Genomic DNA, 72089 nt, shown 5'->3' with positions numbered 1-72089 from the left:
TCTCACTCATTTTAGTGCACCAGTTCTAATTAACTATTCATTACAGCTAAACTCATCATGTGCACCTAGATTGATATTTCAGCTCAATGCTACAGAAGTGGTTTTCTTTTAAAAGCAGTAGGTTTCGTCAAAATCTTGGTAAAAACAAGTCGAACAAAAATGTCATTACATGCCCTTCGTTTCTTTGTTCACTGCTCTCGTAAAAACATGATTTGTTTTTGCCAACGCATACATCCACAAAGAAAAAATTGGCAGTGGCTTAGCGTGGTTAAGCCTGGTAATTGCGAAAGCAATAGCTATGGCCACGCCTAGGTTCAGCTGGTGGTGTAGTTGGCTGTGGTGATGCTTATGGTTATGTAGTGATTCACTCTGGCCACGGCATATGGTTCAACTATTGTTTATTGCAGGGTGCTACCTGGTTATTCTATATATAACTAGTAGCGATGCAAGCAGTGCCGTGGCTGCAACGATATACTTGGTTGTAGGTGAGGTTAAGGCAGAATGTACAACTGCCGCTCCGGCACCGGCTGCAACGGCATTCTTTACGCCAGCAGAAATGAAAACATCCCTGGAGACTGCGTTGGTTCCACCTGCCGCTAGGAGATCTCCCATAGTATCAAATGTTGCACCCCTGGCGGTAACTACGGTAGGAGCGAGGGTTAGGCCGCGGTTGGCAGCTACTGCCTCGCAAGTTGACGGCTCGAGTTAAATTGGTTCACAGGAAGGGAAAGGCGCAGTAACTGTCACACTTGCTCTGTGGACACCCGAACCGCGCCGTAAGGGAAGGGAGGAAGGTGGGAATGAAAGTGGAAAGAGAGAAAGAGGAGCCGTAGTGGAGGGCTACGGAGTAATTTCGACCACCTGGGGATCTTTAACGTGCGCTGACATCGCACAGCACACGACACCTCTTCGTTTCGCCTCCATCGAAACGCAGCCGCCGTGGTCGGGTTCGAACCCGGGAACTCCGGCACAGTAGTCGGGCGTCTTACCACTGCACCACCCCGGCGGGGCGACGGCTCGAGTTGGGGGCCCTGTTTTGCGGCAGATGGGATGACGTCACTCCGGCTGTAGCGCTCCCTCATGGAGGGAGCGAGAGTTAGGCCGCGGTTGATAGCTACCGCCTCGCAAGTCCACGGCGCGAGCATGGGGCTCCTGTTTTTGCGGCAGATGGGATGACGTCACTCCGGCTGTAGCGCTTCCTCATGGAGGGAGCGGGAGTTAGGCTGCGTTTGGTAGCTACCGCCTCGCGAGTTGACGGCGCGAGTAGGGGCCCCTGTTACTGCGCAGCGGCGCTTGACGGCGCGCCAAAGGTCACGCTAAAGGTGAATGGTAGCTACCGGCTCGCTACGCGAAGGGCTGAAAAGTGAAAGTAGTATTGATTTCGCAATAAAATATGTTTACAGTGAAATAATCGTCATTTTTCTAGCTCAAGCAAAAGAGTAACAGCGCTCTCACAAACATACTGAAAAACGCCTGCTACCACTGCTAGGAAGGCGGGATACGAAGCAGCAGCGCCAGGCATTTCTCGTACGCGGCGTTTTCTCAACCCGTCGTGTAGAGTCGCAGCCACATCAGGTTCGGACGAAATAAACAACGCCAGAGCATGCTAGGTAACTGTTCATTACGCAGGCTCAAGGTAAAGCGCACACTGCGGAAGAACGTTCCGTCGATAAATCGGCAGGCTCACCTAGCCGTCGCTGCCCACCGAAGATCCGACACGCAGGCACAACGTTGGGAAGAATGCTTCCAGTCGGGAGTACCTGTATTTCTCATACCGACAAGCAGTCAGCTGCCCACTCTGAGTGGGAAGAGCAGTGAAAGGAAATAGGGAGAAGACGCGCGCGTTCTCAAGCACGTACATGCGTCCTGACGCCAAATTGGGCTCCTTTTAGTCCCGTCTGGGGTGAAAAAAAAAAGCATTTGTGCTCTGCACGGTGTGTTATTGCTTTTTTATTTACTTTCAGCATTGGAAAATAAAATGTTACAGTTGCTGCTGACTGGCCCTCAGTGCAGCTGCGTCACGGCCTTTGCAAAACAACAGTAATGCAGATAAGACAGCCAGGTGCTGATTGTGTTCCACCTCCCGAAGATCTACATTATCGAAAAAGTGTTTCGAAACCTTAGAAGGGTGCACAATTGTCGTGATCTTCGCTATTTCAAGCTACATGCTCTTGACAGCTGAATCGCTTTTGTTCACATATGTGCTAGTTTTATGGAAAAATACTGTAGTAGGTAGAATGCAATGAAAACATTAGGAAGCTCATGAAAGAAATAAAAATGTTTCTCAAGCCTTTGATTTTTACTTTAGTTGTATTACAAAACTCATGTACCAGTTGCATTTTTAGCACTGGTGTATTCCTTCAGCATGCATGAAGGTGTGTGTATTCCTTCAGCATGTATTCCTTCAGCATGCATGCTGAAGGAATAACCTTCTAGGACTGCTGCAGCTGAGGCTCTAATACTTCTGTCACACGGGCAAGTCCCACTACCTCGAACTTCTTTTCCATAAAGGACAACGGAGGGATTTCAGCCCTAAAGGAGTTGTCGCCGTGTCAGACGGCTAAGAACTAGCTTCTCCGAGACGCCGTCGGGGTCCCATTAGGCGCTGTTCGTTTTGTGTATGCATACAAAATAATCAAGGTAAAACCATGTAAAATAATTTTTAACTGCTTTCTTTTCAACAGTTTGAATTGACTTTAAAATATAAATGTATCTTCATTCATGTGAAAGGAATACGCTGTTACTTTTACTGGCATATCGGGTTTGTCTGTTCTGCTGGCCACAGTGTGCTTGCGAAATTCTTGCGTGCATGTAGTGCATGCTTGGATATTTGCACATTTACTTTTTTCCATGCTTTGCGTTGTGCTACAGTATTAAAATTAGCTGTAAACTCAAAATTAGTGCATATGCTTTTTTAACACCTGCACTGAAGCTCACAGGGAACCAGAGAACTCCCTTTACCTGCTCGAGGGAGAAAATCAGAACTCCTTGAACTCCTTACGCTACGAACTTCCTTTCCTAAAGAACTGCCGTGTGACACGCCGCGTATCTCCATTGAGATAAAGACTGCCTTGGGTGAAGGGAGTGAAGGCGGGGGTCCCACTCCGGCAGCGCGAAAGTGCCATTTTAGGCAATGTTTGCGTGAGCATTCTGCGCGTTGTTCTTTTTCGAAAATTACAATGTAGGCATCATTCGAAAGCTTAATATACGCTCTGTCAAATGATGTGCGCTGCTTTAGTGTGCCAACGTTATCAACTGCATGAGAGGTGGTATTGCAGATGACAAATTCGCTAGCGTCGTTGATATACCCTACTTCGGATTAATTTGCTCAACTGCTGCACATAGAACAGTTTCCTTTGGCCTACACAAAGAATGGGTATTTATCTTAGGGAAAATAACGCGTAATTAGTTTTAATTTAATCAGTATTTGATCGGCAGCCTTTTAAACATGGTAAAGTTTGGCTATTTTGGGCACGAATATCTGCGCTTTATCAACGTGCGCAGCAGTAAAATGTTTACCACTTCGGGCGCACATTATAATAGTTGAGTGTACGAAGTTTCATCGAAATTTATTCGCTAGTTCGTTTTTAATTACCTTTCCAATTTGAAGATTTCCATAATACTGCCTCACATCGCATAGCTTGACCAGAAAAACCGCTCATTCTACAGCCTAGGAATCATGCATGGCGAAAATAGAATAGTAGTTATTTGTGAAAATAAGCGCAAATTGCTCTTTATACAATTAACACGAATATACTGAGCCTTCAAATATAATCAATTTTTCCTACACGACATTCAATCGAGAAGGCCGTCATACTCAACAACGTGAACCTTGTTTGAGTTGGCTTTTTTTAATATTGTATTACAGTAAAATAAAGTTAAAATAAGAAGCACAAACCATGGTGATAATTAGTATTTGCACCTGTATTCGGTCATTAAAGGTTTTTTTAGTGCTAGCGCCATCTAGGTAAAAGCAGCAAAAGTGTGAGTTCGTTCAATTGCCAGGAGAAGCGCGCGTGACTACACTCCTTCAAAGTATTGAAGCCAGTCATCTCTCCGCGGTATAACTACTTTTGTGCTGTGAAGCGTTTTGCTTGTTGATATTTGCACTGCTGTTTGTGAGGTGAGTGTTAGTGCGAGGTGCGGTGAGTATCGTCGCCTGGCTTGAATCACTACGACTGCAGTATTATTGCAAAGCCATAGGTTAGAGTCGACTACCGGCTTGCAGAACATCGAGGAAGCAACGGGCGCACCTCAAAACTGTGCGCTTGAGCCGTATGAGTAAGCCTGCTTTTTCATTCTTCGTCCTGTTTTGTAGGGTTGTTATCTTCATGCACGTACCGTAATTACTCGCGTATTTTACTTACTCGCATAATGAACCCACTTTTGTCTTGAGATTTACGCACTAGATTTCATTACCGCAGTTTCGCTCCGTACGCAGCGCAGACCACGGCAGCTCACTGATAACATCACGCTGTATTTGGACGAGAGCGCCTGCGGGTGCGGCGCGCTCGGCGAACTTGGCTGTGCGCCCATGGCAGAAGTGGAGATGGCTTGCTCAGCGCACTGCTGTGCGCCGTCTGTGCCTACAAAGTCGGCGGGCGCTCGGGGTTCGGAGGTGAAATGCCATGGTGGAAGCAGGACCTCGAGCCCCTCAAGCGGTTTTTCGAGCTTGAGATCGAGAGCGTAAATGCCCAACCTCTATCAAACAAACAAACCATATCTAACACATTGTAATCGTCCTGCGCTGTAACCGTCATGTCGCCACGATTGGTTGTCGCCGGCGACCAAATCATCGTAACTCGCCGTGATGCAGCAAACGTCTTAAAAGCGAACGATGCTGAACGGCACGAACGCAGCTGACCGCGCCGTTTGTTGATGTATGGGTGTACGCATGGACGGGTGAGCAGGCGGACGGGCGGACATAACATTTTGACTCGAAGAAATGTTGATTGGAAGTTTTCCCCTCGCATATTGAAGGCCCCTTCAATTTATGTCAAACTTGTTTGTTGCAAAACAGGGTTCATTACGTGAGTAAAATCTCAATTATGGCCAGTTTTGTGCTTCAAAGAAATATACTTTGAGTCATGGACGTCGAGACGAATTTTTTCATATGTATTACATAACTGTTGCAGGAGAAGTGTGCTTGTTCATGCCGAGTTTTTCCTTGCTCAGTGAAAATGATTTTCTCGTCTTTTGCTGGAAGAATGCATTCACATTGCAGATACAAAATCAGATGTTTAAGAAAAGTTGTTATTCACCCCATCGCATTTTGAACTAGCGGTGAAAAAAGCCTCACCTCTGCTGACTTTTTATTGGCTGAAGTGTTGAAAAAGTGCATAGAGAGCAAAACTTGCAATGGAACTGATAGGCACCCTTGTTCCCCAGATGATAACTTTGTGTTCTGTGCACTAGCCATTGCACTTCTTTTGACACAATTAAGAACAAAGCCTTCCTTGAATAAGGCAAACAATTATCAATATGGGTCAGCCCTGATTTTATGTTGTGTGTGGCTGTACCAAGAGGTAGAGAAATTAGGCACCCCAGGACAAAAAAATGAGGCAAACTGCCAAAACAGCACAGTGTCGGCGGGCATGGTATGAGCGATTATAACCAACCTGCACTAATTTAGTTACGGAAAGCATAATTACTTCTGTATGGATAAACACTTGTAGTCGTACATGTCTACCGCACTAGCCTTGCGAACATCAAATCCTTATCACGGCTGCTGTCCATAAATATTAGGCTGACTCGAGAACACTGATAGCCGTCATTTCGATTCCACATTACAGGGTTAGTAGAAAGCAAAAGCCATCAAAAGACAAATTAGATGAAGTGTGAAAATAATTAACCTGCTCTTATCACTTTTATGCCCCTTGTGCCTTTACTATTGCTAAGTATACCAACATATGAGCGCAATGAAAAAATAAACAGAATGTAGAATCTAATGCAAAGCACCTGTCCAATGCTACCAAAATTATAAAAACTTCACAAGGGGAAAGTAGACCATGGCTACTCTGTGAGGGTAGTATTCGCTAGATGTGGAACACAGCAAGGGCTTGTACGAAACAGCTTTACCACATGTCTTCTACGGAATTTGCAATAAATGGACAATCTGTTTATTCTACAGTCAATGAGACTGCACGCTTATGAGCATGGGCAACGATTTATGGTTTCATTACTTCGTGATAACACTGAACGGTTGCCTTTGGCGGCTGCATGTTTCCTAATTCCCTTTCAAGACCACTATCGGCATCATTTGTAAGGTTTATTTCACTGCAGTACACCCATGAGTTTTTAGGAATGCCATCATATGTTTACTACTAAAAGAGTTACCTTTATATTTCAGAGCGAAGCAGGCATGCCAGAAATCAGCACCAGCAGAGATAGCGCAGAAATGGGCACTGCTTCACGTGTGGAACCTAATATGGGCCTCACAGATGCAGAAGGAGTTAACAACGAGCCCTTGCCGAACGTCTCCTTTGAAACACAGGGGAGCGCAGTGGAGACGCCACAGTCTCGGGCCTAGGCGGGATGGAGGGTGGTGTCACTAACACACTTCATCGCTGCCATACGGCACCTTGACACTCATAATTGTCCTCAGTCAAAAGAGGGAGGCTTTGTCTTTCAAAAAGAGCGAAAAGTAGGACTGTGGTCTGAGCCGACCTTTCAGTGCAGTAGCTGTGATGAGGTCAGAAAGGTCACTACAGACCCTGTTGAAGAACCAACGCCCCTTGGAGACAACCTGCAGCTTTGTGTCAATGATGCTGCTGTCTGGGCATTTATGAGCATAGGGTGTGGCCATTCTCACATGGAGGAGGTGATGTCAGTTATAGAAGTCCCAGTCATGAGCAAAGGAGCATTTATGCGCAGGGAGGACTGCACTGGAAAGGTAGGACGATGCATATTCTTATAAAATGCTTTTCTTGTTTTTCAAACTATTGTTTACAAATGTGCTCGGCATGTCTGCATTAATTCTAAGCATTGACGTTTGGGAATAGTTGTTCATACGTCAAATGAACAAGACTTCTTGGATATCTCTGCATTTAGGAAGCATATTTTTGCGTGTTTTACTACCTGCCCATCCATTTTGCTAAAGATATAAATATAGCTTAAAATATTAATATAAAAAATGGTATGTTTCATTACTACTAGTGTCTTTGGAAACAGGCTCGACACCCCAGCCAACCATGCATTTGGGGGAGGAGCGGAAAACGTGCTTCTGGACTTGTCATGCTAGCAATAGGCTGCTCATTTTTCTGCACTGCATTTCTTGTTTTGCCTCATAACTGTAACCACACGTGTCCACAGGTATGACTTACAGCAAGCATGAAATGGAACCTTAGCACATGTTTGCACTGTTAGCATTGCTTTCCTCAGTGTTGTAGCTCGTGATACCATAATGTATAAAAGAGAAAGCGGTGAGGAAAGCATTTATAGGTAGTCAGACATGGGCTCTTACTCATATACAAGCATGCTTGTGTTCCTCTTTGGCAATAGTCTGGTGTTGTAGTCGCAATGTAAAACCTGTGCTGAGGCATGGGAAAGCAGTCGTACGTTGTATACGATGCCACAACCTTTAAAACAGCGGAATCTGTAAAGACACTTCTGCAAAATTTCTTCCTTTTTTTTGCAGAGATAGCTAAACTGCTGTCGAGCCACAAATGATGTATTTGAGAGGCATATTCGTGCATTCAAACGGTAAAATTGACAATGACGAAGTAGTAGAGCAAACATGAGGCACTGACCCTACATAGTGGCATCACAGAAGCAGGCAATAGACATTGGGTAGAGGATTGAAACCAGTTCTCTTTGGGTCATTTGCTACTGCACGCCTAACTTGTAACTGACTTAACTCCTCCCACCAAACAGAAGCCTGAAGCTTAGGTCGTAAACAACGCACAGGGAAGTCCACCACATGCAAGCTGCTGGTGTGGAAGCACAGGGCTTGCATTGGGCATGTCACTTGGAGATATGTACCACATGCTTTCTGTCAAGGCCTGTCTTTTTTTACTTGTCATTTGCACTTCGAAAGCATGAATAACCTATTAACGTGCACTTTACAATGTTTGTGCACTATGCCTTGTGTGTGGTAATTTCTTTCCTCATATGATCCACCTGTTCTGTTTCCAGCAATGGAAGAATGTGCTCATTGATCAGATGCTTAAAGCTGGCCAGGAGGAGCGAATGCTGGCTGCTGAAGCAGGTAAGTTCTGTGAGGATCAGACCACCCCACGCATCACCGTGGTAGTTGATGGCGGCTGGTAACACAGAAGCCATGGCCACAGATATTCAGCAAATTCTGGGGTTGCAGTAGTCATTGGAGAACGCACGCAGAAGCTGCTTTACCTGGCTGTGAGAAACAAACTGTGTAGTACCTGTGAGTACTACACAAGGGAACAGAAGAAGGTCAAAGAGCATGCTTGCTATAAAAATTGGACTGCACGCTCAGGTACTATGGAAGCTGATATCATTGTGGAAGGGTTCAAAATGAGCAGAGAGATGGATGGCCTGGAATACCGTACCTTCATAGGAGATGGTGATTCATCTGTCTACAACCAAATAAGCACCAAGGTAGACTATTGTCGTTTCATAAAGAAGAGTGAGTGTGCCAATCATTCAGTGAAATGTTATACAACTCGGCTGTACGGTGTTGTGGAAGAGCGCAAAGGAAGTGCCAGCATTCTAAGCGGGCCTAGGATAAAGCGCATCAAGAATGGTGTCCGCAAGGCAATCAGCCACTATGCCCGCTCCCTGAGGGAGTTTTAGGGTTCTCAAGAGGACAGGCAAGAGCTGATAGAGCAGAGCACACGAGATCTGAGAGCTCATCGTTTGAATGGGCCAAGTCATGTGTTTGGCTGCCATAACAAATGCAAACGCTTCTTTTGTGATGGAACAAAAGGTGTAAATACCTGGGAGTGTATTCCTCAGATGCTCAAAGTGAAGGTAATGACTGCAGCAAACATGATTGCTGATAAGGCTGCCCCCCTTGTGACAGGGGACACAACTACATGTCTCTTGTTGCCAAGTTTTCAGGGAGCAAACAGATAAACCGCTGCCAGAAGGGTTCTTATGAGCATCGGTGTCAGGGTGCTGGACTGTTTTCAACTCGGGCCTCAGTGGCATGCCATAGCTATTAAGGCTGAAACTAACGAAAGCCCGGTAGCAGTCATGAAAAAGTATGTCGCAAAAAAAGTGTACATACAGTGCAGAAGAAGGTTGCACCGGAAACGGCTTTTTGAGGACTGCAATCATCAAAAGCCTCGACGCAAAGACCCCACACCCTGTGATTCTTTTATTCACTATGGGCCTAACTGTGAGCAGCCAGATATGCTGCCTGAGCAGTTCTCTGAAAAAACTGCAGATCTGCTTCAGAACTTGCAGGTTGATCACAAACAGCGTGAGCAAATAGAAGAGGCAACACGGGGTCAGGCTGACAATCCAGCCTGGCATGCTGAGAGGCAGCATCGCCTTACAGCATCATACTTCCATGCTGTTTGTAAGAGGAAGGACTCTACGCCATGCGATGTACTTGTCAAGGGCCTCGTGCACAGAAAGAGCTTCACAGCTGCAGCTCTGGAGCATGGCAGCGACCATGAGAAAGAAGCATTAAGCTTGTACAAAACAGATGCAAACTGAAGTACAGCCATGTGGTCTTTTCGTAGACCTTGATCATGGTTTTCTGGCTGCTTCACCAGATGGTCTGGTTGGTGATGATGGCATTGTGGAGGTAAAATGTCCGTACACAACAAAAGATCAGGATCCACTTGAAGCTGCTCGAAAGATCTGTGGAAAAGTAGACATCACTACTGCTCCTTGTCTTTCGCAGTCTCACCAATATTTTTATCAAATTCAGGGCCAGCTTCACATTACAAGGCGGCGGTTCTGTGATTTTGTTGTGTACACCACAAGAGGAATCCATGTGCAGCGGTTACTGCGAGATGACGATTTCTGGAGGAATAAAATGGAGCAACTTCTGATTCGATTATACAGAGACTGCATTCTTCCAGAAATCGTTGACCCGCGAGCAACTCGCTCAATGGAAATCCGCCGGCCATTGAACAAACGCAACTCAAAAAGGCCACTTCTAAGAGGAAGAAGGCAATGTCTGCACAGGAGTGAGCCTTGCATATTCGCAACAGGAAAGGTGCCAATGGACGAAACAATCAAGGCACTTTTTGTTTCATAAGAGTTGGTTCAACCAGCCAACTTTGTAACCACTGTGACGGCTGTCATAATGCACCTCTTATCTCATGGTACACACTGCATGGCATTGAGTAGTTGGTTCAGCCAGCAAGAACTGTGTAACCACTACAATGACTGCCGAAATGCTCCTCCTCATGACATGACCTTTGTGACAATGAGTACTTCGTTCAACCAGAGAATACTGTGTAACCACTACAATGACTGTCAAATACTCCTCACGGCATGCCGAGCATGACAATGAGTAGTTGGTTCAACCAGCAAGAACTGTGTAACCACTACAATGACTGAATGACTGTCAAAATGCTCCTCCTTTAGGCGTACCCATGCGTAACATTGAGTAGTTGGTTTAACCGGCGAGAACTGTGTAACCACTACAATGACTGTCAAAATGCTCCTGTAGGCGTACCCATGCGTAACATTGAGTAGTTGGTTCAACCAGCGAGAACTGCGTAACCACTACAATAACTGCCAAAATGCTTCTCCTCATGACGCCCTGCGTGACAATGAGTAGTTGGTTCAACCAGCAAGAACTGTGTAACCACTACAATGACTGTCAAAATGCTCTTGCTCTGGGCATACCCATGCATAAAATTGAGTAGTTGGTTCAACCAGCGAGAATGTGTAACAACTACAAAGACTGTCAAAATGCTTCTCCTCATGACATGCTCTCTGTGAGAATGAGTAGTTGGTTCAACCAGTGAGAAATGTGTAACCGCTGCAATGACTCAAAATGCTCCTCTAGGCGTACCCATGCGTAAAATTGAGTAGATGGTTCAACCAGCGAGAACTGTGTAACCAATACAATAACTGCCAAAATGCTTCTCCTCATGACGCCTTGCGTGACATTGAGTAGTTGGTTCAACCAGAGAGAACTGTGTAACCACTACAATGACCCAAAATGCTCCTCCTGACATGCCGAGTAAGACAATGAGTAGTTGGTTCAACCAGCGAGAACTGTGTAACCACTACAATGACTGTCAAAATGCTCCTGCTCTGGGCATACCTAGGCATAACATTGAGTAGCTGGTTCAACCAACGAGAACTGTGTAACCACTACAATGACTGTCAAAATGCTCCTGCTCTGGGCATACCCATGCATAACATTGAGTAGCTGGTTGAACCAGCGAGAACTGTGTAACCACTACAAAGACTGCCAAAATGCTCCTCGAGGCGTACCCATGCGTGACATTTAGTAGTTGGTTCAACCAGCGAGAACTGTGTAACCACTACAATGACTGTCAAAATGCTCGTGCTCTGGGCATACCCATGCATAACATTGAGTAGCTGGTTGAACCAGCGAGAACTGTGTAACCACTACAAAGACTGCCAAAATGCTTCTCCTCATGACATGCCCTCTGTGACAATGAGTATTTGGTTCAACCAGTGAGAACTGTGGAACCACTACAATGACCTCCATAATGCTCCTCCGAAATGCTCCTCGAGGTGTACCCATGCGTGACATTGAGTAGTTGGTTCAACCAGCGAGAACTGTGTAACCACTACAATGTCACAAGTCTCCTTGTGACAGGCATTACATGGCATTTAGTAGTTGGTTCGACCAGTGAGTACTGTATAACCACTGCAGAGCCTCTCAAAATCCTCCTCCTTCTCGTGGCAGGCCCTACATGACAATGAATAGTTGATTCAACCAATGAGAACTGTGTAATCACTGCAATAGCTCAGAATGGGTTGTCTTGTGTGAGGAGCGCATGATTGAACAATTTTGTATTGGAAGTTATGATCTGTGTTGATATCTCTTTTATTTTCATCAGCCAGGTTCCATCAACTGGAGGACAGTGGGCAATCGTGATCTCAATGCCTGTTGTAGTTTTGCTGCAAGCCTGATCTCTGCAATATTTCTAGTATTTTACTCCACCTCACTGTATGCTGCCTTGGCCCATGCCTGCATTCCCTTGGGATTTATTGTTACCCTTACAAACCATTTGTGTGGCCAGCACTGACCATCGAACTTAGCCTAGTTGTTCTCTTCCTTTCCTGCTAGGGTATATTTATAATTTTTGTTATCTTTCATGTTACAGTCTCATGGGTATGGGCTAGGCACAGCCTTATACAGGATACGCTAAATTTTGCTGTAACATTATTACTTAGTTTTAAAGAAAGCTACAGTACACCACTTATAGGTTGCGTGTTCTTGCTTAGTTGATAAGATGTTGAAGCTTAATTTCTTAATGCACATGCTATAACTAGCTTTCTAGTTAGTCCCAAAACAAAGCACCACATATAAACCTTGCAGGCCCCACTTATATGGGGCAGTAATGTGGTTTCAGTTTTTCGGAGCTTTCTCGTACTGTAAATATTTTGCTTTTATTCTAGATTGCAAGGCAGCATATGTTCAATATCTTATGTTGTGTGTTTTATTCCAAACGTGCTGAATTGTGTTTGACACGAGGTCCTCCTTTTACATGCCCATTATTTTCTTGTTTTCTCTCCCATCCTTTGGGAGTGGCCAGCTTGTTGCATACGCCTTGGAAGTCATCTGATAGCACTATAATTTGCACACCATGCCTTTTTTTTCTAATCGCTGCATATTCATTAGGATTTCACCTGTTTGCAATCAAGTTCTCTCATGGCAAACTGAAGAACCATTGAAACAAGCATTGCATCATTGCCCCCCCCCCCAAATTCCTTTGTTTCTCCATGCATGGTGTGCTTTCTTGTAATGTGGCAGCACAGAATACTAGTCTATCACCTCACCTTTATAGTGGTAGATTGTATTTTTTTCATATGCCAATGGCTCTTGAGTTGTGCATTTTATGCATCTGCAACATTACTGCCCTCGCTCATTTCAGCATCAGACGGAAGCTTTCATGTCTTACTTAGTCTGTTTACGTTATCGGGACACTTCGCCCACAGAATTTAACGTGAATGATTGGGAACTACAAAGAGCAGATAACTGTATTTGTGTGCACTAGTTTTTTTCCACTTTCTAATACAAAAATCCCACATGTGATGTATCTGTGTCCACTTATTTCCTTGCAGGCGACCATCATGCAATGCGCAGTGATGTCTCTTCAAGGTCGTGCTTACGAATTTAGCAGACGTTGCAATAAATGGCTGCCCCAAGTTACGTGCTATGTTTTGCTTATAGAAACAAACATTGCCGGAAGTGAATGCAGCAGTCTGTTGCTGTCTCTACACACAAATTTCATGTGAGGAGCAAGTCGTTTCAGTTATGTTTTAAATACTAAACACGAACCCTGATGTATGCATAGCACAGGAAGAAAACAATGCACAGCTAGGTAGGAAAGGGAAGCATGTCTGCCTTTGTCTCCCTGCTGATGTATGTATTGTTCGCAGAAGGGGTGCAGTGTGATGAAGGGGGGAGCTGAATGAGCTAGTCTGTTCTCCTTCCTGCCTAGCCCTATCATTACAGGCACAATGGAGATATTTAACTTGCCGAATATGTACAAACCTAGATGTGCAGGCAAGGTGGCCGCTATTGTCCCCACCCCTGTCGACGAGCGAGCGCAAGCAGGAGTGGTCCGGAAAACCGGTATAAGTGTACGTTTACACATCTACTGCAAGCTAAATCTCTCTGATGTCCGCGAGTATTGGCGAATCTAGCCCAGCGAAACATACCCATCGGCCTACGTAAACGATTTGTTTTTCATCTGTACTCCTTCTGCGACGTCGTCCTTTTGCAGTCGAGTTTCTTGTAGCGGTTGAGAAGCTATATTGAAAACGGTGCTCTTCGAACAGGTGCACGTGTGCCACTGCAAGCTCTAGGGAACGGAGCACGCACCAACGAAGATGTGAACGAGACAACTGCTGGATACCACCGGCCGAAACCATTTCTTGTGGTCCACTGGCCTATTCCATTTTCGACCAATATTTAAGAGTCGATTGACGCACATAACATCTAAACGATCGATCATATGCGTGGTACGCCAGCTGGTGTATCGTGATGTCACGTGGGAGCCTTTTGCCAGCACACCATGCAGCATAACGTGGCGACATTCGTAGCACTCGCTGTCAAACACATAATCTCTAGATTTTGCGAGACATGCCACTGGCTACCAAGCGCGCACGGCTGAAGAACCTCACTTTATCAGCCAGAATGCAGGGCAGTGTTCTACTGTTTTACTGTACGCACCTGAGTTGAGCTCGCCTGAAATAGGTAGGTGCACTGGGAACATGTCGTCCAAGCAACCTGCAATCTGACAAGGCATGTCTTCAGTTTGATAAATTTGCACCTTTGTCGCCAGCCGAAAAGCACGCCCGAGACATGTAAATTTACCGGAAGATTCTGCGCATTCGGTTCTGTTTTTGCTAGCCTTGTCACTTGCTATCCGAGCCTGAAGCGCCTAATGAAATATGAATGCGTGAGGGAGAAAGTACAGGGCCAGAAGTATATTCAGAAAAGCACAAAACGGTGCGAATCCCCCAGTGATTGCATGTGAAGGTTAGCCGCTTAGCACTGCAGGCGATCGTCCACTGTTAGCACACAATGCAGGGGCGCAAATGGTGATGCGATAACCATGTTCAGGACCTTTGTGTACGTGAATAGCCCCGGCATAAACGACAGTGCACCTGGGCGCAAAACACGTTGTCATGTCTTGTCACCTAAAAAAAAAAACCGCTCAGAGCACTAAACACAGCAACCCTGGATGCCAGGAAGAGGGAGGAGGATGATTGAATACATTCCTTGGTAACGCACGTGGGGCGGCACTACGCGGGACTATCTGGCAAGGAGCAGTCGGGGCATGGAGGTCATCTGCTCGAAATACAATCAAAGGCTCACCATTGTGCGCTCACGGGTGCACGCACTACTCCGTGGCCATAAGAACTTTGTAAGATTTTTCGGGGTTACACCAAGCGCCTTATAGACCACGAGCACTGCACTGCAACAAGACCAACGTGGAACACTGCACATATTGCCACACGATATTCAGAGATTAGCGTAGCCTAAAAGCCGATCACATCCCAACTAAATTTATTCAGGAAAAGAAGGACAGGAATCACGACGTCATGAACTATCACAATACATAGCATCTATTGCTTGATTCGCTATGCACTACGTCGACGCATCGGCCCGTGCCAATCCATGTGTAGCACATCAGTAGTGCAAGAGCAAAATACTGTCGACGAGCCGCATCCCCTCCAGCTGCCGACGACCCCCCCTCCCCTTTCCCCCGCCGACTGTCCTATCGCATATCCCTGTCGCGCTGGGATTGGCGGGAATACCCACTGTGATGTACAGTGTCCACACGCGCTGTGAGAAAGCGCTTGGAAAGAGCCTAGAAAATAGTCGAACGTTCAGTCGCCTTTCAAAGCGCCCTTTCTGTATTGTCCATTCATCGGCTCTCATTGTTCCAAGGTCGCATAAGCCACGCGATATTCTTGGCGCAAGTCAGGTGCATCTGATCGCTGGCCAAAACAGATCCACATTGAAAAACACACACATACCACTTGGTTGGATAAAAATAATTGAAGTGTCCTCATCTCAAGCAAAATTACTTCGCTCTTCTCCACTTTTGTAAAGAAAACAATTCCTGGAAAACATTTCCCGGTTATACACATTACTCTTCCTGGACAGTCCTCACAAGATATTTTCCGAATCAGTTCAACCGCTGCAGTCGGAGAGCACTACGCACGCATGTGAACATAGAACACGAATGTAGCATGTCAAGCGTTGCACGGCAATCACTCCCACAGGATGGCAGCTCTGCTTGCTTAGGGACTACGGCGTGAGACATCACTGCATCAAACAATTTATTTAGTTATTATTGTTCCAAGGACATCAACAACGGCGTCGATCCCTTTCGCGGTCCAATGCACGCCGTCTGTTCGACGGTCTGCGCCGATGCTCCTGGAAAAAAAAAAGGTTATTATAAATCGGAACACTGCAAAAGACATGGACAACAACCTTTCTTTTCGTATTTATCGTTTGGCCGAAGCGGCTTACATCCGTATTGTACGTTTTTTTTTTCGTCAGTTGTTTGAAGAATGTCGAACCAATTACTCGCCCAACAGCACGCTATATAAGCTCTTACATACCTCTCAAAAAAGCAATATTTCACGCGCCGCTTGCCGCGAACAAACAGGTGATGAATTTGCAACGCCAGCACGCTGCCTGCGAAGGAATGAATGCGAATCATTAACATTTGCTGGATTAAACGCTCATGATCTCGAGCTTACCTGTGCTTTGCTCAAGAATCCACTGGTTTACAAAATTCAGAATTCGCCAGTGCATGGCATTGCGGGCTGCGCGGGTGACTGGCGGCAACGTCAACAACACGACGGCCGTACAGCGCCCACACAGCCACTCCACAATATGTGCCAGGGTGGCAACAAGCCTTTCGGCATCACCCATGGTGCGCGCCTGCAAGTAAATAAACACAAATATGAAAACGCATGCACAAATGTTACTCATCCACAAAAGCGTAGCCTGGTAAGGTCGTCAGTCCCGACCAGGACGACGACCATGGGCTTTACTGTGGCCACCCTGCGCAGCCGATTCAATATCTGATCTGCCCTGGCGCCCGGAATAAGAGTAGGGCTTTCTGTGCGGTGAAAATGTTGAAAAGACAATGCAGGTTAGGTACGTATATAATAACCATAATTTCCACTACTGCACATGGAAGAAGTAAACAGAAAGTATTCTTACCGATGTTTCTGCGCCTCAGTCCAGAAACCCGCTCCGCTAAACGCATAAGCATACTATCACCAATTAATTGGTGATGATGTAGCGAAGCGGGATTGTATTGAAACATCTGTATCAGAAAATTAAAGACTGAGAATTTGTAACGTGGTTTCAACAGCAGCGAGCTGACGGATAATGTTGATGAAGATAAGTGTACTTACCGCGGGCGCCATGGTGCAGAGTGAAGTTGCTCTGCCCCTCACTGGTATTTGTACTAGTTTGCCCATTTGAGGAGGAGAGGGGGGGGGGGGGCGTTTGCAGAGGTATTTGGTAGTGCAGGAAAGCACTGAAAACACTTTTCCTTTGTCAAATTCCACCTTTCCAAGACAAGTTGAAACTGCTCTCTTCTAGACATTTTTCCTTCCCAATCAGAAACAACAAAAGGAAGGACGAAAACGCCGAGAAAACTCGCTCTTCCTTTCCAATAAACAACTCGGCATGCAATATGTCAAATTCATGTAACAATGCTGCATTCCGGAGCACCAGAGCTTCCTGGGTCCGGTATATTTGTGCACTTCTCGCTAGCATGGTCAGCACTCGCACTCGCATTATTTGAAGAAGTGAGCAGAGGCAAACTTCCCTTTCTAATACCCCAGTCAAGCGTGCAAGTTAAAGTGCACTTCCGCGGAGTGCACTTCGCAGCTTGAAAGAGACTTTACGCTACGCAGTGCTAAACGGAAAAGCAAAGTGCACTCGCATAAGCACTCGTTGTACGAAACTAGCAACTGAAAAACATGTTTTAAAAAAGAAATTGGAACCTCCAAGCGCGAAGTTCAGGGAACTGCTTTTTAAAGTAGTAACACATTTAAAAAATGCTTAAAATTTGACTCCGGGCCATGATTCATAGACCCCTTATCAACGAGCACCATGAACAATAACAACCACCCCCCAGGGAACTGAAAATGGCGTAGCCGCAGTGGCGCCCCACTCATAATGTGGAAGTTGCGTACGCGGTTACATCACGTTTTTTGTTATTTGATATTTTGCCCGTCGCTATTATAAAACATTTCATCAAATGAAAATATGTACAAAACACGTAAAATCAACTTGTATACATATCTTATTACATACTACATTTGTGACGAAGTAATTTCTGCCGGCGAGGCTACGCGCTCAGCCCTCGAAGTCTGTTTTGCGAACGCACTCCGACCTGAGTGCACACTTTGGCAAGTGCACTTATGTTACGCTGTTTAGCAGCGGTAGAGTGCACTTTTCGTAAGTGACACTTGCCGTAAGTGCACTTTATTTTGCGCGCTTGACAGGGGTATAAGTAAACTCTCGAATGTGAAGTTGACTTCAAGATGTCTCAGGGAGACATGTCACAAAGGTACAATGGTTGAATACCACTCCTTCATATGTAAAAAAGAGGATGAAAGGGGTATAGAATTTCCAGCGCCTTGCTGCTCCAGTGTGACTGGTTTCGGCCCATTCGTCGCGCTCCCTCCCTATCTCACTTTCGCGAATCGCCAGCATGAATGCGCCATTGAAAGGCTTCTGCCCCTTCTCGTTTTAACAAAGACTGCGAGAGTGGCGTCTGGGAACAAGACCTTTTGGTTGGAAAACAAGCCTAGGAAAACAAACTCCCTCCCCCTATGTAAAAGCTACAATTGACATTATTGCAGTAGCGCAGCTGTTTTGCGACCGCCAAGAAGAGTATGTTTGACAGGACGGGTTACGGAGAAAATGTGCACAAATTCGTTTTCCAAGCAGTGGTTGAGTGCAAGGCCTCCAAAAAGTTTGCAGAGGGGGCTCGCGGTGGTGATGAAAACGCTGAACACAATTTCCAAAATTCATTGCCTGTCGAAGCAACTTCTTTCGGCAGCAGATCCGGTTTCAAACACTCCACAGAGGAAGAATTTTGACAACTCTCTCACATAATGCAGAGGCTACAATTCATGATCTCTTAGCAGCATAACAGGGCAAAAACATGTAGATGTTTTCTCAAATTCGAATGTTTCTTGCACAATTAGTTGTGGTTAGCTGCACTCTCTTTGCGTTGTTTGGATTTGAAATCTTGTATCTTCTCCGTTAAAGTCCTCTTCGAGTTCTTCGCAACAGGCCCGACATCCACATCTCTTTGCTGTCCCCAGTAGTCGAGGTTGGCTGTAAAAAAAAAAAGAGTCTGAGAACTGTTTAAATAACACCGCTGAGATATAAGTTTCCACATGAAAGGAAGCAGGGGTGTGACAGGATGAATTGCTTCAGCATCTTAACTTGTAATAGAAGAGACATCTGGGCGAGCTGGTACGGTGACATTTCATTTCATTTCATTTATTAACCTTAAAGGCCCCTTTCGGGGTATTACATAAGGGGTGGGGTAGACAATCATAAAATATTGCACTTTTTTTTTTTTTTTACAGATTTTCACGTGATAAACACATTTCAATGTTGGCACTGAAGGATGATGGACAGGTGATGGTAACGACGGAGTGGGATAGGCCGTTCCAGTCTGACGCGGCTCGTGGAAAGAAGGAAGACGAAAAGGTTACGGTACGGGCGCGTGGACGAGCGACTTGAAGTGAGTGGCCGGTGCGATGGGAAATGCGTGGCGGAGGTGCGCAGATGTATGGTTCTTGGCGGAGTGAGCTGTAGTAGAATTTGTGGAAAAGGGATAGGGTGGCGATGCGGCGACGGAAAGAAAGACTTCGTATGTTAGACTGCGATTTCAAGGATGATACACTGACTTCGTATGAATACTGCGAGTGAATGAAACGAGCTGCGCGATTTTGGATGGCTTCAAGTGCATCGATGAGGTATCCTTGATGGGGGCTCCAAATGGGGGACGCGTATTCAAGTTTAGGTCTTACCAGTGTGTTGTAGGCGAGTAATCTTACATCTGTAGGTGCATGACGTAAATGGCGCTTGAGGAATCCTAAGGTTTTATTCGCATATGATATTATGTTAGTAACGTGTTCGCGCCAAGATCAGTCATGACTCAATATGACACCCAGGTATTTATATGAGTGGATGAGCTCTATTGAAGTATTAGCAAGCCTGTAAGAGAAAGAAAAGGGTTGATGTTTGCGGTGAAACGAAATGAGTTTGCATTTGTTTGGGTTAAGGGTCATTAGCCAATCATCGCACCATTTTTTAACGCGGTTAAGATCATCCTGAAGGGCATTTTGGTCGGAGATGTTATTTATTGAGCGGTAGATTACGCAGTCGTCAGCAAATAGACGGATATTACATGAGAGGAGGTCTGGTAAGTCATTTATATATATTAAAAAGAGGAGAGGGCCTAGGACAGAGCCCTGGGGTACACCTGAGGTTACAGGGACGGAATTAGAACACTGATTATTAATAGAAACTGTCTGCGAGCGGTACGCAAGGAATTCTTGGATCCATTTTAAGATGTTAGGGTGCAGGTTCAGTTGTGAAAGTTTGAGCAGTAAGCGTCGATGGGGAACTTTATCGAATGCTTTAGCAAAATCTAGAAATATGGCGTCTGTCTGAATATTCAAATCAAGGTTAGCGTGTATATCATGGAGGAATACTGCGAGTTGTGTGATGCAAGAATAGGTTTTACGAAATCCATGTTGCGCAGGGTGAAGGAAATTGTTAGTATCCAGAAAATGCATGATTTCAGAATAGATAATATGCTCCATGATTTTGCATGGTACACTAGTGAGCGAAATAGGACGATAATTTAATGGTGAGTTTTTGTTACCGGATTTGTGTACTGGAACGACCTTTCCCTTGCTCCAATCATCTGGTATTGTGCCTGTGGAAAGAGACTGAGCAAACAGTAGCGATAAATATACAGCACAAACATGCTTAATGTTCTTTAAAAGTTTAGAATTTATTTCATCAGTGCCTGCTGATGATGAAAGTTTAATTTTATCTATTACGCAGAGTATTCCATTAACAGAAATATTTGGGATAGGCATAGTGTGAGCAATGATAGTAGGTAGAGTGGGTAAGGGCAGATCAGGCTCGCTCGTGAAAACGGAAGAAAACGCAGCTGAAAAGATGTTAGCACATTCGGTATCACTAAGTGGTTCGCCTGAGTCATTATTGAGTGTAATCGAACGCGTGTTTTTAGGGTTTAAGATTTGCCAGAACTTTTTTGGGGTTGTGTTTAGGATTTTGGTCAAGTCATTATGATAGAAGGATCGCTTAGCGTTTTTAATTGCTGTTAAATGCAAGTTATCGGCGGCATAATATTTATCCCATGCGCAAGTACTCGGATTCTTTCTAGCTATCCGGAATAGGCGTTTCTTCTTATTCTCAAGTTTTTTTAGGCATTTTGTGAACCACGGCTGGTGGCGATTATCATGGAATGTAGTTTTCGGGATATATTTGTCTGCGAGGAAGTTAAGCTTCTGTCGGAATACTGACCAGTTTTCCTCGAGGGATCGGCTATTAAAGGCTGCTTTATAAGATGGGAAATAGGTGCCGAGCTCGCTCCGCAATGCTTCGTAATTGCCTTTATCATATAATCGGATAGTCTTTCCCGGATTGTGGCGCGGTGTGGGAATAAAATTAAATTCTGTGTGGATGACTTTATGATCACTAATTGCCCGTAAGTAAGTAATGGACGAGCAACTTTCGGGATGACTTGTTAGTATTAAGTCTAGGATGTTTGCAGATTCATTTACTACACGCGTAGGTTCTAATACTAGCTGGGTAAGATTAAAATTAGAACAAATATCGATGAATTCATTAGTGTCAGCTCGGTTATCTACGGAATGAGCCAAGTTATTCCAGTTTATCGTCGGGTAATTGAAATCCCCGAAGAGTATAATGTGAGCATTCGGATACTGCTTAGTTAATTTAGCTAATATGATATTTAGCTGCTGGCAAAAATTGGGGGTCTTGTGCGGTGGTCTGTAGCAGACACCCAGCAGTACTGAGTGTGGTGCTGCTCTGCAAATGAGCCAAATTATTTCGAGATCGGATGAAGTGTCTATATTAGTGCATGATAAATGATTGCTCGCCGCTATCAAAACGCCTCCCCCTCGTGCGTGTTTGCGGTCTGAACGGAAGAGAGTGAAATGCGGCAGATCAGCAAGCACCTCATCATCACCAATGTTATCTGTCAGCCAAGTTTCTGTTAAAACCAGCAAGTTACTATCGGATGAAAGCACCAAGTTTGATATGAGATCCCGCTTTGGAATAAAACTGCGTATGTTAGTAAAGATTGCTGAAAACGAAAGATTAGCACGGTGACATGTTCGGGGGCGTGGCTGTTTTGAATGTTTTCGTCGTGATTGCTAGATTTCTTTTACTGTCCGCTCAGTCTCGTCGAAAAAATAGCGTTTGGGGCCTATATGGAGGTTTTATAGCGCAAGGAAAATTTAACCTTCTTTGATTTTGCAAAGGCGACAAGTTGTTTCCTAACATCTTGAACTCGGCGGGAGAAATCCTCGCCAATGCTAAAGTCAGTGTCTTTTAGTTTGCGGCCGTTTGAGAGGATCAGTTGCTTAGTCTTAAAATGGGCAAGCTTTACAATTATGGGACGCGGACGTTCCGTACTGTGACGACCAAGACGGTGCGCACGTTCAATATCTTTACTGTCTAATGTTAAATCCAGGGTATCGGAACAATGGTGAATAATGCGTTCTTCAGATTCGACATATGTTTCGGATGGTGTAGGATCCGGAAGGCCATAAAAAATCAAATTGCACCTCCGCGAGCGGTTCTCGGCGTCATCAATTCGGTCCTCCAGATCCCGCACCAGCCTAGACGTCTCCTCTGCGGTACTCTGTACATTTTCTGTACATGATGAATAAACAGCGCTACAGACTAGCACGAAGATCAAGAAGCAAGGACGGGCGCTGTTTTTTTTTTCTGACTCGCAACTGAAGTTTATTGAAAAAACATACAGTATAAATATCCAAACCAAGCTGCACTAAACCACACATTAAACAAGAAACCAAGTCATGATGACTCAGCACATATACCATTTTCAAGAAACCCCTCATTATCTGTTAAAGCGATTAACGATTCACAAACACATTTTTCACCTAATCACATGATATGCCTGGCCTCCATGATTTCCCTGTTAATCTGTGCCGGATGGGCATTAAAATACCTGCCCCTGTTAGAAAAGAATGGCAGCTATCACACCCCTTATAATGCGCAACCAGTTTAGAGCCTCAGCCCATCTCCAATGATCTCTCGTGCTCTCGTAACCGAACACCTGCCCGTTTGACCCACATACGCTTTATCACAACGGAATCCTGTATAGCACTCCTACTTTACATGAAACAGGAAAACTCATGCTTCACCGGACAGCTCCCGTCGTCCTGTTTGCTTCTTGATCTTTGTCCTTGTCTTTCATCATCATCATCATCATCAGCCTGACTATACCCACTGCAGGACAAAGGCATCTCCCATATTTCTCCACTTAACCCGGTCCTAGTCTGTAGCTCTGTTTATTCATAAGATGTTAACTTGCTAGAGTTATTATGCCGTTATGAAATCAAGACCTTAGCTGACTGAAAATTTCATGTGTCAATTTATGGTAGAATTACAAGGACAAAGCTATTCGTATAATGGTTACGCACCAGTGTCATTTTACGCTTTATCTTCCCAGGAATGCACAGTTATTTATATTTTGTATTCTCATATGCACATTGTAAATGTTATGCCTAGTATCACCTTCCCAGATGAGAAAATTGTGAATATGCATCAATACTAGTGCATAAATTTCTAGAGCTGAGACATACCTAGGACAACATCAACCTTTTGTGGCGTCAACGGTTGTTTCGGCTCCTCGCCCAGGGCCCTCTTCTTTGGAGCAGCGGCTCGCCACGCTGTGTACTGCTAGCACACCTGGACCCCAGATTGCATGGGCAGTATCTTTACATACCAATGTGCCTTTTTTATTCTGCAGGATTGTTGTGGCCCCAGAAGCACTGATGTGAATCCTTTTGACAGGTAGAGCTGAGAACAAGCATAAGAGAGTACAGTTTATACAGCACTTTCAGTACAAAATTGCATCAAGACAAAATCAGTCACAGGGAAAACTGTCATCACGCACAGCAGCTCCAATTAAGTGAAAATGCATTTACCACATCTTTGTTTTCAACCTTATACAACTCCGTGTAAAAATGAGCATAAAGAAATAAACACAAAGAAAGGATAAGAACAAGAAAAAGACAAATGCATCCTTAGAACTAATTACTAATAGCATAATCTGTGAAACAAAATCTGAGGATTGCCACTCACAGAACCATCTTTCAAATATGAGAAATCCAGTCTTGCTGCTGTAATTAGAATCTGATTTTAGAAAGCCTCTTCCATCAGTAGTTTTTAGCCATAAAATTTCATATAAGGCAGTAAGCTTACCAAAAGAAGGCAGCTCGGATGATTCCGCTGCTGGATCTGTTGCTGCATTTCACAGATTTCCGTAAAAGGTCACTTTTTGTTGTGGAAATTGCAACATAAAGCAAACTTACAGCATGTAGCCTCCGCTTTTTCACTACTTTTCCAGGGTGGCAACAGGTTCTGCAGTTATAGCCAGATTTCAGTAAATGTGTCAGTTGCATTACAATTTGTAGCGCTGCTGGCTAGAGCATATGGGACTTACGTGAATGAGCAGCTGCAGCCTGACCACGCTCAAATGATGGAAGCAAGGTGGGGCGTTCTGAAACAAAAATTTATGCTCATAATCAGAATATATTAAAACGTATGATTTTCTCTATGCCCAAAATTTGCAGCAAGTATGTGATCGAAATCTTGAGCTAGCTGGAGAAATAGCGTGTTAACGACACTGCAATGTGAATGAACACGCAGAACTGCATATTTTCGCCATCATAAACTCACGAACAGCTAGCTGAAAATTCCATGAAAGGATTACATAATGCCTACATTAATAAGTACACTGACTCGTCATATGCTACTATTGAAATAAATTGAAACTTTGTCCGGCTTTCTCGGGCATATGGTACTTCCATGCATAGGCAGCTGCAGCCTGCTCCCGCTCAAATGATGGAAGCAAGGTGGGGCGTTCTGAAACAAACATTTATGCTCATAATGTGAATATATTAAAGCATATCTTGGTTTTCTCTACGCCCAAAATATGTAGCAAGTACTTGATCGAAAGCTTGAGCTAGCTGGAGAAATAGCATGTTAACGACATTGCAAAGGAGTTGTGAAAGAGTTAACGCATAAGATAGTATATTTTCACTGTCATGAACCGAAATATAGCTAGCTGCAATTTCCATGAAAGGATGATATTGCCACACCGCTGCCCATCTTCTAGCGCCACCAAGTGGCCGAATGTCTTGGCGCGTGGCTGAGCGTCGTCTTCGTCTGTCTCGAGCCTCGCTTGATTAAAAAAAGGAGCAGCTCGGTTTTTCTGTTTGCTACGTGTGTTGGTGACATTTGGTGGAGGTGCGGGGTAAGATCCCATATACGTTGCCCCCGAAGACGTCAGTGACGCTGCCCATCGACGCTCAGACAGCACTCCTGTCCATAAAGCGAGCCATCGCCTCCGAGGCCTACAACCAGAGTTCGAACCACTGACCACACCGCTGCGAGCCATGACATCTTCGACGGACAGCCAGACAAGTCAGAATTCCAGCAACGCCCCACCGTACGTCCTTCTCGCATCTCGATCACCGCCATCATTCACCGTGACCGGTTTGAGGATGTCGAAGACAGGTTGGCTACTTTTGACCGTGTGGCTGCATTTAACCAATGGGACGACGAGCGGAAGGTAATGAATGTGTACTTCGCGCTGCAAGACTCGGCCAAGACGTGGTTCTCAAACCACGAGGCGTCCTTTGTCAACTGGGCGGTCTTTCACCGTGAGTTGCTCACAACGTTCAGCTTGAGTACGCGCAAAGAAAACGCAGATATAGCAATCCGTTCGAGGTCTCATCAGTCAAATGAGAGCGTGGCCATGTATGTCGAGGACATGACGCAACGTTTCAGCCGGGCCGACCCTACTATGCCCGAGGCAACGAAAGTACGGCACCGCATGCGCGGGGTCAAGGAACAGTTGTTCGCTGGCCTCATTCGTGACCCTCCAAGAACTGTCGCAGATTTCGCGAGAGAAGCTACGAGCATGGAACGTTCACTGCAGGAACACTGTACCCAATACGGCCGTCAGGCAAGCGTAGCGGCCACACCCTACTGCGCGTCCGTGCCAGCAGCTAGGGACAAGGCATTGCGGGAGCTTGTGAGGAGCATTGTCCGCGAAGAACTGCAGAACCTCTACTTGAATGCACCACCTGCAGTGAATTATTCTACCGGGGACGTCATTCGTGATGAAATGCGGCGAGCGGTGCAGCCACCACCAGCATCACAACCAGTGCCATGCATTATGACATATAGTGATGTACTACGTCAACCTGCCCCCGAGCCACATTCATTCCGCCCCGTTGCCGGACCACCGCCTCGCTACCTGCGCCCCGTCGAGCCGCAACAAGACCAGCGTCCTGTCATCAGCAAGGTGCACTTGTGGCACACACCCAACAGATGGCTGCTTTGTTATCACTGCGGCGAGCCTAACCACATTTTACGCTATTGCCCATACCAGAGAATGGGCTTAAGAGGATTTCCACCGAACGCGCCTCGACCTCTCTATGGAGAAAGAACACATGAGATTGAGGAATACCTGGCTGCTAACGAGATGCACCCGACGTCACCGCAACGGCAGTCGCGATCGTCATCGCCGAGGCGTTCTGCGTCACCCACTCGATATTCCTCCTCTGGGCAATTTAGAGGCACGTCCCCTCACCAGGAAAACTAAACACGGCGACCTCCGGGGGTGAGGCCGCCGCTACGTCTCCGATTAAACAGCCTCCACCCGACAATTTCACGCGACGGCCCGAGCGGCGACGACCCGGTCCGACGAACTTACCGACGTGCTGCGAACGCATTGTTTCCGGGGGAAATTTTTGTAACCGCCGACAGTTGGGATGTGACCGCACTTGTGGATACCGGCGCCGATTTTTCCGTCATGAGCAGCCAGCTAGCAACGACACTCCGTAAGGTTCTGACGCCTTGGTCTGGGCCAATGATGCGCACTGCCGGTGGCCATGTCATGACGCCGATTGGTATGTGTACTTGCCGCATAGAGATCTGCGGTTTTACTTTCACTGGCACCTTTGCCGTAATAAAAGACTGCTGTAAAGATCTGATTCTAGGCATGGATTTCCTGCAAGAGTAGGGTGTTGTTATAGACCTTCGGGAGCAGCTCACGGTATCGTTTTCAACCAAGCGAGCCGTTGATAGCAACACAGCTCACGGTATCGTTTTCAACCAAGCGAGCCGTTGATAGCAACACGGACTTCCGAAAAACGATGTTGCGCGTCTCTGACGACCACATAACAATCCATCCGAGGGCAAGCAAGTTCGTCACAGTCGAATGTGATCACAGCACCGGCACGCATGGCATTGCCGAAGCCAACATGTCTCTGCTTTTCACTCGACAAGTTTGTGTTGCTCGGGGCCTTGTCGAACTTGTCCGTGGGCAAGCCGAAGTGTTAGTGACGAACTTCACATGTGAACCCCAACATTTGATGGCGAACACGACGGTCGCTTATTTTGAAGAACTTGGAGAATGTACAGGCCAGTACGCTTTATCAAACACGTCAGACCTCGACAATGCGACGTCTACAGCCATTCAGACCGATGTGAACCCACACCTGCATAGAGAATCTTGTCAATTCGTTCCGCGATTGTTTTGCATCAACCTCCAAGTTCCGACAGACACCACTAACGAAGCACCGAATTATAGTTGCCGACGGCCAACGTCCACTATGTCAGCGTCCTTACCGGGTGTCTTCAAAAGAACGTGACGCCATCTGCCGCCAAGTAACAGAAATAATCCAGGACGACGTTATCCAGCCGTCGACGAGCCCGTGGGCTGCGCCTGTTGTCCTTGTCGCGAAGAAGGATGGAACCTTGAGGTTCTGCGTGGATTATAGACGCCTCAACAACGTCACAAAAAAGGATCTGTACCCTCTGCCGCGTATAGACGACTCCCTCGATCGCCTTTGCCATGCCACTTTTCATCACTCTACCTCCGCAGTGGATATTGGCAAATAGAGGTTGACGAGCGAGACCGTGAGGAGACCGCATTTATTACGCCGGACGGTTTGTATGAGTTTAAAGTGCTCCCGTTTGGCCTGTGCTCGGCCCCTGCCACATTTCAACGAATGATGGACACCGTACTCTCTGGCCTGAAGTGGCAGTCATGCATCGTATATCTCGGTGACGTTGTAATTTCTTGGACACGTTCGACGAGCACCTGAAAGGTTTGCGCGCTGTTTTCGAGGCCATTCGATCTGCTAGTCTTTCTCTAAAACCCAAAAAATGCCTTTACGGTTTTAATGAGCTGATATTTCTCGGCCACATTGTCAGCGCTCGAGGTGTTAGCCCAGATCCAGAAAAGACGGCCACTGTCGCTTCATTCCCCAAAACGAAGCTTACGTCGATTTCTCGGCCTCTGCGCGTACTATCATCGCTCTGTTCACAATTTCTCCAATATCGCTGTGCCTCTGACCCGCCTGACAAAAGATGCCGAACCGTTCGTTTGGGGCCCCAACCAGGAAAAAGCCTTCACGGAACTCAAGTCCCGTCTCCAATGTACGCCTATACTTGGCCACTTCGACGAAGAGGCCGACACGGAACTGCACACGGATTCCAGTAACGTTGGCCTCGGTGCGATCCTTGTTCAGCGGCAGGACGGTGCAGAACGCCTCGTTGCTTACGCCAGTCGCACTTTGTCCCGTTCTGAAGTTAATTATTCAACTACGGAAAAGGAGTGCCTCGCTGTTGTGTGGTCAGTCATTTAATTTCGTCCGTACTTGTACGGTCGTCCGTTTCGTGTCGTGAGCGACCATCACTCACTGTGTTGGCTGGCAAACCTGAAAGATCCATCGGGTCGGCTTGCTCGATGAAGCCTTCGGTTGCAAGAATTTGATGTTACTATCGTGCACAAGTCCGGCAAGAAACACAGTGATGCTGATTGTCTGTCCCGCACCCCTACTCCCTGCCACACGGACGGCTGCGATGACTATACCGCTTTCCTTGGTGTTATCACGTCGTCCACCTTAGCCCGAAAGCAGCGGGCCAATTCTGAATTTTCGCCCCTCATCGAATACCTCGAACGAACCGTGTCATCTCCTCAGCTCTTCAGGCGCGGACTGTCGTCATTTTGCTTGCGCGATGGTGTGCTCTACAAGAACTATGGTCCAACAGAAACTGTTTATCTGCTAGTAGTACCCACCACGCTTCATGACGAAGTTCTTCGTGCGTGCCACGACGACCTTTCTTCCGGCCATCTCGGGTTTTCTCGCACATTGGCACGGATACGCCGAATGTACTACTGGCCCAGGCTAGCTGCCGTTGTGCACCGCTACGTCCGTACCTGCCGTGAGTGCCAGCGGCGAAAGACATCGCCCATTAAACCAGCTGGCCTCCTGCAGTCTATAGATTCCCCGAAATTCCCATTTCAACAGGTCGGCATGGACTTACTAGGCCCATTCCCGAAGTCCTCCATGGGTAACAGGTATATAGTGGTTGCCACTGACTACCTCAGCCGCTACTGTGAGACCAAGGCCATTCCCCGTGGTACCGCAGAGGAAGTTGCGCATTTCTTCATTCACAACATTGTACTCCGTCACGGCGCCCCAACAGTCGTCTTAACTGACAGGGGAACCTAGTTTACGTCGGCACTCACGAGCGAGGTCCTTCGACTCAGTGGCACCACCCACCGCAAGACAACTGCCTATCATCCTCAAACTAATGGACTAACTGAGCGGCTTAACAAAACAATTGCCGACATGATTTATATGTATGTAGACGATGATCATGAGAACTGGGACCGAATTCTGCCGTACATCACGTTCGCATACAACACTGCGCTCCAGGAAACTACACGCTTCACTCCATTTCATTTGGTCCATGGACGCTAGCCTTTGACTATGCGTGATGCCATGCTTCTTCCGGATTCTGCTCCCTCCACTGTCGTGGGAGCTGACCAATTTATTCGTGACGCAGAAGCCGCACGCCAACTTGCCTGACAGCGAATTCGGCACCAACAAGTACACGACGCCCAGCGCTACAACCTGCGACACCGAAAGGTGACTTACACACCCGGCGATTAAGTCTGGGTTTGGAGCCCAATACGGTTGCAAGGGCGCTCTGTAAAGCTTCTGCGCCGTTACTTTGGACCCTATGAGGTGCTCCGTCGACTCAGCGCGGTGGACTACGAGGTGCTACCACAAGGAACTGTCCGCTCCTCTCGGCATCCGAAGTCTGAAATAGTTCACGTCGCCAGAATGAAGCCTTATTACAATCGGTAAGCCATTTTAGGGTCCAAACCAGAGCCAGAGACTCCCGTACAACTTGCCCCGCTTGTCTATTGTTCCCCTACGTTTGTGGCATCGGGTCGATGCCTCTTGGAAGGGGGGCAATGCCACACCGCTGCCCATCTAGCGCCACCAAGTGGCCGAATGTCTTGGCGCGTGGCTGAGCGTCGTCCTCGTCTGTCTCGAGCTTCGCTTGATTAAAAAAAAAAAAGGGCAGCTCGGTTGTTCTTCTGTTTGCTACGTGTGTTGGTGACTGTGTGGAATGCCCACATGAATAAGTGCACTGATATGCCATATGCTATTGAAGTAAATTGAAACTTCCACAAACCAGTCTGGCTTTTGCCCTGCACAGGTGTTGAATGGTGTGTTGCATCCACTGCAAGAAATGGCACATACGCATACGGAATGAGAGCTCTGAATAGTAAAAATTTGAAGTAGTACTAATCTTCAATTGTCAAAGATGTAAAATAAGTAATACAATTTTACATTCAAAAATCTTTTTTTCCAGGCACCGCTGCAGGCTGCAGACTTGTTCCCTTAAGAACAGCCTTTCTTCAAGCTCTTTGGCTCTGTTTTTCCAAAACATTTTTCCTTTTTGTGCTTTTCTAAGCTCACTTTTTGCACAAAGCGAGTCTTCACTGCCAGAGGGCGAGTCAGAGATGACCCGCCGTGTTTTCTTTGCGGCCTGCATGTAAACAATAATTCATGGTTAAGATGTGTAATTTGCAAACTTGAAAAGAAAGTTTCTCGAGAAAAAGCCTCCTAATAGCTAGCTGAGCAAGCATACGTACGCGGTGGCAGCTCCCGCGGCTTTGGGTTTTTTTTTTTTTCAGAATGCTCTCATACTTTTCTTTTTTGGTGTCTGCCATGCATCGCTTTTGGTTCTAAAATGTTAAAAAAAGAATAAAAACGTACATATAACAAATATACACAACACTTTGCATGCAAAATTTCAGCATTGCAGAATTAAACAAAAACGCATGCACACCTTTTTCTTCTGGGCTGCCGTCTGTTCTTCGCATTCGCTCGAAGAGTCTCCGGAGTCCAGAATTTTTGGCTTTGCAAGTCTTTTTGTAGCCATCTTTTCATTTTTTGTTCGTCTCTGCACGGTTATATAGAAACTCGTGACAGGTTTTGTAAGCATGAAATACACAGCTAAAATGGAGTCATTACCTGCTGGCATCAGGACTTGAGCGCTGTAATGACCGCTGTCTGTTCCGTCCACTCGGCCTTGCCAGAACGCCGTATAAACAGCCCACTTGTCAAAATCGTTAGTCTTTTGGGCTGAAACTTATGTCCTTTGCAGGAATAACTTGCAACTTTTTGTCAATGTCATGAACAAATCTTACCAAAGCGAACATTGTGTGTGGCCGTGCGGCGCGATGTGCACTGCGAAGTGTTCGACAAACGGTTTAACAATTTCGAATTCCGGCTTTGCCGCAGCGCAGTACCTGCGATCTCGAATTGTAAATCAGAAAAAGACAGCTAACATGCGCCATGGCTGCGCTTTGCGAACAAAATAAAAAGGGGTAAAAAAAAAGTACGCAATGTTGCCATATCCCAGAATCGATGCAAACCATTGTGCAAACCGCGGACAGAAAAGGAGTTCAGCGAACAGTACTCATTCTTATAAAAGAAAGCCGTATATGTAGAGTGACTTAATATTATAATACTAAAATTTAGGTAAGTTGTACGTTTCGTGTAATTAAATATGCTCATTTACTCGAATCAGAACCATGTACTGCTGAAGGATAGTGGATAGTCACATCGGTATTATCATCAGGTCACCTCGACGAACGTTCAGGTAATCAAAATAGCATCGTTCGGATGATGTTTGTAAGGTTGAAATGAAAAAAAAAAGTGGGCCGCAGAAGTAAGCGGCACCTTGACCCAGGCAGCGGTGCTGGCCTTCTGTGTTCCACCAGCAATTATCTACGGAGGTCTACGCGCCCACCGTCGCCAGATCAAGACCCGACGCACCAACCGCCAACAGCGCGAGGAGCTCCGTGTCCACCATCACCAGCGCAAGGATCTACGCGGCCACCTTCACCAGCACAGACATCACCGCCACAACAGGCCCTGCACCATGATGAGCTCGATTATGGCAGACTGCGGAGACCTGCGGAGCCTCTCACATCATTAAGTGATGAGACAGCGCAAGTTCCAGATTTTTGCGAAGACGAAGAGATGGCAGACCAGACGCAATGCAGTGACTTGAGTGCTGACGATTTACTTGCACTGACGGTGAGTTTTGTCCTGGAGTTTGGGTTATCCTGGAAGGCAGCTGAAGCGCTGCAGAAACTTATAATACACATTCTTGATAAGTACGATGTGTCGTCGACGAAGTACCATATCAAGAAAAGCGTTGGGGTTGGAAATCAGAACTAAAGGTTTCATTTTTATTGCGGGCTGTGCATGAAATTCGTCGCATAAGTTTCTGGTGACCTTGCCGAGAGAAATCGAGTGCAAGGAAGCTGCTCCAAATGCGGACGCCACTAAGTTGGCCTCCTTTAGTTATAACCAAACAGTGTCGCTGTTTCAGTATGAATGGTGATGTAAAAGTCAGCATAATAAAATTGACAATTCATATAACAAACTGCTGTTGTTCCCCTTCAGAAATGCCTTCGTAGAAGGGCACATTTATTCAGAGCCAAATTTTAGCACTGCTGTGGAGGCTATATGTGCCACCTCTGCACAGGTATGTAAGCAAACCAGACAAGCCTGCAAGCCATAATCAGGCAGCACAGGAATCAAGTGTAAAAGAAGACACTCCCACCAATGATGCCTACCGATTGCCAAGATGTTGCAGTTAATCCCCCTACTTGTGTGATATCACAAGTGACTGGCATGAGCTAGGGGGTTGACCGTGAAATCATTAGAATGGGTTGATACCATTGGTTGAAAGGCCTTGGAAAGATATTTGCCACTTTGTTGTTGACTTCTATTCAGCTGTAGTGGCTTGCATCTATAGGTTCCTCTAAAATGCTATAGAAAATTCCCTTCAAGTGCTGTCCTTTTTTCATTGCATGACAGTACTGGCTCTTATTTTTTGCTTCTTGCATGTTACTATGCCCAACAGGAACTGTGAAGTATCCAGTTGACTGCATCGTACCTGACAGAAATTTCGAGAAAACAAAAAAATATGCACCAGGCTGTGGCAACCGGAATGGTTATTGATGGAGTCAAGGGCCTAACACCCTTGATCAACCTTACAAACTTTGATGTAATCTGGAGTTTTTCTCTAGATTACATGCACTGCTTGCTTCTAGGGGTGTCACGGCAGCTAACAGAATGTTGGCTGTCAAATGTAGGTGAGCCATATTATATTGGGTCTCCGCAATATCTCTCTGCAATTGATGAGCGCCTTTGTAGTATAAGGCCTCATCTTAGCATTTCTCGGCTACCCCGCTCCCTCTCTCTCCGAAAATACTGGAAAGCCTCTGAATGGCAACACTGGTTGTTGTTTTTTTCCTTGCCATGTTTGGAAAGCTTCCTGCCGAGACAATATTTCAGACATTTTGCTCTTCTTGTATAGGGCATTCCCCTACTGCTACAAGAAACTGTATGTAGTGCTGATATTGTGGCTAGTACTGACTGCGTTGTAAAATTTGTGGTCGATGTGCAGTTCCTGTACGGAGAGAGGCGCATGACATATGTGCACCAGCTGCTGCACATTGCAAAGAGTGTGATAAAACAAGGGTCCCTGTGGGCACACTCATGCTTTAGTTTTGAGTCCAACATTGGCCACTTAAAAGAACTTGTGACATCAGCAAAAGGTGTGCCCTTGTAAATTGTAGAACGCCTCATGCTGGCGAGTAACTACAAAAGTCTGAGAGCACAACTTTTTGTCTCTCACTGGCCCAGCAAGCCATGAAGGCATTCTCTTTCTGAGCAGGCCACGGGATGTCTCTGGGTCATTACTTCACTTTGTACAAAACCAGGTTGGCAACATAAATGGGCCTGTTGTGGAGCATGACCGTGCTAGAGTGTCTGGGTGTATGTTCCACAGTGAGCAGTATGTGAGGCCAAACAAAACAAACTGCACTGCCCTAATGACAAACCAAGGGACTTGCCTGAAGGTAGCATATATTGTTTCGTTTAAGGATATCATTGGGCATCCAAAGATTTATGTTGTCTCTGGGACATTTTCATCGCGATTTGTGCACCACTCCATGCATATAATAAAGTGTGAAAGAACAGCGTCCAAGAGCCTTGTTGAATTGGTTGTTGATGTCACTCCCTGTATATACAGAGTATGGTCAAAGCATATATTTCATAAAACACTCTAAAGGTGTACTCTGCAAGGTAAATGAATTCTAAAAGCTGTGTGTAAATCTAAATACATGCGAGGTCTGTTAGAAAAGCATCCGGCATTTTTTTTTGCGCACACCTGATGGAAATGAAACAAGCGCTCTTGCATGAGCCGACCTTGAACCTGCGTGGGCGTCCACAAATTTTTTTCCGCGTGCCGATAGCGTCAGTAACTGGAACGCAGCATTTTAGTGATGTAGTACAGTGCTCTCTTCTTCGGTTTTTATATATATATATATATATATATATATATATATTGTTACGTGCTTTGTATGTACAGCCGCCCTGATTTTTAACAATATAGCGCGAGCGTCGACCAAACTGCTGTTCAGCGCCTTATAACGGCGATAAGCGTGCAACACGGCGAGAGTTCGCGCACACGCACGAAGAGAGAGCGTCTTCTGCTACGCTGTTCGGATCATAAAGACACACGCCCTGCCACAATATCTGTTTGCGACGTTCCACATTGTTGCGCATGCACGAACTCTCGCCGTGTTGCAGGCTTATCGCCGTTGTAAGGTGCTGACCAGCAGTTTAGTCGATGCTCGCGCTATATTGTTAAAAATCAGGGCGGCTGTACGGGGGGTTTATTTACAGGGATCGGTATAATGAGGACTGCGGCGAAGCGTACAAACGTTCCTCTGCCCTTGCTCTTTCTTCTTCTTCACCGATCTACGAGACCGCTCCTCTTCATCTTCCGTCGACGTTCTACGAAGGCGCGTGACATTTCCCTCCTCGCAGACGAAGCACGTCGGGCGAGTTACTGAGATCCTCTGGAATGAAATCGCTTGAGGCAGGCTACATGCACCACCTGCGACTGCCGTGACCGTCGACCATTCGGCGTTATGCGTGCTATGACGTAATTCAGGTCATTGATGCGTTCTAACACAACAAACGGTCCGGTGTAGTGTGACAGCAGTTTTTGACAAAGGCCACGCTTACGGAGAGGTGTCCACAACCACACATAGTCACCAGGAGCATAGGAAACTTTTTGGTGTCGGGCGTCGTAGCGCTCCTTAGAACGTTCTTGTGAAGATAAAATTCGAACTCTGGCCAGCTGGCGGGCTTCTTCAGCTCTGCAGAGTGTGGTAGCAAGAGAAGGTTCGTCATGAATGAAAAATGGCAGTATGGTGTCGAGGGCACAGCGAGGCGTGCGAGCATAGAGAAGGTAGAAGGGACTGTAGCCTGTTGTCTCATGTTGCGCTGTGTTATATGCATGCGCAATGAACGGTAGAACGCCATCCCAGTCTTTATGGTCTGCAGCGACGTACATAGCCAACATGGTGGTAAGCGTCCTATTAGTTCGTTCTACCACACCGTTTGTTTGGGGATGATATGGCGTGGAGTGGCGAAAACTGCAGGCGCTGAGGCGAAGAAGTTCTTCGACAATGTCCGCTGTGAATTGGCGTCCACGGTCACTAATGATGACTGCAGGAGGGCCGTGCCGAAGAATGACGAGTCGAAGTAAGAAATTTGATACTTCAGACGCAGTAGCGTCCACGGTCACTAATGACGACTGCAGGAGGGCTGTGCCGAAGAATGACGAGTCGAAGAAATTTGATACTTCAGACGCAGTAGCGGATGGTATCGCGGCTGTCTCACAGTAGCGGGTTAAATAATCAATGCACACAAGAATCCATCGGTTTCCTTTGGAGGACCGTAGGAAAGGTCCAAGAAGGTCAATGCCAACTTGCTCAAACGGGGCTGTTGGAGGTGTGACTGGCTGCAGTTTTCCATATGGGCTTGAAGTCGACAGCTTAAAGCGCTGGCATTGCATACAGCTGGCTACATATCGCTTGATCGTTGAACGCATCTTCGGCCAGTAAAATCGCTGCTGTGTGCGGTGGAGTGTTCGGACCACTACCAGGTGACCAGACGCGGCGTCATCATGCGTCATTTCTAGAACTGTGATACGTAGGCTTTCCGGAACGACAAGAAGCATACGTGCTCCCCCAGAGGTACTCTGGGGAGCACTCCTTCGCGAATGCTAAATGTGTTCTTCATAGGATCGTTGGCGGAATCAAACAGTGAAGTTAACGTTTTGTCTTTGCGTTGCTTGGTTCGGAAAACTCGGATAGGGGAAGGTTTGTGAAATTGGAGCCAAATATTCATCGAAATTGTCTGAGTCATTGTCAGTCGTTTGAAGCGGCAAACGCGAAAGACAGTCAGCATCTGAGTGTTTATGGCCGCTTTTATGCGCCACAGTAAAATTAAACTCTTGTAGGCGTAAAGCCCATCGAGCGAGCCTCCCACAGGGGTCACGAAGACTCACGAGCCAGCAAAGGGAATGGTGGCCGGTCACAATAGTGAAAGCATTCCCGTACAGATAGGAATGAAAGCGCTGTACAGCGAAAACAACGGCTAGACATTCTTGCTCCGTAACCGTGTAATTTCTTTTACATTTACTCAACGAGCGGCTGGCATACGCTATGACGTGCTGATCGCATCCATGGCGTTGTATAAGTACAGCGCCGATACCGATACCACTTGCGTCAGTGTGTACTTCAGTTGGGGCTGATGGGCTGAAGTGGCGGAGGATTGGGTCCGAGGTCAAAAGAAACTTCAGATGACGGAAAGCTGAGTCACATTCGCTGGTCCAATTGAATGGTGTATCTTTATGCAGTAGACTCGTAAGTGGGTAAGCGATGTCTGCAAACATTGGTATAAAGCGTCCAAAGTACGAGCATGACCCCAAAAAGCTCTGCAGCTCTTTTACTGATTTGGGCACGGTAAAACTTTTGACGGCTTCAATTTTCGTGGGATCTGGTCGAACACCTTCTTTGTCAACTAAATGACCGAGGACAATTGTTTCACGATCGCCATAATGACATTTCTTTGCATTCAGAACAAGACCAGCTCGTTCCATGCAATTAAGTACGATATCCTGACGGCTGTTGCCAAAAATTACTACGTCGTCCAAATAACATGAACAAATTTGCCACTTTAGTCCACGTAGAATTGTATCCATAAACTGCTCGAATGTGGCAGGTGCATTACATAATCCAAAAGGCATAACGTTAAATTCGTAAAGTCCGTCTGGTGTTACGAATGCCATTTTTTCTTTATCTGCAATGTGCATGGGGATTTGCCAGTAACCGGATCTCAAGTCAATAGAAGAAAAGTATGATGCTGAGTGCAGACAGTCAATTGCGTCTATACGTGGAAGCGGGTAGACATCTTTCTTTGTGACTGAGTTTAAACGGCGGTAGTCAACACAAAACCTCCATGTGCCATCTATTTTTAACAAGGATAACTGGAGCTGCCCAAGGACTACAGGACTCTCGAATAATGCCGCGCTTTAGCATGTCTTGAACTTGCTCATCTATTACCTTACGTTCAGTTGCTGAGACGCGATAGGGCTTCTGACGTATTGGAGGGGCGGACCCAGTGTTGATCGTGTGATGAATACGACTGGTAGGCAGTGGCATTGTGTCATCCTTGGCAAAGTCGAACACTGTCACGTGTTTCAGTAGTAGTTCCACTAGAATACGACGCTCAGTTGTAGAAAGAGACTTACTAATCATAGCCTTAACTTGGGTCTCCATGCCTGGTCGCACCTGCTGCTCAGTGACAGAGCTGTTTAACGCCGCGACGGAACCGGATATGCCTTCCTCGAAACGGGCGAGTTTTAGGCCCCGAGGCAACACAGTTGGCTCTTCGGAGTGGTTCACTGTCCATAGCTCAGTGCGGCCTTTAGTCACGGGAATGACGCAACGAGGCACAAGGATACTCTTCTTAGAGCAGGTGAATCTCGTAGGTTCTACTATAGCCTCAAAAGATTCGCACTGGTTCCGAATAGAGAAACCCCGCACGAATGCTGCAGATAACGCTGGCACAATTGTGTCTTCTTCCACAGCAAATGCTCCAAATTCAGGTGTCGAGTCATCCACAAGAACCGAAAGTAGTGAAGGATTCAAAGCAATCTCTCCCGTACCACAGTCTAAAGTTGCACCACACTCTTGCAGAAAATCAATCCCAAGAATCACATCATGTGTAGACCGAGGCAGTACTGCAAATTCTACTCTAAACTTGAGGCCGCCAATAACAACATCCGAAACACACACACCAAGAGGAACTAACGGTTCACCACCGACACCACGGAATAACACTTCACGGTCACCACTGAACATTACTTTTCTACCTAAACGGTTCTTAAAACTTAAACACATAGCAGATACTGTAGCACCAGTGTCCACAAGAGCCATTGTTTTCACACCATCAACAAACATTTCCAATTTGTTCTTTAACATAAACACGGCCAGAGGTATGGACGTCATCGACTCGCCGGCGGCCTCACCTCCATCGGCCGCGCCCCCTAGTTTCCCGGAGACGGAGGGGTAGAACGACGTCGAGGGGAAGGTGACCTGCGCGGGCGCTGGGGTGGCGGCGTCACACTACGATCAGATGTAGGAGATGAATTCCTCAAATATGTCGAATGGTGTGAGTCCCCAGTAGGCATAGTCGGGGATCGCTGTTGTTCGGTGTGCAGCCCTCCGTGAGTGTTCGCGTAAGGCCGGTAATCTTGGACAGTTGTAAAACGACGGCGGCAGTATCTAGCGATATGCCCCGCAATGCCACACCTGTAGCACACAGGTTGAGGGCGCCAGCGATCAGCATAAGAGTCCTCACTAACATAGTCGCGACGTTGGTTGTAGCGAGGCTCTCGCTGCTGAGGAACCACATTTTCAGAGTAGGCAGGCCTCTTTTCCATCGGCTGGTGGTCATAACGTTGAGTACAGCTGCGCTGATCGTCCATATGCGAAGCGCCGCTAGGTTGAACCCACGGAGTGGACAGGGCGGCAACATTTGCATGCGGTACACAACTCTGCCGCACATATTCTTCACTACAGATGGCGTCCCTAGATCTTGACAATTCCTCGCGTACAATCTCTCGTATCATATCAGCCATGGAAACTGAAGGACAGGCTTCAACACTGGCTACAGAAGTGACATTGGCCAGTCTTCCGAATTTAGGTGTAATTCGTCGCAGCTTGAGAGCCTCAAATGTTCTACAATGCTTTATAACATCAGCGGTGGTGCTCAGGTTCTCTTTGCTAATAAAAAAATTATAAACGTCTTCCGCTATTCCTTTCACGAGGTGACCGACTTTGTCTTCTTCAAGCATAGTGGGGTTGACGACTCTGCGTAGCTTTAAGATGGCTTCGATATATGCAGTACAAGTTTCTCCGGGTACTTGCGCCCGGTGAAACAAAGTTTGTTCAGCGCGCTTCTTCTTTGCAGGTTCATCTCCAAAATTTTTTTTTGATTTCGCTTGTAAAGATAGCCCATGTACTTAATGAATCCTCGTGATTATCGAACCAGTCAAGGCAGTGGCGGCAAGGAAGAACACCACATTAGCCAGCTTAGTAGCGGCGGTCCAGTGATTGTATTTACTCACTCTTTCGTAGTGCTTCAGCCACTCATCAACGTCCTCCTCAGGTTTTCCGGAAAAAGTACGCGGCTCTCGATAATGGGGCCAGTTGTTCGCCGTGTATGGTTCTGGCTGCTCGGTACTGCCGTCTTCAGTCATGTCTGATGGCATCGGTGGTAGGCCAGCACGTCTACGGCTTCTTCGGTAGATGAAACGCTCCGTGGTCGTTACTCAAGCACCTCTCACCAAGATGTTACGTGCTTTGTACGTACGGGGGGTTTATTTACAGGGATCGGTACAATGAGGACTGCGGCGAAGCGTACAAACGTTCCTCTGCCCTTGCTCTTTCTTCTTCTTCACCGATCTACGAGACCGCTCCTCTTCATCTTCCGTCGACGTTCTACGAAGGCGCGTTACAATATATATATATATATATATATATATATATATATATATATATATATATATATATATATATATATATATATATATATATATATATATGAAGGATGGAAGCCAACAGTCGGCGAGGTCAAGGAAAGCATTGGGGATTGCACTTTGTCTTTTTTCTTTAAATTGTTTTTACTTCGGTATTCACATAAATTAGTAATGTAATCTGTTTAGGGGAAAGATAATTAAACACAAAGTAGAAGGGAAACGTACCGTTGGCACAGTATTTTTTCTTCTACTTTGTGTTTAATTATCTTTCCCCTAAACAGATTACATTAGTAATTTATGTGATTCATCATCATCATTATCAGCCTGACTATACCCACTACAGGGCGAAGGCCTCTCCCATATTTCTCCACTTAACCCGGTTCTGTGCTAGCTGCATCCACTTGACCCCTGCGAACTTCTTAACCTCATCCGCCCACCTACCTTCCTGCTGCCCCCTGCTACGCTTTCCTTCCCTTGGAATCCAGTTTGTTACCCTAAGCGACCATCGGTTATCCTCTCTTTGCACTACATGTCCTGCCCATGCCTATTTCTTCTTCCTCTAGAATGTCGGCAACCAGAGTTATTTCTCTGACCCACTCTGCACGCTTCCTATCTCTTAATGTTACCCCTACCATTTTTCGTTCCATAGCCCTCTGGGTTGTCAACTTAAGCAGAACTCTCTTGGTTAGCCTACACGTTTCAGCCCTATAGGTGAGTACAGGTAAGATGTAACTGTTATATACTTTCCTCTTTAGCGCTACCCGTAAGCTGCTAGTCATAATCTATGAGTACTTGTCAAATGCGCTTCATCCCAATCTTATTCTTCTTGTTATTTCCTTTTCATGGTCCGGATCTGCGGTTACTACCTGTCCTAAGTAGACATATTCGCCTACTACTTCCAGTACTTTGCTACCTAATGTAAACTGTTGTTCCTTTCTTAGGCTGTTGAACATTACCTTAGTCTTTTGCATATTGATTTTCAGGCCTACCTTTCTACTTTTCCTGTCTAGGTCACCAATCATTATTTGCAGTTCATCCCCCGAGTTGCTTAGCAAGGCAATTTCATCAGCAAATCGTAGATTACTGAGGTATTCTCCATCTACCCTTATCCCTAACTGCTCCCATTTTAAGTCTCTGAATACTTCCTCTAAGCAAGCTGTGAATAGTACCAGGGAGATTGTGTCTCCTTGCTAAAATTAAAAGAAAATAAAGACAAAGTACAATCCCCAATGCTTTCCTTGACCTCGCCGACTGTTGGCTTCTTAAACGGTTTCAAAAAATGTTTCTGTCTACACAACATTCTATTTTTATTTCGTGATAACTAAAAGTTAAACGTATTTCAATTATTTTGTCATAAGTGGTTAGTTTAATGCCTGCGTGATGTCGCAAAGAAGCAGACCAATAGTCATTCGAAAGCGCATATTCGTAGAAGCGTTGCACAGAGGAGGAGGACCGCTAAAGTCGAAGAGCGCCAACTTTTGAATGGGATTGCGCAACCCGTACTGCGTGTAAATGTGTTTTATTGTGTTCAAATGTGTATCGCAGCATAATCCAGTGACTGAGATAGTTTGTGAGCAATGCTCGGGAGGTGTTTGTGGGCCCCTTAAAGCGGGATTCGCACGGGGGAGACCCGCGGGGATGGATGTGGAAAGGAGGTTCCCGACATCACTGATCGGGCAAACTCCTCCCCTGCTCCCGGATTCTCAATTCACATGGGCGGCGGAGAAGCGAGGGTGCTGCCGGGAGGGTTTCTTCTGCCGCTTCTGCGCTCCGGCGTGTCTCTGCCGCTGAGATCACGGAAATGGATGCCGGGTGGATAGGAAAGTACATGTTGGTGACGGGGTTGCTTGAAACAGAAGACGACGATCTATTCGAGAACGAGCCCCATTATCGGGTAAAACCTTGGATGGAGAATTTGCTTGGTGTACAGCACCTTCTATACGAAACGCTTCTCAAGCAAGATTCGGGGGAATACCGCAGACTGCTTCAAGTGCCCCATGAAGTGTTTTTCTGGATTCTGGACTGCATTAGGCATCGCATAGAAAAACAAACAACAAACAACAAACCCCCCATCAGCCCGAACACATGGCTTGAAGTGATGCTCAGTTTTCTGGCATTGGGTGCGTACCCTTTTTGTTTATTTAGGATAAGCGTGCAATTTACAGAGTGATAGAATATAGATTGTACTCAAAACTAGAATCATTAAATTGGATTATTTAATATTGCTTTTTTTCCAGGAGAAAGCCAGTTCTCGCCAAGCCGGCAGTTTCGCTTGGGACACAGTTCTGTCAATGGGATCATAAAACAACATGCCAAGCAATATACAATGAGTTCAGAGCGGAGGAATTGCCCGCACCGAAATCGGAGTATGACTGGCTGTTATCAGCTGAAGCTTTTGCCAATCGGTGGCAATTCCCAAATTGCATCGGAGCTATCGACGGAAGACATGTAGCCATTGTGAAGCCTGCTAAATCAGGGTCGCTCTATTTTAATTATAAAAAAAAAACGTTCAGCATTATTATCTTCGCCCTTGTAGATTCTGACTGCAAGTTCCGGTACCTTGATGTTGGGGCACCTGGATCTAAAGGAGACGGTGCTATATGGTGAACACCATTCCAGAAAGCCATTACGTGCAAGAAGGCGAATCTGCCCGATGTTGTACTCATGGGGATTTCTTCAAGCCTTCACCTTCCGCCTGTTTTAGTAGGGGATGATGCTTTCCCCCTTCCGCAGAACCTGATGAAGCCCTTCAGTGGCACTCAAATGGCACCAGAACAAAAATCTTCAACTATCGGTAATTAGCTTTTTTGTGCTATTTTTGATAACACTTGAAAATTAATATTCGGTAATACTACTGATACAAAATAAAGGGGCAATTCGAATAATCCTCAATTTCATTCACTTTCTGCATTTATTTTTTCAGGTTGTCCAGAGCCCGACGAGTGTCGGAAAACGCTTTTGGAAATTTAGCCCACCGATTTCGGTTTCTGCTTACTACGATTCATGCAAAGCCGGAGAAGGTGACAACTATATGGTGCAAGCAGCGTGTATACTCCAGAATATCCTCAAAGGGCCTGGTTTTGAGCTGCCGGAGAAGATACATACAAGTGAAGACCAGCCAGCATTTTTTGATTTTCAACAATACCGGTCTCGTCTAAGTTCTCTCGCTGCAGCTGTACGCGAACGGTAGTTCGAATACTTCAACGGAGACGGCGAGTGAGCTGGCAAAATAAGCATGCTGGCGTTGACATCACATCACCAACCTTTGGAGGAGTGTTTAGTTTGACGTTGCTGGCATTCAGCATTGAAATGGCCAGCTTGAGGTAGATGGCGTATGCCAACAAGTAAATAAAGGCTTTTAAATGGGAACGAAAAATGTTTTTTTTTTTATCTGATCAGATACATGTTTACATGAACAATCAATCTGCATGCAACTCACGCATCCTCTAAATACGTTGTAATCAAAGCCAGGACTTCTGCCTGGAATTTCGCCCTCTTAGCTAGCGGCAACGCCCTGAAATTCTACGCCAGCATCGTGGCGAATGTGCTGCACTTGGCCTGAGCAGGGTTATCCAGTGTCTGCGCCAATTTCGCCAGCGAGTCGGTGCGCTGCTGAAGAAGGGAAAGCTTGCGGTCTTCAAACCTTTCCCTTTTCGAAAGGCCGATGTTAGGTTCAGTAGATGCCGGCTGCGCTTGTTTAGCCGGTGCTTGTGCCCCACGTGCTGATGCCCCAAGTGCTCGTGCCACAGTTGCTCCCGGTGCCTGCTCCACAGATTCCTCGACATTTTGTGAGAACTGCTCACATTCCTGCAGGTAAATTACCTGAATAAACACAAAGGCTGATTGAACAAGACAGTGATAGCACGCCATACATTCCAGAGCTGTATAGGCAGATTTTGATGATGGCATATTTTTTATCGAGAAAATTTGTACAAAGGGAAATGTTCTCACAGTCGAAGTCCCGATATGACCTTAGCGAAGCGCGCACAGTGTGCAAAACAGCATGTAAAAACGATCGCGAAAGAAAATAGATAGCTAAGAAAAGTTACCACCGCTTGGGATGGCCCGCTGATTCGCACAGCAGGTGGCAACCTGATTACTCCATCGGGACGATGCACTGCAAGAATAACCGTAAATGGGCGTACTTACCCCATCAGCTTTGTGGTCTTGCAGCAGTGCTCCCGCGACGTGATTTTAGGCATGGTCTTCCTAAATGAACATAGGGCTATCATCGACCTGCGATCCAAGCTCATCAAGCTCTCGGCAGACAAAGCCATTCCTGCTACGACGACGTGGATGCAACACATCCCTCTAAACGTCCTCGACGAAGAATTGAATGTCCCGCCCCGATCAAGTATCGCAGTCTGCGTAGGTAGCGCCAACATCGAAACCGCTGAAGGCACCGTCGAAGGAAATATCCAATTGCTCTTAGAACGAGGTGTCGGCATCGCAAGGGGCATCACGAAATTCCGGAGAGGTCAAGCTCAGGTTCTGGTAACAAACTTCACCGAAGAATACCGGCACCTCAACAAGGGCACGACGATCGCCTTTTTCGACGAATTAGCGGACCTCAAAGATGTATTCACCCTCCACGACCAAACGCTGGAAGACGCACCGGACCTATTCCGTCAGCCCACATTTGACATCAACCCGGCATTGACCCACAACAGGAAAGACCAGATTCTCAGTCTGCTTCGAAGCTACGGGGAGTGCTTCTTATCGTCATCGAAGGTACGACAAACACCACTGGCCAAGCATCGCATAATAACGGACGAACACGCCCGACCTCTGCGCCAAAGCCCTTATCGTGTATCGCCGCGAGAACGCCAGGCCATTCGCGATCAAGTTGAGGAAATGCTGCGTGATGACGTAATCCAGCCATCGTAACAGCCCCTGGGCGGCACCAGCCGTTTTGGTCAAGAAGAAAGACAGCACACTTCGCTTCTGCGTTGATTACCGCCGCTTGAATAGCATAACGAAGAAGGATGTCTACCCGCTTCCCCGCATCGACGACACTCTCGACCGGCTCTGCAATGCAAGGTACTTCTCATCGATGGACCTGAAGAGCGGATATTGGCAAATTGAGGTCGACGAAAGAGATCGCGAGAAGGCCGCATTCATCACACCGGACGGCCTTTATGAATTTAAGGTGATGCCATTTGGCCTCTGCTCCGCACCAGCCACGTTTGAACGAGTAATGGACACAGTCCTGGCAGGCTAGAAGTGGCAAATTTGTTTGGTATATTTGGACGACGTTGTTGTCTTCTCGTCAAACTTTGAAGACCACCTAAAACGACTACAGACAGTGCTGGAAGCCATCAAATCATCGGGGCTAACGCTAAAAGCAGAGAAGTGTCATTTCGCCTAAGAAGAACTCCGATTCCTAGGTCACATCGTTCGTAAGGACGGTATTCGCCCAGACCCGGAGAAAACAGCTGCAATCGCACAATTCCCACCGCCTGCCGACAAGAAAGCTGTGCGCCGATTCCTTGGGCTGTGCGCTTATTATCGACGATTTGTCAGAAACTTTTCGCGGATCGCCGAACCGTTGACGCAGCTTACAAAGGCTGAGTTACCTTTTAAATGGGAAGCGCTGCAAGGAGAAGCCTTCGACGAACTTAAGGGCCGCCTGCAATGCCCTCCTGTACTTGGCCACTTTGATGAAAACGCCTAGACCGAAACTCACACCGACGCGAGCAGTGTAGGCCTAGGAGCCATTCTCGTCCAGAAGACTGCCGGACAGGAAAAAGTAATCGCCTACGCTAGCAGGTCTCTCACAAAAGCCGAAGTAAATTACTCGACGACCGAGAAGGAGTGCCTTGCGGTCATCTGAGGTACTTCTAAGATTCGTCCATACCTATACGGCCGACCATTCAAGGTGGTAAGCGACCATCACGCGCTCTGCTGGCTGGCTAATTTGGAAGATCCTTCCGGCCGCCTTGCCAGATGGAGCCTACGACTTCAAGAATTTGACATGACTGTAGTCTATAAGTCGGGCCGGAAGCATTCCGACGCAGACTGCTTATCCCGCGCTCCCGTCGACGCTGCCCCGAAGGACGATGACGACGACGCCTTTTTGCAGTTTCGCAGAACAACAGCGATCAGACCCTGAGCTGAAAGCGCTAGCCGATTACTTGGAAGGAAAGACTGCTTCCCCTCCTGGTGTGTTCAGGCGACATTTATCATCCTTCACGTTAAGCAATGGCCTCCTCGTGAGGAAGAACTTTGCACCCAACAAGACCGCGCAGCTTCTCGTAGTGCCTAAAACCCTTCGGCAAGAAATTCTGCAGGCGTTGCACGACGAGCCCACAGCAGGCCACCTCGGATTTGCGCGCACGTTGCGTCGAATCCAGGAGAAGTATTACTGGCCGCGACTGCCTGCCGAAGTTTCCCACTACGTGAAGACGTGTCGTGAGTGCCAATGACGCAAGACGCCGCCGATCAGACCAGCAGGACTACTAAACCCGATTCCGCCCCCAATCCTGCCCTTTCAACAAATTGGGATGGATCTCCTCGGCCCCTTTCCATCTTCGTCTATGGGTAACAAGTGGATCATCGTGGCCACTGACTACCTTACCCGTTACGCCGAAGCAAGAGCACTACCAAATGGTACCGCGGCAGAAGTCGCCAAATTTTTTGTCGAACAAATTCTCTTGCGACACGGCGCCCCAGAAGTGCTCATCATGGACAGGGGAACGGCGTTTACGGCAGCGTTGACGCAAGCCATCCCGGAATACAGTCACAGAAGCCATCGACGAACAACTGCGTACCATCCCCAGACCAATGGCCTTACGGAGCGCCTGAACAAAACGATCGCGGACATGGTCGCTTGTACGTCGACGCTGAACACGAGACCTGGGACGCCATCTTGCCGTACGTGGTCTTCGCGTATAACACGGCAGTCCAGGAGACGACCAGAGCGACCACGTTTAAGCTTGTGTACGGCAGGGAGCCCACGACGACGCTCGACGCAATGCTGCCGCACGTAACCAGCGAAGACAACCTTGACGTCGCCGCCTACCTGCAGCGTGCAGAGGAAGCCCGACGACTCCCACGGCTGCATATTAAAGACCAACAGCGCACCGACAGCCGACGATACAATTTACGACGACGCCACGCAGAGTACAATTCAGGAGACCAAGTGTGGGTTTGGACACCAATTCGCTGTCGCGGATTAAGTGAAAAGTTGTTGCGTCGATACGTTGGGCCATACAAAATCCTTCGCCGCGTCGGACCACAGGACTACGAAGTCATTCCCGACGGAACGTCAGCATCACAACGGCGACGCGCACGCCCAGAAATTGTACATGTTGTACGACTGAAGCCATATTACGCGCGTTAAAGAATCTGTGGTGTTTAAACTTTGCAGTGTTTATGTTTAAGTTTCTTTGCTTTGGAACATCGAGACGATGTTTTTTTAAGGGGGGAGTAATGCCGCGAAGCCTTCAAAACAGTATTTGTTGTTTTTTAACAGCCGCCGGCATACAGGCTTATCACTCTGATTCTGGACCGCGTATCAGTTCCGTAATCTTTGTTTGTTAATGCTCGATGTCGCGAGTCACATCTTTATCAGTTTTGTTGTAGCGGAAGATGCACCGAGATCTGTCTCGAAGGTTCCGGCTACTCGGGTGTCTTTCCACAATGTTCCAGCCCGTGCTGGTAGCTGTTTGCGACGTTATCTAGATTGTTCTGTGCAGCCTTTAAATTGAGCATTGACGAGTGTGACGGGCATTCTTTTTTCGACGATCGAGAGCAAGTTTGTTTCTATCGCCGCCGCCGAGTTGCCTAGTTCTTTTGCGGGCGCAAGTCAGCCCAAATAAAGAGTTTCTTTAGTGCAATCATCGACCTTTCATTGGTGTCGTCGACCTCGTCACCACTACGTGACAATATTGAACCACCCATCATTCTCCTGCAAAAATTATCGATCTAGCCTCTGCAACACCAGAGATATCCGCGATTAAAAATGACTCTTCCAATTTTCCCTCTCAACTCGTACACCGAAGGGAGCCAAAAAAAATAAAAAATACAAGCAAGTTCAAAGCTCCGCCCAGAAATACGTCACTTCGACCAACTTCCGGCTGCCGCGCGCTCGCTCGCTTGCTGGCGTACTGGCGTCACTCGCGTCAACCCGTCCTCCCTCGCTCACGCCTGAGGAGTTCGCCAGTTCGCGCAGCGACGGTTATTGTACCTACGAACCCGTGGTTAGCGCATGTTACACGGCGGACCAAAGCATGGCTACACCACTAACCGCGGTTATCGCAAACCGACCTTGGCGACCTGGGTTTGCGTCGTTAACCGAGGATATGACAGCGTCTGTTGACGGAGGCTACTCGCCGGCGCCCGAATGCGCGAAACATATGAGCAGGTCTGCTTCACAGTTATTCGTTTGCCCACTGTATCACGTTTAAAGATCGATGTATAAAATACGGTGCCGCCCGACGTCTTCGATTACGGCCCGACAGCGCAGCGACTGCGTACTGAATCATGTCTTGCCTGCAGTATCGTTTGAACGGTTTGTTGCTGAGCAGGACATCAAAAAATGCGCAGCCTTAGCTATGAAAGTACACAAGTTCGCAACGCTTGCAGCGCGGGATGCCGCGAGCAGGCTGATGTACAGTCGAGCGCAATTTGAAGGTTATCGCGAGAGCGTCGACCAGCCTAGCACTCCAGGTACCTGGCGGCCGGTTTCGGAACAGGAAAAATCCTGATTCCGCCCTCCTCTCTCTCTCGTTCGCTGTTCCATACAACTACCATCACCCCCGCGACAAACTCATCGCCCTTTCTCTCTATTCTAAGCTTTCCATTTGTTATGATAAATTGTAAAACTTCAGATAATACCGAAAAATACGTCGTGCGTGCTACGATTACTGCCTGTTCGCAGAACAAAAAAAAAAAGGAACTGATAGCCGAGTAGGGAGTGACGGCAGCTGAAGGAACAGCAAAAAGAGTGAGGGTAGCCGGCGTGATACCTCCCTCGCCTCGGCAGAGAATTCTGGGCCATGGCGCTGTTCATGTTCTCGGTCGACGCTCGCGCGATAACCTTCAAATCGCGCTCGACTGTACGTTACACAATTACCGCGGGGGTGGGGCGCGTGAGCGCGGCCAACGACGGCGCCGTGCGTGACCGTCCCTAGTCGTCACTAGGCCTGAATTGTTTCGCTTCGAAGCCGCGGCAGTCGGCGCTTAGGACCTGATAACGCTGTCATAAATCGCCTACTTATGAAACTGCCTTATGTGAATCCTGCCATAGTAAAGTAATTATAGGATTAACTCTGGCGACGCATTAATCGCAGAACTAGTACGAGCAGATACGATGAGCCGAAATGCAACAGCGGCAGCTGGCTTGAGCAGAAACTTGCTTGTATCACGGCTATCGCTCTTACCAGCAATTTGCTGCTGGTCAGCGATCCTCACGAGGGCTTCATACTTGATATTCGGCTCAGTCATATATGCTGGCTTATATGAGTACAATGTTTACGATGTCATGACAGCATGACTGCACTTGTGGTCGCAGGTGGCCCTTTGTGCGACGGAAGGCATTTTTCCCTTGATTTGCATCTTACTGCCATGTCACTGTAACCGTTTCAGCAGGCCGAAGACACATAACTCATTTACTTAGTGAACTGCAATCTATTTTATTCTGTGTTTTAATTTCCTTGTGCCAATAGATGCTATATGACCTCACAATTTTCGTTATGGACCCAACGTTTTATGTAAAAAGCAGAAATAATTTGTTCTGCTTGATTGTGCACGTTGACAACACTTTGCATTATTTTATCATTGTCTTTGCAGCACAAGATTGCGTGAGAGTCATCACGAATGCTTGCAGCTATGGGCATGCGCTTGTACATTGTTACAGGTTGTTTCAGTTGCGGTTGGTTGGTGTATCGATTATATTTTGTTCTTTAAATCACTATTGCCCTGAGCAGCAGACAGGTGGAGTGCAATGCCAGCCCAGTTGCCCGATTGCTGTGTGGATGCAGTTCAGACCAATAAATAATTTCAGTAATGGTCACGCTAGTGAGTGCATTTGTTTGCTGTGCCATAACCACTGCTCCAGGACAATGTGTACCGGAGTAATGCGAGGTTATGCCAACTGCACGTGTAAAAGCATTCTGTAACACCTGCAACAGGACACATTTAAAGTCACTGCCATTTTGAGAAAATGTGCTCCACTGTGTAGCAAGGATCTCACTGATGTACAGCATTTTTTTCTCATTCCATTCGTACCTTGTTGCTGTGCCCATGTGTGGCTCAAAACTTTCGGTCAGACAAAAGTCTGAAATGAACCTTACACCTTGCATGCAACTGCTGTCTGGCTCTGTGCGGTGTTAACATGGTAGTCTTAAATTTCAGTGTGAGCCATGTATTGGAGGGACTATCATGCACTTTCCTCGACTGCGCTTCAAGCATACTTTACAGCAGTTACATTAGGAAAATGTGTATGCAGCTGTCACTGTACCAATTCTTATCTATTTATTTGCGAAACTCTGACACCTTATTTCCAAGTATTTTGCTTCCTTCAAGACGATCACACCTAAGGTCTTGATGTTGCATAGGAAGGGAGGACATGCTTACTAACATGTATTCCTTACCTCTCTTCACCCACATGCAATGCGGTTGCTGTGTTGTGCGCAAGAAATATTGTGGGTTCGTGTGCTTCATACATTTGTTGCAAACAATAATTGTCTATAACAGAGACCTATTCCTGCTAAATCTCTATTTTTGGTGAATGACAAGCTGTTTAAAATTGTGTTGCTATGTCATTGCGGCACACAGGTGATCTGGATACATCATTAGGTGGTTCTATGGGAACGAAAGTGTAGACCCGACGAGGCATAGTGCATGAATGACGCTTTAAGCAGGAGACACGTGCGAAAGCTTGACCGGCGTGCCGCAGCGAACGCCGCATGCGAACTGCCGCCGCAGTGCCAGCCGGGACACATGGATCACCGCGCGTCCGGCGAGCGAGCTCCCTCAAGCTCCGCCCACAGCCGGTGCCACTGCGCGGCGGAGACGGAAGGCTGCTTGGCTTGATAAACTTCACATGAATTCACGCTCGTACAAGAAATGACAAAACATTGCTGTTATCAGAAGGATTATCTGCTGTACTCGTGAAACAACGGCAAGCCTGCACACGTACGAAGCTTTCGGCAACGATGCAACCCGCGGACGCGCTGGGCGACGAACTTCACCGATTCGTGCTGGCCCTAGTCGTCGCTAGGCTTAGCCGGTGTCGTACCGAAGAGGCAGCGGATCGCGCTTCGGAACGGGGATAACGCTGTAATAAAGGTTCGAATTTCATCACTAGGGTACTGAGAAGGCCATCTTATAATAAAATGAACATAAGCTCGATTTGAGCGGCGCATTCGGCAGCGGAGCGAGCAGACGTTTGGTGATCGACCGACCGGGCAGCAGCAGCGGTTGGGCGAACAAACTCGCTTGTATCGAAGTTATCACTCGTAGCAGCTCTTCAGTATTGGCTGGCGATCTTCACAATTTACTTGTAGTTGACAGTCCTGTATTTAGTGACTTTTTATGTACACGAAGAAACAATACTGAAGGGTTTTTCAGATGCCGGCGTGTCCGCGTCGTCTGCTCGGTAGTACATCGACGGTGGAGCCGAGAGGCGCTCCACCGCACAGCCCCCCTACGTCACCGTGACGTCGCCGCCGTTCACGCTCGCATTGGCTGCAGCCACCCGCCGGAGCGTCGCTTCGCCACGCTTCGCATGCGGACTGCCGGAGACATCTGCCCGGTTGGAGGCGGGCGGCGAGCGCCGGTTTGCCGGATCGGACTAGTCCGGACGCGGCGCGCCGGAGCAGATCGCACTCGCTTTTCGGACATGTGTCCCCGCCTTTATTCAAGAAGACGAGCGGTTATATAGGCAAGCGGTTAGATATCAGAAATGGGGGTGGCTTCTGTCCGGCTAGGCGCGTGTTCATGAGTGCCCTACGTCACATCTCCCCTCTGTTCTTTTTTTCTTTTTTATAGTCGAAAAAAGCAATGTTTTAGAACTCTGGCGCCGGGTATCTTCGTGGTGGTTGGCGCTTCCGTTGACTCCTGCGGAGTTGTATTGATTCGGATGGCTCTGTGGTGTCTTGGGCTCGCACAGCAGGTAGTGGCACGGGTGTCTCGTGGTTCGGAGACGAGGGTGGAGGAGCCGGATTGAGGTGCTCTCTTGTGCGCTGAAACTGGAGACCCTCTTCCGTTCTGGATGATGTAGGCACGAGGAGTCTCAGCCCCTGTACGACTGTGACAAGGGACCATGATCTTGAGGGTATGTTGTATATAGTTGCGATCGAGCCAGTGCAAAGCTCTGGAAGAGGCCGTGCACCTTTGTTGCAGAAGCAGCATTGCTTGCTTCCGATGTGTTCTAGCCTTCGTCGCGCCGTCTTGTGTGGCACTGTTTGTGGCTGTAGGTGGCTAGTTAGTACATGAAGCAGCGTTCTTGTCTGTCGGCCCATGATCCTCTGCACAGGGGACTTCAGAGAAGAGTCCCGAGGTGAATTTCGGCACTCAAGCAATGCGGCACAAAATTCAGTGCTGCCGAAACGGAACGGCCTTAACAGCTTCTCAGCTCCCTGTGCTGCTCTTTCTGCCATTCCATTCGAACGGGAATAGTACGGACCAGACCGGGCGTGTTGCAGGCCAATCTTATCGACGTAATTCTTGAACTGTTCACTAATGAATGATGGTCCGTTGTCTGTGCAAAGTCGCCTTGGGAAGCCACTTGTTGCAATGATGTCATTGCATGCTGAAATAACCTTGTTAGCTGACAGCGCTTGCACAAGCCTGATTTCAAAAAAGAAAGAGTAGAAGTCACCAACAGCTAAGTACTCGGCACCGTCGTGATGACAAATATCAGCTCCTACTGACCCCCAGGCCAGAGTTAGTATCTCGTTACTTAACAGCGGTAGTCGCGCATTTCTTGATTTGTACTTTTGGCATGTTTGGTAGCTTTGAGCTACTTCCTCATAAACTTGGAGGACGCTTAAGCTACGCCTTTAAGAATGGAACGCGATAGCGTTATCGCGCCCCGTTCACACCGTCTACTCATTTGCTTGTCGCGCTTTTGAGTGACACAAAGACGTAGTTCACATGATACAACATTCGTTATCTTGTCCAAAGTTACTCATTTTTATTTATTAATCCTTCCGGGACGTAGACGCGGTACCACCCACCTTGCCGAAACGCGCGGGCCTCAGGTTGCAGTCGTAGTTCGTCGGCAACATCGTTGCCGATCCGAGCCGGCGCGATGAAGACCTCGAAGGCCATGCCCTATCTTATTCCGTGCGCCATACGCATGATGGCGCTACGTGCACGCCATGCGAAGAGAAGTATAGCGGAAAAGTAATTTGCCAGTCGCCTAACTGCGTGTTCTGTAATTCTGTAGTTCACATGCTAATAGATATTATACGCCACAATACACTTCTCTAAGGGACATTTCCGAGACAACACCGTAATCAATAGACGCGCCTTTGTCCATTTCAAACCTTCTAGCTGGCGTGGCGGAGTGGTTTACGCGCTCGTCTCGCACCCCGGAGGCCCACGTTCGATTTCTCAGGTCGGCGAATTTTTCTGCTCATTTTTGTTTATTAATGCTTTTGGGATTTTCCGTCAATGGCCAACGCCGTACAACGCGGGACGGCGGCCGCCGACGACGACACCGACGTTTCTGCGACATAGGGCCTTTAACGCTATCGCGTTAATCTCGCTGTTTATACTTGGCCAGAAGACAACGGTTCGGGCGCGTGCCTTCATTTTTTCTGCTCCTGTGTGCGTAGCATGAAGAGAATCCAGTCCCTCACTGCGCAGTTTGGCAGGAATGATAAGGTGATTGATCCGGAATACAAGGCCGGATTCCGCATGCAGCTCGTCGCGGAAGCTCCAGTAGCTACGTAGCTCGGGAGTGATGTCAGCCTTGTCAATGGGCCACGCTGTGCTTGCATACTGGCGAAGTTTCACCATGGTTGGGTGACGGTCCGTCTCCCGCAGAACTTGCTCCAGGCGCCTGTCTGAAGCTTGAAGACAAGCGATAGCGTTACGTGGAAATGCGCGCACTGTTCTACGAGCTGTGCGTTATTAGGAAAAAGTGATAACGCGTCAGCGATGAACAGTTGTTTTCCCGTGGTGTACTTGACATTTATGTGGTATTTTTGTAGGTGTAGACGCATACGCTGCAGGCGGAGAGGGCGCTGGCATAATGGCTTCTTCAAACCATTTAGAGCGGCCTGTGATCAGATTCCACAATGACTTCTGGCTGCCCAAAATGTAGTCTTTGAATTTTTCACAGCCGTGGATGATTGCTAGCATCTCTTTCTCTATCTGCGCGTACCATTGCTGCGCTTCTGTCAGCGAGCGAGATGAGCAAGCTGAGGGGTGTTCATCCGGCATTATTACAGCGCCAATTCAGTTTTGGCTGGCGTCTCCAGATAGGGTTATTGGTTTGCCCGTCTGGTAATATGCCAATATGGGAGCTGTTGCTTGTGCTAAGCGTATTGCTTCAAAGCTCTTTTGATGTATGTCTTCCAAAACTCATGCTGCATTCTTTTTCAAAAGTTCTCGGAGCGAAGCTGTGAGCGTTGACATATTAGGAATGAAGCGGGAAACGAAACTCACCATACCCAAGAATGTCTGTAGCTCTTTCCGGTTGCAAGGGGCATGCACATGGAAAATATCCTCATCTTCCTGGATCTAGGCTCAACCCGTCGCGCGTCAACGCGGGGTCTATGTACTTGACGGATTCTTGCAAGAAATTACATTTTTTTGTTCAGTGTCAGGTTGTGCTCTTGACATCTTGTCAGCACGTTGACAAGATTTGCGTCATGCTCCTTTTTAGTTCGACGCCAGACTAGAATGTCGTCTATTACGACTGCTGTGCCAGTGAGACCTTCTAGTACTTTGTGCATGGCGCACTGAAATACTTCCGGAGCCGAAGAAACACCGAAAGGCATACGTAGGAACCTATAACGACCGTACGGAGTGCTCATTGTGCAAATTTTGGAGCTTTTCTCATCCAGTTTTATCTGCCAAAACCCCGTAGTGGCACCAAAGTCTAAACGTATTGTGCTCCATACAGAGACGGTGCAATGTCTTCTAGCGTTAGCATAGGATAATGTTCCCTCAGCAGCGGTTTGTTCAAATCAGATGGATCGAGACGTATGCGTACCTTGTCGTTCTTTATGACGGTAACCATGTGGCTGGACCACTCGGTTGGCTGGGTCACCTTGGAAACTACTCCGCCTGCTTCCATGCGGTTCAGTTCTGGCTTTACTCTGTCCTCGACTGCGAACGGAATCCGGCATGCTGCTTTGACCACTCCTTGGGAACCTTGCTTGAGCTTCAGGTGGTAGGCGACACCCTTGAGCTCGCCTAATCCGGAGAACACGTCTTCATACGGCTTGACTACGTCGTACAGGTGCCCCAAAAGTAATACGGAGCACGCGAGCTGCGGTCGAACTGGAAAAAACTGCGTGCCAGCGTACCCTATTTATTGATGCGCGGCAAAGAGCGAGGGTACGCCGGCACATCCAGCTGACCCATCTCGATAACTTGATGCTCGCTTTATCGTCGCCGCGAGCGAAGCTGCGCTGTTACCATCATTGCTCGCCAGGGGTACTTTTAATACATTATGCAAGAGTGTTTGTCCGCGCCGTGTAGAAAGTTGGCGTTCGGTAGCTTGCGCTTTTTGCTTTATCAGGAATGCCATCATTTTCAGTCTGCTTGACCACCTTGGTTCGCTATTCGCTTCGCGGCGAGCTTGTGACAATGAAAACGGAGAAACCTTTACGAAGGACGCAGAAAGGGAAGACGAGACACAGGCGCCGATCCAACAACTGATCGTCGTCCCCTGGTCGCCTTCGGTTTCTGCGTCCGTCGTGAAGATTGTGCTGTTTTTATTGTGATCACCAGCGACCTAACTCATGATGTGTTCTGCGATTTTGAGTGCAAGCTGTAGAATACGAACGCTTGTCCATCGCTTTGGCAAGTGTGGTCAACATTTTCTTGGCTCAAGGAAGCGAAGGAAAAAGAATAGCGTGCACGTGCTGCCTTCGTTGTCTTCATTATAAAGATAGAAGCTCAACAGTGTAGAAAGTGAGCTAATTAAGGATCGCTTCCCTCGGCACTAATTTTGCTTTCTTACATTGGAGGGAAAAAAAGACAAACAGAAAACGAGGTTATCTCATTTATTCTTCCGAGATCGGCAATATTTTTCAAACGTGCTAAGAAAAAAGGATAACAGGGTGGAGATTACTAAGAAAAATCTCCCAAAGGCACTTCTATGCAAACTCAAAGTTTAATAACGGGTGAAGCTCCCGTTCACGTTAATGACATCGGTCATACGCCGAGGAAGGGACTCATATAAAGTGTCGACGTATCCGGGTTGTTCTCCGAGGTTGTCCCACTCCGCCTTGACAGCCTCCAAGAGTTCATCTGGACCCGTGCTGGGATTGATACGAGACGGATTACTTTTCAAAGTTCCCCAAACGTTCTCAATGATGTTCATATCGGCGCCTTTTGGAGTCCACTCCAATATCTGCACAGCCCGCCCTTCTAACAAGGCTTTCCCAACTCGCGCAGTGTGGACGGGGCTATAGTCTTGTTGCAAGAGGAACACTCCATCATTAAATGGCCCGTCCAGCTCGTACTGGATGAGATAGTTGTCGAGGATGTCGCAGTAGCTGGCTGCGTTAAACTTTGATGGCAGTCTTAAAAGAGGGCCGAGGCCTTCTGCACTGACAGCTCCCCAGACGTTCACGGCACAACGACCACTGCCGATTACTTGCATCGTGAAGTCGGGCAGATACCTATGTGCGAAAGAAACATGCGTTGATCAGCTCTTGCGTAATGCATGGTTAAAAAACGCATTTAACTGAAAACCATGATCGTCAGACCACAGAGAAAGAGAAAACCTCGTTTCTGCTTACAGAACCCAAGTGATTGCTGCAAGAGGACTAGGGAATAAAAACAGTTTCATTATTCTCCATTTACTTGCCCATGGCTCACTGCTTTAGAATGGTGTGTTCTTTACATCACACAAATCAATCTTATTCGAACATACCTGCAATTGTATGGACGCCAAACACGTCGCTGCTGGTACCATCTTGAAGAGAAAGTTGATTCATCTGTAAAGATGACTTGTCGCCAGTCGTGCACAGTCCACTGCTCGTGGGCGCGAGCAAATGCTAGGCGCTGTGCCTTCTGTCTTGCCGTTGAATACGGCATCTGGGCCGCCACATCCACTTAATCCGGCCTCCTGGAGACGGTTCCGAATGGTGCTCAGACTGACGTCTAGACCGAGGGCATTTCGAATTTCTTTTGTACTCTGAAAAGGATCCGCAACGGTGCCAGCGACGATCAGCCTCGGCCGAAGTGCACCGCTCGCGACCTGGACGTGGAGCATTACCAAGGCCTTCATCCCTGAAAGCTTGTATTATCCGATTCACTGCAGTCAGCGACCTTCCAGTCCTGCGGCATATTTTTCGTTGCGGCAAACCTTGCGCCCACAAGAGAACAATTTCGCGTCTAACATCCAGTGGAACACGGGGCGGCATTTTTCCTGGAATAGGAATTTCCACAGCTTTCGTTGATATATATATATGTGCGTGTGGGCGTGCCTTGCAAAAGGCGTCCTGCCATCTTCTCATCGATTATCAAGGTGATACCACGCTGCAAAGTGCTCGACCACTGAATCTTCCCATATGACTTGTACGATCCTTTTAATGATGATGTATGCTTCAAGCAGTAACGCTCTAGTCCCGTCCACATTTCGCGAGTCACAGAAGTCTTGCTCGAAGAACGCGCTGTGCTGCTGTTGCAGTGGACGCCAAAGGATGCCGATATGAACATAAGTGAGGTCGTTGTTTGAAAGTTGGAAAGCAATCTACCTCATTTCAGCCGCAGAACGAGTCCATATTGTCTTTTGGCGGGAGGCTGTCAAGAAGATGTGGAAAAACCTCCCAAAGCGACGTCGTCTCTGCACGAATCTTTTTTTCGGCGGTTGGTCTACATCGTAAACCTGCGTGGGGGCTTTACAGGTTATGAAACTCAAGTTTTCATATAATGGCACCTTCCGAGGTTATTTTCTTAGCTTTTTCCTTTCAGCTACCCATTTCTACCTTTCATGTTTACCATTTCATTCTACAGTGTAAGAAAGTAAATTTTTGTTGATGAAATTGGTCTTGAATTATTAGCTCACTTGCTATGCCGTTCGGCACCTATGATTTAAGAAAAAAACCTTATATTAAAGCCCCGAGCCTGGACCAACTACGGATATCAAAGATTAAGCTACCAGATACCAGATTTATTGAACTGCTATCCAGTCATTCTGGATCTATTAACCGACAACCGTGCACTAAAACATTTTAAGAAAAAGGTGAAATCATTCTTCTTAAAGGAATAATACCGTTTTATAAGTGACAAATCAGCTCTCAATGTGCCGTAATTTTTTTTCCTACTTTATATATGTATGTTTTTTCTTTAGTGTGTTTTCATATCCATGTCGGTTGGCTGTAAAACTCAACATTTGTGTGCATGTAGAAACTTCTGTCCTGTGAAAGAACAAATTTTATCTGTCTTTAACCTGTGCTTGAGTGTCGACAGCTGCTTGCCTCATGGTGGCTTGACCTCGTTAGGCAGTTTTTTCCCTGCCTTTAGTCACGTCCCCCTAAGACAATAGTTCTGTATTATTTTCTTGAATAAATAAATTAAAAAAGAGGAAAAAATGTATCAAAGACAACTCATGCATGCTTTTGTGTTTTGTTTTTCGAGCGTCGCCTAGAGCGAAGCAATATTTTCACCGCATTTGCGAAAACGTTGGACGAGCGTTTATACTCGTCAGCGTAGAAACTCGCCGCAAAGTGAAGCACGAACTTCGGCTGTTACGCAAAGATAATGCAGTTCCCGACGAATATAAAGCGCACGGTGCCCATAGCAAACACTTCTGCACGGCTCAGATGAACAACAAACCATAAAATATTCAAAGCGCCCCTGGCGGGCAGTGATGGTAGCAGCTCAGCTTCGCTCGTTGAGGCGATAAAGCGAGCATCAACTTATTGAGATGGGTCAGCCGGATGTACGGACGCCCCCCTTGCCCTTTGCCGCGCATCTGCTGATAGATAGCGCTGGCATGCAGTTTTTTCCAGTTCGGCCGCAGCTCGCGTGCTCCGCATTACTTTTGGGGCACCTGCACATACCTTGGGGCTCCAACCAAGCCCAGCTTCCCGGCAACTGAGTCATAGAGAAAGAGATTGGTAAAGAGCGGACACTCGGCGAAAACTGGCCCCAGGAAATGACGTGCGTCTTGTTGCGCTGCCGCCGATTGATGGATGAAGGAATATTGTTAGTTTAGTGGTTGTTATTTCACGCTCTGTAGAAATGCATTTTCAGATAGGTTCGGTTAGCCTGCATTTCTTGACCTCTACGACGCAAGAGTAGCTTTTGTATCAATTTTACGAATCACAGCTTTTCTGTTCTGGACGATAACTGCTGCTGGGAGTGTCCTCTCTTTATCGATCTCTTTCTCTATGACTGAGCCGCTAAGAGTCACGGATACGTCGTCTTTCATTACAAAGAATTCCGTTTCAAATGTACCCTCGGGTCCGGTCACATGAAGGTGACTACGTTTCGTTGCTTCCTTCTGTAAGCCAAATAATGTGTTCAGCCTGACAGCGCAGTCTTCGGGTTGCTTTTGAGTTATCTTTTACAGCTGGCTGCGTGATATGACTGAGCAATTGGCGCCTGTGTCAAGCTTGCAGACAATGGGCGTTTCTTCTGTTTTCACGATAGCAGTCCAGCGGTCGTATTTTTTGCTGCTTTGCGATTAAGTTTCCAACTAGAAATTATCTGCCTGTCCGTCTGAAGTCGCCTCTAGTGACGCCACGTTTTGCTCTTTCACGCAACGGTCTTAGTAAAAAATGTGTGCCGATTTCGTGACACTGCCCCTCCCTTAAAGAATATTGTCCTACAATATTCACAATACACACGAACATCGCGCGCACATGCATGCGCTCACAAACTTCACGGGCAAATGTCCACATCACGCACATACATTGATGTTCAACATAAGCGTCAAGAACTCAACTGAGTGTTCACCATATGACACAGTGACATGCCACCATAAACATGACACTTTAGATACATTCAACATAGGCCGCTACTCGGCAACACTGCGACACACTCTTGTTACAAGAGTCGCACAAATTCAACCATGAAAGGTTTCAAGTACCGATCACTGTATTTTGATTCACTCTGTCCGCGCCGTAAGGTAGCGTACAATATACATAAAATACAAGGTTTTCACAGTTCCTCATTCGTGGGTTCCAGTTCAAACCTAAATCATTTTTCCCGGCGTTATTCCAACTTGCTATCAGTGCGTGACACGCTTCTGTCTCTCAGGGATTCTGTCTTCGCTCTAGGCTCTAGCAATTTAGGTGCTTCCATATTCCTAGATCAGGCTACTGCAAATTCCTTAAGGCATGACTGATAGTCACCTTGGAAATCACACAACCAGTGTGCGCTGATAAATGTCCCTACAACCAGTAACGTTGATGGATACACGGGAACCTGTGCCAACGCACACAGACCCACTAAAAGAATCACTGTAGTAGTGTTCTTTCCTAGGCACCGGTATTCCCTTGTTCGAATATTGAATAAGCAGGAGAAACACTTGGGCTACCTGCATCAACGACGGCCTAGGCATTCCTGGCTTAATTTCCTGTGTCGTCTCTTCGGTTTCCTCCTTAGGTGTTTCCTTTTCTTTATTCTTTTCTCGGGGCTTTTCCTCCGGCTTCTCATGGCCTTGTTTGCCTCGCCTTCTCCTTTTCTTTTTAGGCTTACTACAGCGCACAGGCGCAGAACTTCCATCAGGTTCCTCGGAAAATGTTGCGCCTTTGATATTGCCCAACACCAAATCGTAGATAGGGCGTTCCATGCAAAGGGCTGCCAGTTTTCCAGAATAATATTGCGTCTGCACTTCAAATTTTTCCTCGGGTAGCAACTGAATTGAGCCGTAAATTAGCCTCACAGGACATTTCTCACCAGACAGATCATCCTCATGAATCAAACTTCGTTTAACAATTACGGCACTGCTACCTGTATCTCGTAGCACAGAAACTGATTTTCCTCCTATCTTTCCCCTCGAAACCGGCATCCGATTCATCGCAGATCCAGGCTGCGCAAAGACTACGGCGTTCACCACCCGGAGTTTCTTTTCCTTCTTCCGATTAGCAACCTTCTCTGCCTCCTCCTCTAGGCCGTGCACCACGCGGACTTTCTTGCCGTTCTTCAGCTCAACAAAGCCATCGGTATCTTCTTCCTCCAGGTGACATTCCGACTCTGACAGAGCCCTCGCGCATGCCGCCTGGAGAGCTGCCTAGTCAGTGTCGGGACACGACATCGCTTTCTGGCCCTTCTGTCCGCATTTCCAACACGCGGATGGATTGTTGGTTGCGAGTTTGCGGCATTTAGGTGCATAATGGCCTAGTTGTCCGCAGAGATAGCACCTCGGGGGTGACTTCACGCTAGGTTGTGTCTGCTGGTATTAAGGCTCTCGAGGGGTTTCAGAATTTACATTCTTGCTCAAATTTTCGTCTCCCTGAGTCTCCGAATATTTATCTGCAAGATCCATCATTTCGTCCAAGGTATTAGCTTTTCTTTATTTTAAATACAGTCAGTGACAGACCAGGGTGACAGCTGCCCAGGAATTGTTCCTTAATTAGGAATTCGCGAAGTGCGCCGTACTATAGTTTAATTTTTGAGAGTTCAGTCCAGCAGTCAAAATGATGACTCAATCGTGCAACATACTGTGTTGCCGTGTCACCGTCCATAGGTTTTCCAGTCCCGAACTCCTCACGAAACCCAACCGTCGTTAATCTAAACCTCTTAAATAATGCAGCTTTCACTTTGTTATAGCTGCCTGCGTCCTCAGGAGGATGTCTATCCAAATACGCTTAATGCTTAACCGCTAAGGCAAGTGCTCAAGATGGTAGCACATTCACTGTCTGTCCAATTTGCATTTATGGCGATCCTTTCGTAGCACAAGAGGAACACGCCGAGATCGTCTCTTCTCTTGTCTTATTTCGGGATCAACTTGTGTTTATCCGCAAGCTGCTATGTCCTTCACTGCGGCTATGCACTTCAGCTAAATCGTTCTTGTTCCCTGAACTTTGGAGCTGTAGTTTCATAGTAAGTAGTTCCTTTTCCCGCTGAAACTCCTCTTCTCGCTCCTTTAGAGCCCTCTCTCGTTCTTTCTTTCGCTCTCCTCTTTTTCTCTCTGGCTAACCCATTTGCGCAGTTCGGCACCGGACAACCCCAGCTGGGTGCCAGCCTCAATCAGCTCTTTCAGATTCATGTCTGAAGCGCGAACTATTTGGGTGTAGCTTAAAATCTGCTTAGCGAACCTCGCCTAAACGCTTCCGCGCGGCACTACCTCTCCCTATCACTCTGCTGCTACACAATTTATGACCTGTTCGTAAACTCCTTCAACTCGTTATCCGTCCTCTGAGCTTGACGAAAAATAAACGAAACCGACCAAAAGAAGAAAGATGAAATGACGTTTCGGCTCCCACACGGGAGCCTTGTTCACAATGAGGCGAAACGGGAAACCGTTGCCTTAAATACGGCGCATCACAGAACCCAGACATCTTGCGTACACAGGGGGCAGATTACCATGACTACGGTTTATCGTATTTGCTGTAGTCTGAATGATCAGCGACTCAAGATAGAGCCGTGATGCTCTGTTCCTTTCTTTCGCTATCACACGTGCCTGTGCCCAGTCAATGTTGTGTTTGGCAGATACCGAATGTTCGGCCAGCGCGTTCGAAGCCACCCGCTGTTTCCTCACGTCGTTTTGATGATCGCGCAATCTTCTTTCAAAATCCCCTGACTCGCCAATGTACACAGCTGCGCAGTCGGCGCATGGAATTGCGTATGCGACGCCTGGGAACTTTTCCTTTCTGAGTGGGTCCTTCACTTGCACCAATTCTCCCCTGAGCTTGTGGACTGGCACATGCGCAGTCTGCACGTCGTAGCGACGCAGTATACGTGCCAGCGTTTCACTAACGCCTGGGACATATGGAATCGATGCCCGCTTTCGGGTGCCTGGGGTCCGATGCAGCGCAGGGCGTGCAAGCTGTCGTTCCACAGAGTCAATAAAATGTCCAGGGTAGCAGACAAATCATGGCGTATGCGCAAGGTGTCAGCACACCTATCTTCTCTTTTTGTGCATATTCTTTCGTTTCGACGGAGGAGAGAGGCAACCACGGAACGCTTTTGGGAAACAGGGTGAACAGAAGTGAAATGAAGGTAGTGGCCGGTGTGCGTTGGTTTTCGGTATACGTTGAAGGTTAGCCCTGACGGTTCACGGGAGACCAGTACATCCAGGAATGGGAGGCGGCCATTGACTTCTTCTTCAACGGCAAACTGTATTGCTGGTTCCATACTGTTAAGGTGTAGGCTAAAAGCGTCCAGCGTTTCTTTCTTCAAGACACAAAAGCAATCGTCCACGTATCTCAGAAAAACTTTGGGGGAACGCGTGAACGATGCTAGTGCCCGAGTCTCGAGGTTTTCCATTGTCAAATTGGCCACCGTGACCGAAATCGATGCCGCCATTGCGGCTCCGTGAATCTGCTTGTACGGTACTTGCTCAAAAGTGAAGTAAGTGTTTGAGAGGCAGAAGCGAAGAATTCTAGCCAAATCTTGTACTTCGAAGGGAGACCTTTCTGGTAGCGTGCGGTCAGTTTCGAGGGCGGAGGTGCAGACATCCACAGCAAGGTCTATCGGCACGCTTGTAAACAGGGACCTTACATCAAACGAGACCATGATCTCCCCCGTGTCGATTTCAAGGTCTCGGATCTTCTCTATGAAGTCGTAGGTGTTTCGTCTTATGTGCGTGGGGCTCCGGCCGACGAGTGGCGACATAACTCTGTGCAAAAACTTCGACAGGTTTTGAAGGGGGGAACGCGTGAAGTCCACAATAGGACGCAACGGGACATCAGGCTTGTGGATCTTTGGTAGGCCATATATCGCAGGGGCTGAACCATTGTGGCATAATATGTGGTAATACAACGACTGGTGTTGCGGTGGAACCATTCTGAAGACGTCAGCCAGCAGCTTTTGCAGCTCTCTTTGTACTTTTGCTGTCGGATCCCGCGCGAGACGAGCGTACGTACGTATACTGAGCTGCACGTATACTGCGTCGCTACGACGTGCAGACTGCGCATGTGCCAGCCCACAAGCTCAGGGGAGAATTGGTGCAAGTGAAGGACCCACTCAGAAAGGAAAAGTTCCCAGGCGTTGAATACGCAATCCCATGTGCCGACTGCGCAGCTGTGTACATTGGCGAATCAGGGGATTTTGAAAGAAGATTGTGCGATCATCAAAACGACGTGAGGAAACAGCGGGTGGCTTCGAACGCGCTGGCCGAACATTCGGTATCTGCCAAACACAACATTGACTGGGCACAGGCACGTGTGATAGCGAAAGAAAGGAACAGAGCATCACGGCTCTATCTTGAGTCGCTGATCATTCAGACTACAGCAAATACGATAAACCGTAATCATGGTAATCTGCCCCCTCTGTACGGAAGATGTCTGGGTTCTGTGATGCGCCGCATTTAAGGCAACGGTTTCCCGTTTCGCCTCATTGTGAACAAGGCTCCCGTGTGGGAGCCGAAACGTCATTCCATCTTTCTTCTTTTGGTCGGTGTCGTTTATTTTTCGTCATGTCGCATCCCGACCAGACGGGCTTCCGTCAAACTCTTGACTTCAAATACCTCTGAGCTTGAGTGCACCAAACGTCCTGTCGCGGACGCCAGAATAATTGTCACCCGTCAATAATTATAATTATTAACGATGCACCCTTAACGGTGCCCGCACTCCCAGACACCGTTAGAGTGAGTGGGGGTAGCTCTTCCGGTCGCAGAGGAGATGCCCTCGACCTGCGTGGCAAGCTAAGCCGGAATTCAACTACCATGTAGTGACAGAAGGGGGTGGCCGTTTGATGCCCAGCTGTCGTCGGTTCAAGCCAGAGTAAGGGTCGGAGTCAGAAGTAACAAACTAAACACTTTATACACAGCAAGAGACGATACAGAGGAATACACACACTAAAATTGCGCAGACGAGAGGTTCACAGAAAAACACGCTAAAGGCCCGTTTACACTAGGCCGATGGCTTCGCTGCCAGACGAGCTAGTCATACTACACCGACGGCGACGCCTCCGATGACTGATGATCGTCGTTGTGTGACAGTGTCACCGAGCGAGCACACCGATGAGACCCGTCGGCCGACGCGTCTTTGCGAAATCGTCGACAGAGCGAAAGCAGCCGCCAACCGAACCAAGCTCCGGCCCAAATTGTATTAAAAAATGCACGAGCAGCAAGTAAAACACAGATACAGTTCTCTATGGGCATCGACACTATCGTACATGTACCTGCGCACGTGCGAATTGTGCGTTTGGCGAGGGGTGTCTCGTTTCTTGAACTTTGTCCCAACGACACCACAGCCGGCGCTTTTCACGATGGAAGAAGAGGCCGACATTATAGCGCTGATCGAAGAACACCGCATAATCTGGGACGTTCGGCACCGGCACTACCACCGAAGAGAATTAAAAAAGCTTGCATACAGTGAGATAGCAGCAGCGTTCGGAGGCAAATTTACCGGTAGGTATTTTTCTACCTTGTCATAAGGTGTTGCCGTTTCTGTCCTTTGCATAATGTTACCGCTGTTATACATGTCTTCAACTTTGTTCAGCCTAATTATGACATGCAGTTAGCCCAGCGATCGTGTCCTACTAGAAAAATGAAATATTTGCAACAGATTCGGCGTTTTCGACGCACAGGTAAGTTGCACGAATTTATGCTACATTATGTTTATGCCCGACACAGCCAAGCACATCTACTATGCAAACGGGAGAGGAAATTGAGGCAAGTTTTAACATTGTTATGGTTGTTGGGGAGAAGTATTTTTATACATTGTGTACAGGGCAGTGCTGGTGGCAGTGAACAATAGAAAAAAAAAGAGCATATCGACTTATGGGCAGAAACAGGATGGAGATAGGTATATATGAAATGTTGCCTCACTTGCCAGTCATGGTTTGTGAAGATATAGCACATATATTTTCCCAAGTTTCTGTTTTTCATTAACCTTCCTTGTCTAGTGCAAAAATAATTTTTTTTTGTGCGAACCTTCATTCCGCAAACTGTTCTTATTTACACGAAGAATAAAAGAGGTCCATAAACTGTTCATAATTATACTTTAATGCTGAATCATTTAGCACATTTTTTCTTTACTTAAATGCAGTATAGCAGACTGTTTGTGGTTAATATGCAAGTTTCATTTATTACTGGCATTATATTGCTAGAATTTTACATGGCGTTCGTGGCCTCAATGAATGCTGATATGTTCTTTTCACCTACTGATGCAAGGTTAAAATAAGTGTAGATATATTTACCCATAGGAGTCTCGACGTTAAAAATATTAAGCGTTTCATTGGACCTGCGTCACCTTAAACATATATCTGGAAGCCACTCATTACTCTAAATATTAAGTAAGAATGATATGCAACCTGCACTGCTGTATATTTAAGTGGGCAGAAAACATGCATTAAGGAAATACTGTTTTCAAACTTGCTTTTATTTCAGCATGTGGATAGCCAGCTAGAGCTGAGCCTACATCACCCTTCAGAGACCGAAGAGGCTGTCACACCACGGCGTCACGCTGATCCGAATGGAGGCACTCAAGACGAGGAAACTGCAAACAGGCTTCCAAGTCTATCGAGGGCTGGGGGAAAAAGAAAGAATGAAGACAATGAGGCAGAGCAGCGGAAACGGCTGCTAAATTCAGCTGTGGGCGTCCTTGAAAGGAGCCAGAGCCTGGCCGCAAGGGATGGGTGCGATGCTTTTGGCACACTCTTAGCCCACACCTTACGACAAAAACCAGCGGGGTCTCAAAGGCAGCTGGCAATGCTTAAGACGTATCAGTCGCTAGTGAAATACGGCGTATCGCTTCACGGGACCACTACGGACGTGAGTGTCATTGATCTATAATAAATTTTTGAAAACATAGAAGCCAAACTTAGCCACACAAGTCGACTCTCAGCTGACTTGTCCCTCTTTGTTGAAATACTCCTTGAAGTCTTCTCTGACTTTTTTGAGCAGTTTTGCAAGAGTTGTTCCCAGTCTTCTTAAGTGACTGCATGTCACTTGCTCTGCTCTCTGTTTCTCGCCATGTTCCCCTTCTACCGTCACCTGTAGAAAGCAGTGAAGCCTTTTACTGAATGGTCACTTATATTATTGTTTTGTATGCAACTGGGTTACAATACGTATTCACCAGCCCCAGAAATGTCTCACAATACGAATAATATGGAGATTAGGTATTCATGGAGTACATCAGTTCATAACTCGAGCTCAATAGTTCAAGCTAAGTTGCTTGCAGATTAATAACATTTACACAACCTGCCGAACCACATATAAGGTCTCCACAGGTTCCATCATCTGCTCAGAAGTAGTACATATTTTTAATGCAGAAGCATCACTACCCGCATTCGTAGATCTTGCTGGGGAGCCTGTGAAGCCACCTTTGAGCAATCGCTCGGATAGAACCTGCAGCCAGTGAATTTGATAACTATGGATAACAGAAAAGGATAACTATGGCAAAACTGTCGGGGGGTAAAAGTGGTCTTTAGGGCGGAAATGACCCTCGACAAAATGACTCATTACAGAGACGAAAAATAAACACAAGGCTGCATCCAGCGTGCCAGGAAACTTCCGATGTGCTCGCAAGTGGCCATGATGAAGGAAGGTGCAGGGAACTGTGGGAAGGAAGATAAGTCAAGAAAAGACGAGGGGAATAAATAAAAAGAGAGGGGGCAGCTCAGCGGCCTAAAGAACTCCCAAGAGAAAAATAAATGTCATCTTAAACTGTGTTAAAGGCCAGAAATGTTTTGTGTGATGGACCTGACCCACCCCCAAGCCTTGTACACAACGTGCTGCATTTTGAGAACCAAAATATGAAAATTCAATTGACCAAAGTTCAAAAGAAGCTTCACACAGTGCACAAAATGTGTGTTGACCAATGCCACCAAAATTGGCTTGCAAAGTCTTTAACAAAAGGTAAAAGACTTGCGCAAAAAGTAGATGAAGAAATAGACGTGACAACCAGACAGAGCGCAAACTTCCAACTGGTTTTATTTAGGAAACGGTACCTACTTATATAGACAAGTGAAAACATATCATATCGATCAAGAGTAAACACGTGAGCACACAACCAGCGAAGATCATCTACCAAGCAGGGCAAAAATGACTTAAATCTCATCAGATTATCACTGAGGCCAAAAAATTGTTTGCTGTGTAAGAAGGCTGAATGATGTATGCAAGGTATACCAGCAAACGCAGACAGATACACACACATGCAAGACTGCGCGCGCGCAAACACCACACACACATGCACACACAGAGATACACACACAAATAGACAAGCACACGTAAAATCGTAACAACACATTTCTATGGCTAAGCCAAGTCAGACCTAAAAACAAAGTAAAACAGGCAGTCGCAAACTAAAACCGATAAAACAGCCAAATGGCTGAAAACCTAAAGAATAAAATCAATTGTCTAGGCAAAAGCCGCGTCAGTGATAAAAATCAACAACAAACAAGAAGAATTGTTGATTTCTAGGCAAAAGCCGCGTCAGTCATAAAAATCAACAACAAACAAAGAAGCAGTGTAACAGCAAGAAACACACCAAATCACACATGTCCTAAAAAGGCTAGCTCCTTATCTAGGAGTGTTAAAGAGGTTGAACTAATACATTTTTCACCGCTTTTCGTTATTAAAAAGGCCTCAATGATCTCTCTCTGCATTTTGGTTTTGCCAGCACCGTCTGCCAAGCAAGGTACGTCACGTTTTGTCTCAGAAGGTAAATAGCGCCACTGGAGGTTCGACATTTATTCGGACACGTTAATCCTTCGTGGGGTCACTTAAGACGGATCTGCAAAATCCTCAAGTCTGAGTATTGGCACCAAGTTCGACTGCTGGAAGAATGGCTAAAGATATATGTTAGTGAACACAGTCATCCAACAAGACAAGCTCGCCGTCTCGCCGAATTCAAGAAGCTGATAGCCCAGTCAACAGAAATTCAGTGGCGCTGCATTGTCTGCAATTTGCCTCGACAAGAAAAAAGTAGGCGTGCTACGTCAGACACCCTCGTCGTTCTGGGAGATGTGCGGCTACCTGAGGACGTCAGATGAACGCTGCAAAAAGGACCGAAGTTCAGTTACGAACCAATGACCAGCAGACCCCAATTACTGGAACTTGTAAGGACCGTTGCAGCAGGAGCCAAAGAAGCTAACAAAGTGAGAGTGATTGGCGACGGCGTTGACTGCTTGCTACGAACAGTGGACGCACTCCAGGGAAGGAAACCTCCCATTATGAAGATAGCTAAGGCAATACAGCGTTGCGGAGCCACTTCACTACAGGCTGATCAAGAAGGGGGCTTTGTGGTCATGCCTGAAACGCTTTTTAAAGAAAAAGCACTTGAAGCATTAGGAAAGAATTTCAAAGAGGTTAAATTTCGCTCCAAAAAGCAGAAATCTATTGCTGTGCAGTTGCTGCAGGATCTTTCTCTTGAGAAAGTTAAGAAAGTCGCCGAAAAATCCAAGAATCACTTCTTAGAAGTATTCTTTTCAGGCAAAACACACAAGCCTGAATGCCCACTGAGGACCATCGTGTCGGAAAAAGGAACCTAGCAAGCCGCAGTAAGTAAGTTCCTGCAGCAGCAGCTTAAGTCCCTGCCACTTGAGGATCCCTTCTTGGTTAAAAGTTCTACTGACGTAGTAGAAGCTCTTCAAAGCCTGAAATCAGCAAAGACAGCCTTTTCCGTAGACGTGGAAGATCTTTATTATTCTGTTCCACAAGGAAGGATCCTTGAAACTGTCCGGGAGAAGATTGAGTGCTCTAGTGAAATCAACTTCCAGAGCTCATCAGGGCTAAGCACTGACAACTTCAGCACCCTGCTTGAGTTTTATCTCAATTCCACAGCAATATTCTTTAACAAAAAATTCTTTGTCCAAAAAGAAGGGATATGCATAGGTTCATCTGTGGCACCGGTGCTTTGTGACATCTACTTGTCTGCCGTGGACCGACGAATGTGTGACTTCCTGACAGGCATGGGTGTACTGAAAGTTCTGAGGTATGTGGATGACTACCTTATCATACTTCAAGCGACGCCTGGATGCGACTTGGATGCCCTTGTCGCCAGAATTGTAGGGCTGTTCACTACCGAAGCAAAAGGCCTCAAGTTCACCTGGGAATTACCACATCGTCAGGAGATTCAGTTCCTTGATTTGCTTATTACCTTCAGCGATTCCGGACGCGGCCCTTGCTTCAAATACAACCCACGCAGCAAGAAAAGCTTATTGGCCTATGAAAGCGCCCACTCGAAGCTCATCAAACGTGGGATTATAGCTGGTCTTCTTCAAGCCGCACTTGCCAGAAGCTGTTCATACAACCTGAAAAGCAGCGTCACCATCCAGATCAATCGTCTTGAAAAAGCAGGGTATCCCGCCAACGTAATCCACAGTGTAACAGCAAGTATACTGCATAAAGCACAAAGGAATGACAGTAAGAGAGCCTCGACTGTGCCTCGGCCAAGACATCAGGTTCAAGTCATCCCTTATCTGAAGAAGATTGGCAACAGGAATGATGTGACTGTTCTCTTTTCCGCGCCTACTAAGCTGTCAAGCGTCTGTACCGTTCTGGCCAAGAAACGTGAGCGATGTGAAAAGAAGCATGGCACCAGGTTCATTGAATGTTCCACCAACGTTGTGTACAGCCTGCCTCTCACTTGTGGGTGCCTATACATTGGACAAACGGGTAGATGTGGGAATGACCGAATCATTGAACATAAGAGGAATGTGGAAAGCTATAAAACTGGCAACCTGTATGACCATATTGTCTGCATAAATCCAAACCTGTGTATGAGGGCACTGTAATTCTCGCCCGTAGCAAAACCAAAATGCAGAGAGAGACCATTGAGGCCTTTTTAATAACGAAAAACGGTGAAAAATGTATTAGTTCAACCTCTTTAACACTCCTAGATAAGGAGCTAGCCTTTTTAGGACATGTGTGATTTGCTGTGTTACTTGCTTTTACACTGCTTCTTTGTTTGTTGTTGATTTTTATGACTGACGCGGCTTTTGCCTAGAAAATTGATTTTATTCTTTAGGTTTTCAGCCATTTGGCTGTTTTATCGGTTTTAGTTTGCGACTGCCTGTTTTACTTTGTTTTTAGGTCTGACTTGGCTTAGCCATAGAAATGTGTTGTTACGATTTTACGTGTGCTTGTCTGTTTGTGTGTGTATCTCTGTGTGTGCGTGTGTGTGTGGTGTTTGCGCGCGCGCAGTCTTGCATGTGTGTGTATCTGTCTGCGTTTGCTGGTATACCTTGCATACATCATCCAGCCTTCTTACACAGCAAACATTTTTTTGGCCTCAGTGATAATCTGATGAGATTTAAGTCATTTTTGCCCTGCTTGGTAGATGATCTTCGCTGTTTGTGTGCTCACGTGTTTACTCTTGATCGATATGATATGTTTTCACTTGTCTATATAAGTAGGTACCGTTTCCTAAATAAAACCAGTTGGAAATTTGCGCTCTGTCTGGTTGTCACGTCTCTTTCTTCATCTACTTTTTGCGCAAGTCTTTTACCTTCTGTTAAAGACTTTGCAAGCCAATTTTGGTGGCATTGGTCAACACACATTTTGTGCACTGTGTGAAGCTTCCTTTGAACTTTGGTCAATTGAATTTTCATATTTTGGTTCTCAAAATGCAGC

General features: G+C 46.9%; 2 pseudogenes; both read left to right on the top strand.

The window, feature by feature from the left end:
- The first annotated feature begins 4623 nt into the window (after positions 1-4623).
- LOC146200804 (uncharacterized) lies at positions 4624-9093 on the top strand (annotated as a pseudogene).
- Positions 9094-25359: 16266 nt separating this feature from the next.
- LOC146200803 (uncharacterized) lies at positions 25360-43451 on the top strand (annotated as a pseudogene).
- Positions 43452-72089: the final 28638 nt, after the last annotated feature.

The sequence above is a fragment of the Amblyomma maculatum genome, chromosome 2 (assembly GCF_055883805.1).
Source record: "Amblyomma maculatum isolate TAMU_Amacu chromosome 2, ASM5588380v1, whole genome shotgun sequence".
In the NCBI taxonomy this organism is placed as follows: Eukaryota; Metazoa; Arthropoda; class Arachnida; order Ixodida; family Ixodidae; genus Amblyomma; species Amblyomma maculatum.
The sequence above is the reverse complement of the archived record's forward strand: the minus strand, read 5'-3'. Positions and strand labels throughout refer to the sequence as shown.